A 72,089-nucleotide genomic window follows, 5' to 3' on the forward strand; every position below is an offset into this window, starting at 1 on the left:
TGTAAGGAGTTGTTACTCACTTTTAGTCCTACACTCCTCTATCAGATATTCCATAAACAATATTTTTTTCCTCATACAGAAGAGAGCATCTATTTTATCAAAGAAGTGCCATACATCAAGATTACACAGGAAATAACAAAACACTTCATGGAAACATCAACGCATACGGCACATTCAAAGACGAGTTCTCAAAGCAATTCTACTATCATTTCTATGACTTCTAAATTTTGCTTCAAAGTTTATATGACCACACTAATCTATAACCACAACAATTGCAAACAGAATCCTTAACACAGAAAGGAAGAAACAATAACAAATGCATATAAAGTCCACTTGCATCTAACTTTGCCTTGATTATTCGAATACAAGGGTCTCTACAGAAATGCAAGAGCAGAGAACAAAAGGTTTGGAAACAAAATTAACAATAAACAAACATTATTAATTTAGCTCATTGGGCTTAAGACCAATTCAGAGATTTTACAAGAGTAATGCGCTTACAAGGTTACAACATTCTGAAATTGCTTGAATTTATAGACAACCAGAGAAGCCAAAGTTTCCTTAGTTTTCCTCGATGATAAGGCAAAGCAAACTGGATACAGAAACCATCAAACCTTATCTATATGCTCTTAAATTTGTACTGTGTTCAATGCAACGAATCCAACTCATAAGATTTTGAACGATCTAAAACAAGACAGTTGTGCTGCAAGAAAAATAAATCCAACCCAGAAACGATTATAGCAGAACTTGCTTACAGAGTCTGTACAATCTAGCATAAAGCTTAGGCTAAGTACTACAGATTCAGGCATTGAGCACATGCAACAACACAGAATCATTTGAGAAAAAAAGGAATTCAAAGCATATAGAGTTCTGATACAGCTGAAATCACTTCAAAATACAATAACAAGAGGATCAAAAGACCTGCAATACCGGCCTCTTTTCGAGTTTCTTGATCTCCTTGTCCATCTGCCCAGTGAGCATCAACCCAAACATCTTGAAATCACATAAAAGAGACCAAAGCGGATGCCCGTATGTTGCGGGAATGTTACCTTCGACAAAGAAATGGCTGTACCAGGCAAAGCCATAGCCAAAGAATGGCACAAAGAACAGAAGCCACCAGTTGAATAGGATTGAAGAAATCAAGAAGAGAAGACCTGTAAGCGTGCCTAGAAAATGCCAACGCCTTGTCGACGGTTTCGAGTGTTGGTTGACATAGAAGGGCCAAAACTCTTCCAGGCTTCTGAAGTTCATATCTTCTTTTTCCTTTTAAGGAAAATAAAGGACCCAAATGCAGGTTTTTCTTTATCGTTTGGTGTTCCTCAAAATCCAGGAACTCAGAATTGCTCGAGTATGGTTAATGCCAAGCAGACAAAATTCCAGGTAGGTGATTTTTCTGCTTGTGAACTCAAACAAAATGCTCAAGTTGCAATTTTTCCTTTCGCTTTACTTTCCTTTCTCTGGTTGGAGGAGTTTTGGTTGGTTTGAAGGGTGGGTTGTTGCTCTCAGTAAAGAATTCCAGGTAGGTTGGGCGTTTGAGTTCTTCAACTAGAAACAATAAAAGGGATGCGGTTCGATGGTTTTTGTGACAGTGATGGAGTGACTAGAACCTTGTTTTGGAGTCCGCGTCTGCTACTGACAAAGCGCGCCTCAGACTAACCTCAGAGCATGTTCTGGCCGCACATAGAGAACATCTCCCCCATAAATGCTCCAAATACAGAGTGAAATGTGGGTATGAGGTCGGTGTGAGGCGTGCTATGTGAGTAACAGATCCCAATTCCTTCCTTTGGTAGGCAGAGAGAGATCGAATATTGAATCTAATCGGGGGTGCGGCTCTGAATCTTGAATCTCTTGTTTTGGTAAGGAGAGAGAATTTAATTGCTCGGCCCGGCCCGGTCCGGAAATTTTCAGTCGTGGGCTTAAGGTTTTGAAAGTGTGTTGTGTAATGAGTAAAATAACATCCCTTTTTAAAGTTGAAACCAAAACACCTGAGCTTCCTCTCTAGATCTCCTTTTCTTTATAGTAGCAAAGGTATACCTGATTTTTGTAGGTCACAATTTTACATGATAATTGAATTCATATGATATTATGGGCTTCATCCATTTTACTGTTAAATTGCTTAATTACGATTATGATAGAAAAATGGTTTTGTTTTTAGGTTGGGTTGGAAGAACATGTATTCTATATTATTAAAATTTATTAGATATAAATGTAATTAATAGAATTTATTAAAGAGAAAAAGAAAAAAACAGTTAAACATAGGATTTAATGCAAGATAATGGGAGTTGGTACCTCAAATATGAAACTTAATGAGAGAACCATAGAATGGGAGTTGGTACCTGGTAGGTACTTGGTACCTTAAATATGAAACTTAATGAGATGAAATATACTGTGTTTGATATAGCTTTTGTTTATTAAATAAATGTTTGTATTTTATTTGTCTTCAAAACCAAGAAAAAGTACTTCATAAACCATTTATTGACAACTAAGCGCCATTAGGCACCACATCATCTAAAGAGTGAATAAACGCTTAACCTTGGGGGAAGTGTTAAAATGAATCTTCCCTCAATGGTTAACGTACACATAAATCAAGACCAACTTTTATCAATGCCTATGCATACAGATCATGATGGGATAAATGTTGATTGACGATGACATGGCACTGTTTATCAAATAAACATAAGCCATATCAAACATCGCCATAGTAGTTCAAATTACATTTTTAGTTGTCACATTTCATCATGGTTTTCGAACCATTGTTGACCCAGATGGTAAGACTGTTTGGCTCGGGAACCTTCCAGGAAATCGGTTTCGTTTTACACCAACCAGTCCCAGGCCAAAAACCATTGAATTGGTCAATGGCCCATTGACCCAGGTGGTCGAACAACCAACCCGTTCAACGGTTTTTGCCATTTTTTAAATTTTAATTGTTTTTTTATTCTTAAATTTATTTTGTCAGAACGGGCCATCCATTCAGATCGGACGGTCAAACCATCGACCCAGAAACTGGTGGCCAAAATGGTTTCAGTTTCGGGTCGCTTTTTTAAAACATTGCATTTCATTAGAGGTATAAAACAGGTCATCCTCCCTAGGGATAATTTGGGGGGGTCAGCCCACGACCCAAGCCCATGTGAGCCCATGTTGTGCCACGGCCTAGGCCGAGTGGGCTACAGGTCGTGCTGAGTTGGGCCACAGGCCGGGCCTTGGGCGTGAATTGGGCTAGATTAGTTTTTTTTGTTTTTTATTTACATTTTTTATTTTTTTTTATTTCTTTGTTAAGTAAAGCTAAAATATTTAACTTTCTTTTGGGAACTATTTGAAAAAATAAGAAATCCAACAAATAAATAAATAAAAATACTTAACCAAATAAGAAGTCAAAGAGACAAAGACTCAAAGTGAATAACAAATTGGAAGAAAATAAGAATTTTATTTCATTCAAACTTGAATGATATAAAGCATACAATGGTTGGATGAATGAAATATGAAAATTGAAAAATGGAATAAATTAATAAAATATAAAAAATACAATATAGTTACAAATTGAAAATAAAAAATTATTTTATTAAAAAATATCAAATAAATTAAATAAAATTAAAACAAAATTTATAATAATTTGAAAAAATACTATACAACTATTAAGTATAAAAAAATATTGAATTCATCATTTTCTCCTATTGTTCTTGACTTTGATCATTGTAGGAATTGTAAATGGTGGAGGATAGGGCTATTTATAAGAATTATTGAATTCGTGTGATGAGAATGGTGGAGGATAGGGCTATTTATAGGAATTGAAAATAATTCAATTGCCCAAAATACCCTAAAAACTAGTCATTTTTTAGTTGTTTGTGAGGGGTATTTTGGTCATTATAAAGTTATTTATCACTTTACCCAAAATGCCCCCCAAACTACTTGTTATATAGTTGTTGGAGGCATTCGTGTCATTCTTCCCCCCCCCCCAAAAAAAAAAGCAAAATACATAAATATCCCCTTATATAGCTGTTTATGGTTGTTGGGGGATATTTATGTAATAAAAAAAAATCCACAACAACTAGTTCATCGGGTGGGCTGGGTGCGGCCCACTACGGGCTCGTGGGTCATGACGGGTCATGCTGGCATGTGGGCCATGGGTCGGGCGGCCCGACACAATTTACACCTCTACATTTTATGAGGGACCAAATTAAAAAAAAAAAATAGGGGTATTTAATTAACAATAAGATTCAAAGAAAGATAATGAGATTTTTTTTTGTAACTAGTAAGTGTGCACATGCTTTGCACGTGGTAATTCTAGATGATGATAATGATAGTAATAATGTATCCCAAATTTTCTATAAATTTCATGTATTTTTTATTTTATTTTTGTTTTCTATTATTAATCAGATGCGTATTGCAAATCTAAATCTAATTACATAAACATCTCATTCGAATATGTGATAATTGGATTGAGTTGTGAAATTTCAAGTATCATTGATAGGCCTACTTATTCATATTTTAGTAAAAAGAAAATTCAACAATCTTATTTATATTTTTAATAGTAGTGTAAATATAGAATTATAGATGTGTTCAAATTTTCTATAACTTTTTTGTATTTTTGTGTGTAAAAATAATTCTAATATATCACACTTATTTTTTGTTTAATATGATAAATATATGATATTATACATGTGCCTAAATGTTTTTTTTTACAAAATTTATGTTTTTTTTTCATTTTTATATTTTTATATTTATTAACTTTTATTAATTATTTATGGCATTAAAGGTTAACATGTTTTACCCAAAATTTGAACTATTGATCTTTGCCAAACAGTAAAATAATTTCATTTTTTGTTAGTTTTAAATTATGTATTTCATTTTCATTACCAATAAAAATAATTCTTGCTTATTATAATTATTTTTTAATTGAATTAATAAAAATATCATAAATGTGTATAATTTTTTCTATTTTTTTGTAAGTTTCTATATTTATTTATATTTTAAAATTTTTATTACTTAACTATGACTCTGTAGGTTGATCAATTTGTTTCAAATGGTTGAACTACTTAGCCATCACTTGGATTAAAAATAGTTTTGTTTTTGAGTCAGTTTTAAAATATATGGGTTTATATTGTTCAAAATATTGACACGGATCTAATTTAATAAGAGAAAATTGAAGTTAATAATTTAAGTATAAGACTTAATGAGATGGGAATAAATTAGGTGGGAAGTAATAATTGAAGTTACATTTTCAACCATTAAAATTAGAGATAGACTAAATACACAATTATGGGTATTTTAGTAGCCATTAAAACTGGCATTAAAATTATAATAAAATGGCTTTTATACCCTTTTTCAAACAAATAAGTAGAGAATAGTTGTAGTCCAAAAAATGTTTCACCCCCCCCCCCTTCCCTTCAAATTTGGTGGTAGTGGGATCTAAATCCCCCCTTTTATGAAACAAACCAGTTAACATACCGACCGAGCCATCCCTTAGTTGGGTTATTTGATACCTTAAATATAACACTTAAAGAGAGGGAGTTGGTTGAGGTTAGGGTTGTTTATAATCGGACTGACTCTACCGGTCTACCCAATGGTTGGTTCTAAAAGAAGTTAGTTGATTTCAGTTTAAAAATGTCAAAACCTAACTATTCAATCCTATTTGTGGGTTGTGTATTTGAAACCCAAACCGAAACTGGCCCGGATGACATATGTATAGTGATAAAAAACCTTGGGTGCTTAAAAAATAACTATTACCAAAAAATAAAATGCAATCCACCACCAACTCGGTCCTGTGACTTTATTTTCTAAAAAAAAAAAAACATAAAAACAAAAGGGTTATGCTTTGATGTAAAAGTCATATGGAATGAGGGAACCTCAGCCTCTCATCTCAAATATGAGAGCTGAGGTTATCAAGTGGGACCTATGGTCATAGAAATTTTGGAAGGGGAGATTGTATGGTCACAAGAAAACAAACATACACCTACTGTTTTCCACATACTTAAACATTTGTCACCAAAATAAGTTTTATAAAGAAGGTTGTGAAGTGTGAAAATTATAATATCAATTCCATTAGATTGTGTTTACAAAATTAATGAATTAATGTATCCATAGTCATCTAAAAAAAAACCTTAGAGGACAAGCATTGCAAAATTTGATTTTTGGTTCGGTTTAAGTCAAACTGATGTCAATCTTTTAAAACGTTAAAGTCCATTTTTGCCTCTAGTTGGTCAGTTTCGATTGACCACAAAGTCAATCTAAAATTGTTTGTTCGGTTGGCAATATTAAGTGAAACTAAATCAAACTAGCCCTTGATAAACCCTAATTGAGGTAAATAGTGGTTTAAATTACATTTTTGCCCTGAACAAAATTTAAAAATGAGGGTATGTTGGACAACTAAAAGTTTCATACTATGGATTTGTATTTTTTATAATACTAGTATTTGTGTGTGTGACAAATTTTGTGATGATAATAGTCTATAATATCTTTTCAATTTTTTTTGTATTTTTTTATATTCTTACATCTATAAAAATTATTCTTATTTATCGCATTTATTATGATTCATTAATATAAAGATATGTCCAAACAAAATTCTTGCAAAGGTAATAAGAATTAATAAAAATCTTATTATTCTTATTTATTATGGTTCATTAATAAAATTAATAATTTTTATCAGTTACCTTTGTTAGAATTTTATTTGAATTCTCGTTACCTTTGTAAGAATTAACTTCTATATGATAAATCCAACTTTAGCTCATTCAACCGTTGAAAACATTACAATGAACTACTATATAAAATACCACTTGCTCTTGTAGATATCTTGCCATCCAATGATGTGGGCTTTAAAGTAACAAACATGAAAAATTAACCCACCATATGGTGGGAATAAAAGAAGAGAAAACCATCTACTACCTTAATGATAAGAAATGAACCAATGAAAATAGGTTAAAAATATTTTTAAAAAATAAGAAAATAGTTTAAAGGATAAATTGCTCATCCATTAGCAAATTGGAAATCTCTTCATGATGGTTAATGTGATCCAGCATTGGCTATTGAAAACATAAGGTCTACTTTCAAGTTTAAAAAAAAAATTAAATAAATGAGAGGATAAATTGCTAAAACCTCCCATAAAATTTTTGATCATTGCTGACCCCCCTAAAGTTTGGTAAATACAATCATCTCACATGAACTTTTTGACATAATTACAAGTAGACCCTATGTTAGAATCTTCTAACAAAAAACACAAAAATGTCCAAAATACCCATCTGGTTACTTTTGGCCAAAATGTTTATTTTTCAAATTTTTTCTTCACATCAATCACTACCCAATCCCTTCTAATCTCTTTTTCGGAATTGATGTGTATTCCAAATTTGCCCTTCATATAAATTGCTTAAAGATAAAATTGTAACTTTAAACTCTCTTTTTGTTGTTCATAACATTTATATTGTTTTTTATGTATAAACCAGTTCCAATAATAATCACATGGGTATTTTAGACATTTTCATTTCTCTTAATAGAGAATTTTACAAAGGGGTCTATTGCAATTGTGTCAAGAAGTTTAGGGGAGATGATTACAATTACCAAACTTTAAGGGAGGTTTGGGCAATGGTCAAAAACTTCAAGGGAGTTTTCAGCCCATGGTTTGTTTTCCAATTATTGAACAAAAAGAGGGATTTTTGTGTATTTTCCCTAACAATCATTAAATGGGGATGTTAAATAACATTTTGCCATTGACTTGTTTTACAATTATGTACAAAAAATGGAGTTTTGTGTCTTTTTTGTAATAAGCATTAAATGAGAAAACAAAATTACATATTTACCATCACAAAAGCCAACCATATCTATATGTACTTTTATAGATAGTATAGATAGATTTACTCCTTATACTTCCCTTTAATTTGTGACAAGTATCTACTATCCTTACATCGTTCATTATTTTTCTTTTTTTTTGTGAGGGTTCTAATTAATATTATTTTTATGTTTTTGGGTATTATAAATTACACATTAAAGCGGCATTAGAGCCTTCTAAAATAGTGGGGGTTAGAGGCCGGGGATCGAACAAGGTGCATCTGAGATTGTGATGTCCATTGACCTTACTTACGATGAAGGGCCAGTAGTTACAAAGGTTCGATCCCATTCCTTGATACCTGGAGGGTCACCATCTCAACTACTAGGTCATCAACTTTTCATTTTGTTAGGCTCAGTTTGAAAGGAGTACAATACAAATATGTATAGTGCAAATACATACAAAATACAAGGTTTTGCATCCTGCAAATTTACATTTGTTCTCCTTCCAAACTGAGCCTTGGTAACACAACATTCTTGCCCTTATCAAGAGCATTATAGAGCCACCTTGACGGACTAAAAACCATTCATTCTACAAATCAAACCCCATCATAGGCTTGGGGCAACCAAAGTATGTAGGTTTTTTTGGGACTCGCCTTCCCTTTGAGTCTCCAACTAGGGTGATCATTTGCAGTGCTTGAAAAAGTGACCTAGTGATAGATAATGTTTTTTTTTTTTTTTTTTCAAGCAAAATAGTTCAAGTTGAAATAAAACCTACATGTGCAACTTAGCTTGTCCAATTAGCTATTTCAACATTGATCATCAGTCCACCTTGGTTGCACCTATTAATAAAGATCTATAGCCCAAGCCCAGGCCAAGCTTCTAGATCTATTACCTTAAATATAAAATATAAGTTACAAACTACTCTTAACTTTCAGTTTCAGCACTTTACCCCGTTATTATTATTTTTCCTATTAACTTTAAAAAAGATTTTTTTTTTTTCAAAAAGTCTTTGAGAAAGATTCTCACAGTTGTTATGTGCATGTTTAAATATTTCTAAAACTCCAAACTGCCCTTACATCCTTTTATAATCATTTTACATAAAATTGATAAAATATAACAAAATACAAAAAAAGAAAAGAAATTTGCAAAAAGTGCAAGGAGGATATAAAAAACGTTGAAATTTTCTAAAATACTAAAAATACAACAAAAGATATCATGCTTTAACCTGTCTACTTTCATTATTTTAATATTTTCTTCTCTTAGCCTATCGAACTTTGAATGGACATGCAAGTAATTGTAACTTTTATTGTTAAACTTGTTAATGAGGTATAAAGATGCAAATGGATTGGATAGGATTCAAATCAGGGTATATTTGAATTTGATTCAAATTTGAATCCGATCAGGATGTTAGATATCCAAATATGATCTGATCTGATTTCATTTGAAAAAAAAAATATTAAAAGGAAAAGAAAATATAACAGATTAAATAAAGAAAAACAAAAAATACAAGTAATTTTCAACTATTTTTATCATATATATACATGTTTTTTTATAAAAAGAATTAAAAAAAAGTAATATAAATAATACATTTATAAATAAATAAATATTATATTTATGGATCCTATCCTGATTATCTGATCCAATTCGAAGATCCAAAATAGAAATATCTGAATCTAAGAAAATAAGATTGGATTTCAGATAGTCCAATCCATTTACACCCCTACTGAGGTAGGGGTACAGTGATACTCTAACGTTTAAGGTGGGTTTTGTTATAAATGAAAGTTTGAAGGGGTAAGTGTCATTAAGGCTAGATTTGGAAAGAGTACAAATATAAATATGTACAATACAAATACATACAAAATATAAGATTTTGCATTTGTAGTTATTCGAAACTGAGCCTAATTACAAGGTGGAATTATGTAACATCATCTTTTTATATCATATGATAGGGTTTTTTATAGTTCAGTCCACCTCAGAAATCTGACCCCCACCGTACAAGTCAGATGAATCCTACCTGTGGATTGATGCCAAATTTACGGGTAGGATGTGGTTTGGGGGGCTACTAGTAGACTAGGAGAGGGCTGCAATTTTAGATTTCTAAGGTGAATTGCAATCCGCTTATCCCTACATATATATATATATATATATATGTGCCATTACCGATTATAATATTGTTATCTATTTATTTTAATCAGGTTTTAATAATTACTGATTATTACAGTAATTTAATAAATATATAATTAGTGATTATAATTAATAATTACAGTTATTACAAATATTGTTAATAAATAGATATTTAATTTAATTTTACTTTAAAGTAAAATTTTAAATATTGTTATTAATACATACTATTAATAAATTTAGTAACCTGGTTTTAATAATTACTAATTATTATAGTAATTTAATAAATACATAATTAGTGATTATAATCAATAATTCTGTTATTATAAATATTGTTAATAAATAGATATTTACTTTAATTTTACTTTAAATTAAAATTATAAATACTGCTAATAAATTTAGTAATTATTGTTATATTAAAAATAATTAAAAATGTTATTAAAAGTATTGTTATTGATTATTAAATAAAACATTATAATTACTGACTATTACTGATAAATATTATTAATTTAATTTAATTATGGTAATTATTATTTTAATGAATATTGTTAATAAATCATATTCATAAATTTAATAATTAATGTTATATTAAAGATAACTAAATAATATTATTAAAACTATCATTACTAATTATTTAATAAAATATTATAATTACTTACTATTATTGATAAATATTGTTAATAATTAAATATTTAATAAAATAATGTTAACAAAAATCAGCAAAAATAATGTTTGTCTATTTGCTTATTGAATTTCTTTGGTTTAAATTTTTTGGGTTTTGTGCTTTCAAGATTATTACATAATGTTAGTTAGAAATTCTATTTGCATTTAGCTTAATGAATTGCTTCAAGGTTCTAAATATTGACACGAGCTGGTACGCCCTATCTCGGTGCTTTTTTTTTTTATGTTTTACTTATTTTTTTCGAAATTGGTTCAGAGGGGTCAGTTTAAGGCATGGCTACCCTCTGAACTAGTGGCTGACCCGATACAACCCTTGTAGGAGCATATCAGGAAGCCACCAACACGATACGTCTCAGCCAATACGGGCCGATATGTGTCAATACTTTGAACCTTGAATTGCTTTGATTTACATTTATAGATTTTGTGCTTTGAAGATTGTTACATATTATAAGTTAAAAATATTGCTATTTGATTTTTTTTTGAAATTTGATAACTGTTATACCTAAAATTGTCAAATAATGTAACAATAACAATTATCAAATAATTATAAAAATGATCAAACATAAATTAAAAGAAATTACCATTATTAGACATAAATTACCAATATTTATAGAAAAAAATACTAAAAATAGATCAAAAGAAATGATCACAAATTAGTAGACTTTAGGATGATAATTACTTGAAATTACCAAATAATATAATCCTAAATACATTAAAATAATTTGCCAAAAATTATCATAAATTAGTAGAAATGTCCAAAAATAGCAACTAAATTCCATAAAATTGATAAAATACTATAATTTACCAATAAACTATTATATAATGAATATAGTAAATTAGTATATATTTACCAAGAAATTAGTATATAATAGAAATTACCAGAAATTATATAATAGAACTAATTTTCACTAATTGACCAATAAACTATCATATAATAAGTATAAAAAATAAGTATATATTGACCAAGAATTCTCATAAATTAGTATAATATAAATTACCAGAATTAGTAGAACTTAGTCAAAATACCCACTAATTTCCATAAAATATTATATTTACCAAGAATTATCATAAATTATTATATAATAGAAATTACCAAAAATTAGTAGAACTTTGGGAAAAATAACCACTAATTTCCATAAAATATGATAAAATAGACGAAATTAGTATAACTTTGTAAAAATAACCATTAAATTCTAAAAATTATTAGAACTTAGGATGTTAATTACTTCAAATTATCAAATAATATGAACATAAATAAATTACAATAATTTGTCAAAATTGCATTTTGTTTTTCCGTGCATCGCACGGTCCCCGCTAGTATTATATTATATTATATAACTACTAAAATGTGTATAAAATTTATTTTGTATTTTACATGAAATAAATAACACATACCTTCATTATAATATCACATAAGCCACATCCAAAGCTTAAACTTGATGTAAATTCGAGCTTGAACCCAAGCTTAGTAATTTTAAAGCTATTAGGAGGAAAGTCCATAAATTTTAGAACTAGGTTGGATTGGGCTACAAACGATCACTCTTTGTTGAAGGTAATCTTGATATCATTATCATCATCTTCTTATTCTTATTCTACCGTGGTGTCCACTCTGGAGGATTCCGCCCATGTCTACCCACAACAAACTACCCCGTGAATTGGAAACATCCCCCCTGCATAATACTATGTAGGAGGATAAGATGTTCTCCCTTAGAGTGGTCTTTTCACACAATGTTGACATGGGGCCTACTCCCCAAGCATCTTTTTTCTTTCACATAGTGTGTGCTAATTTGCCTCTGCAGCCAGAAAACCTGCAATTGTATTTTTACATACCACTAATTCGATCAATTAACTATGAGGGTGTTTGGTTCCGTTTACGTTTATTCAATAAACGTTTATTGATGGTGCCACATAGGCACCATCTCAGCATTTTCTCTCTCTTGCTCTTCTGCATACCTCGAAAATTTAAAAAGTGAACTTTGGTTTATGTGCATGCCAACTGTTTGTAGAAGTTATTTTTTGAAGCTTCCACAAACAACCAGGCGTTTATTCACTATTACGCTGAAGTGGCACCTAGTTGTCATAAACAATTGAAATTATTGCATTTTTTTGGTTTTATCAGCAAATAAAGTACAAATATTTATTCAATAAACATAAATAAAACCAAACACATACTATATCATCTTTAAAGTTGAATGTGATGCCCACTTCCAAGCATCTTTTTTTCTTGAGAGAATGACCCACCAGCCCAGGATCAGAATTTATAAACTGAAAATACAATTGAGGTGAATGCCAGATGGGAATTGATGCCAATTTATAGGCGGGCATTAGTGTATAAAGTGGGATTTTTGAACTTTTGAATCAGAAATCTACATTGGACCTATCATACTTCTCCGTTTTTTCTTTCCCTCCACTTTTCTATCTCTGATGCTGAGAAAAAACAAAGCCATCGATTAAAGTAGTGAACGGTTATAGATGCTGAGAAAAACCAAAGGCATGAATGATCATATCACAGGGGGACTGACACGTGGTTGCCTTTGGAAGGGGGCTCTTCCTTACCCTTTTTTCTTTCTTCCTATTTGCACAATGGAGTGGTCGGGCATTAAATGGCACTAAATGTTGATTTAAAATTTTGGATAAAATAAAAAATCTTCCCCTTAATTTTTTTGACAATCATAAAAATCTCTCCTATAGTTTAATTTTAGCAAAAACCTCCTTTCCCTCAATGACCAAGATGGAAAGCATTTTTGTCAACTGAAGAGGAGCAACTGAAGAGAAAAGAACTAGGAAGAGGGGCAACCGGAGAGGAATGATGAACCCAGGAAGTAGGGCTGTTCATAAGAAGGCCCAATCTGACCAAACCAATCAACCCGGACCGACCCAACCTGAGTCGGCCAGATTTTCATCAATACCAGTTGGTTTCGGGTTGGACAAATTTATAAATCGAAATATCTGATCGGTTTCAGTTTTCTTGTCTAAAATCCGAAACCGACCGGAAACCGACCAGGATTTATTGCTCATCAGCACGACCTATCTTATTAAATTTCTCTAACACATGACTCAACAGTGATCATCAAAATAACGACAAAAAGACTACTTGGTTTTTAACTTCTGCCATGAACTCTCTTCTACCACTGCTTGCATGTATCACAAAATCCCGTCTTTCAACTTGTCTCGGTAGCCCGTAGCGCATAGAGTCGAGCTTACTTTTGAGAAACGAAGTTTGAAATAGCTTGGTTCCTTAGCCAGTAGCAGCTTCTCACTTTCTCAGTGCTCCCAGTCCGACTCTCCAGTACTGAAATCGAACTTTTCATGTCGACGCCAGTTTCTATCGAGGTTTGGAACCCAAATGGAAAATACAGAGTCGTCAGCACCAAGCCCATGCCTGGGACCCGGTGGATTCGTCTCTTGACCGAACAGGATTGTCGGGTGGAAGTAAGTAATCTACTTCCTCTTCGTGTCGGATGACTCGGATCGGTAAATTTCATCAATCCATCTATTATTTTCGGATGCGACTTCTAATCTATTTATGTTATTGCTTCTATATATATGCACCCAGAGGAAAACCATCTTGTCTGTGGATGACATTCTCGCTCTCATAGGTGACAAGTGCGACGGTGTGATCGGACAGGTTAGTTTCCTTTTTTGTTTTCTAAGTCCTTTGGATCACCCCTCTTGTCTGTTTGCTAGGGTGTACTTACAGAGACAACAGCAGACTGATCTGTGATGATGAAAATTGAAATCGACCGAAACCGATCTAACCCGATTTAAACCGATCATGTTGGTTTTGTCTATCAGTAGGTCAGTTTCAATTTCTACCTCAGGTAACCCGATTAGATTGAATCGGTTGAAAAAACCCCAATAAACCGATCCAACCTGACCCGTATACAGCCCTACCAGGAAAAACAATTTCGATCCCAGTAGAGAGGAACGACGAAACTAGGAAGAAGGATTTTGGTCCCATTGGAGAGAAACAACAAAGCCAGGAAATACAGGTCCCATTGGAATGTGAACCATCTACAAAAAAGAGAAGCCAAAGATAACAGGATTTCACTTCCTGGTCGAAGCCAAAGAGAACTGTCTAGCTTCCAGTCAATGATCCGTTGGCCCAAGTGGTCAAACCGCCGACCTATTCAATGTTTGATCACTTTTTATTTTAATTGTTTTTTTATTTTTTTAGTTTGAGCGGGTCATTCATTCTAACCTGACAATTAAACGGTCGACTCAGAAACCAGCAGCCAGAATAGTTTTGACTATGGGTCAATTTTTAAAACCTTGGTATTTTCTAAAGTACTGCAATCCTAGACACTTCCGTATGCCATTAGAATTAGACCCGTTCCAACATGCCTACCACACAAATTGACACTCAACGAATTTGCATTTGTGCCCCACTGAGCGCACCTTATACGTGCCCCACATGCACTTCTCTTCGTACATTGGAAACATCTCGTATATGTATGTAGGGCGTGCTCTGTGAGGCACCAATTTGAACTCACACTCATCTCACGAATTAGTGCCCCATACGGCGCGCCCTATAGTAGAATTCAGATGAGTTGAACGCGATGGTTGTTCAACATGATGTGGAACCAATGAAAATGTTCCATGTAAGGTTTTAAATATCAGATTGGACACAAACCCATTTTGGCTACCAGTTCCTACGTCAAATGGTCTGACCATCCGATTCGAATATATGATCTATTTTGATTTTAAAAAATATATAATAAATAAATAAAAATAATGTGCGTGGTGGTGGGTGAGTCACGGCAGGAATTGCAGGTGGCGGTAGAGCTGGCGAGCTTCTTTAGCGCGTGAATGGCGTTCAACGTGTTGTTGATATACACGCTGGAGTTGTTCCCGACGTGTGTGAGGAACTCGGCATTGCCGATGGTTAGGCAGGCGCTGGTGTTCGGCGAGAAGGCCGTTTAAATAGAAGTTACAGACATCATCAGGCATGAGAGGACAAGCATGTTCTCGTGACCGAGAGACGAGTCAACCAATGTGGCGAGAACGAGTCCACCAGCGAGGCAGCCTACAAAGAATGATGACGTCGGTAACTCGGCGATGGGACCAGCGCAGGCGAGGTTCCATTCTGACAAGATGGATGTCCGTGACGTCTTATCCCAGGCCATGCATCCTTGAGAAGTAAGCAGAGGTTGGCGGTAGAGTTGCAGGAGGGGTCACCGGGGCGAGAGCAGTGCCAGGTGGGCTCGGCGTCGGTGAAGGTCTGCTGGGCGTCGAAGACCCATGCGAAGGAGACCAGGACGGCTTGCAGGAGCTGAGCCCACCCGAAACTTCCTATACACCGTTCGATGGTCTCGTCTAGAGAGGGAACGTGTTTCTCGAGTCGTGGGGTTTCTGGTTTAGCTTCCGAGTTGGATCGGGAGAGAAGCGGCGTTGTTGAATCGGACATCTATACGTTGATTGTTGAGATTTGAGTGATATACACATGTACTACTGGCAACTGAGTTGAGTCGAGCAAGCGGTAAGCATGGAGGGCTTCGGCTTTATAGTGCACCGCTGCTACATCGAGGGGCGAGGGGTGTCAGAGTCACAGAGTGAGACCGACCGAATGAGGTCAATCTGAGGTGGGCACATTACTGGGTCCCACGTCATATGTAGGTGTTCGTTCATTATGGGACCAAGACAGGGAGCAATGATGATAATTCCACTTTTGAACTCAAAAGTTTGGGGTCACAGAATTGGAGTTAGACATGAAAAAGATGGTCCCACATGATGATAATCCAGATTTGTCTCACAGTGGAGGGTATTTTCGTCAAATGATACTCTGACCGTCTCCGTCAACAGATCAGCAGGAGCGACTTTGCTGACAAATCGAACTCTTAAAAGGAGGTTTGGTTCATCGTGGTTGTATAGAGAACTGATCCAGCACATAGTTTGCTTGTTTAGACTCTCAAACCCAGTCGGGCTGATTCGAGAAATTGCATTAGTCTATTTCCTTCTCCATCTCTTTCCCCCTTTGATCCCTACTCGACGCAGTTGTTGTTGGATGTTCACTTTTCTCCTCTCGCCAACACTCTGGAATCGTTGGCTTCGATGATGGGTCACCCTTAGGGCTGTTCACAGGTCGGGTTGGGTCGGTTTATTGTAGTTTTTCTAACTGATTCGACCTGGTTGAGTTATTTGACATAGAAACCAAAATCGGCCCAGTGTTAAGCAAAATCGACCTAGTTGGTTTGAATCGAGTTGGGTCAGTTTCGATCGATTTCGATTTTAAGTTCATCCCTGTGATTAGGGCTATTTACGGGTCGGGTTGGATCAGTTTACTAGGGTTTTCCTGACTGACCCAACCTGGTCGGGTTACCTAAGGTGGAAACCAAAACCGACCCACTGATAGGCAAAACCGACCTTATCGGTTTGAGTCGGGTTGGGTCGGTTTTGGTTTTGCTCCTGTACAAAAAGGATAGAGAAGCCTAGAACTAGAAGGAAATTTATTTGAGAAGATGGAAGAGTTGGGAGAGACAAATTAAAAAATCAAATGATGTCTTGAATTGAGGACTTGAAGGGGGCGAACCAAGTTAGAGAATAGAAGAGAAGACAAAAGTTATCAATAAAATAGAAAGTCAAATTGTTTTATAGAAAGAAGGCTGAAATATTTATATTTTAAGAAACTTTCTAAATTCTAATCTAGGTAAAAAATGACATCTAATTCTAATTGTAATTGATTAATGAATTGCCTATTTAGTGTAAAAGACTACGAAACTAAGATAGATACAATTTAGTTAAGTAGGAACTAGAAGACTAGTTAAGTAGGAACTACCGAACTAAAAGACTAATCAGTTCAGGTCGGTTTTGATTTTCACACAAGAAAACCAAAACCGATCTAATATATTGATTTATGAATTTACTCAACCCAAAACCAATCAGCGCTGATGAAAATCCAACTGCTTTAGATTTTGACTAAAGCAAGAGTCCTCCTTTAGAGCATTATAATTAGATTTGAGGTCGTAGGCTCTCTCCAATTGCTTGGTCTTCCACCGGGCTCACCAGTTCTGAAACCAAATGGTGACTTGACGTGGTTGTAGGCCTAGCTCTTGCACTAGTTTCACCATTCACTCTGGTTCGAGCTTGTTTTCAACTTCCAAAATTTTCTCCGAAGCCTTCACCTAATCCACACTCAATTACCTTCTCAAATCTTCTCAAATCTAATTTCCATCTAATTTAGTCTATTGGTTGGTCAGATCTAACAAGGACAATACTAATTCTCTCAGTGTTGATCTTTGTTTCTGTCCTTGCTTCTTCAGTTAAGGGGAAAGGAGTTCGGGAGCCAACAACCATTTCTACAAGAGGGATTTCCAGTCTATGTGAAGCCGGTACTTAGTCCCTTCCTGTACTCATCTTCCTTCACCGTGGGCCTTGCAACATTATTAGTGGGCAAGGAAGAACCAGAGAGAGAAATGAGAGAGAGAGAGAGGAAGGTAAAGAAAGAGAAATGAGAGGCGCGTTTAAATCCTCTGATGCAACTTGCAGCGGCGGTGACTAACCAGAGAGAAATTAGAGAATAGAGGTACAAAGCTCCCTAATTTCACTGACAACATCAACCGACTCCATGGGCGACCACCAACTGGCGATGCCCCATCTCTCTGTCCGTACTATAACCCCATCAGCGACTCCTCATTCGCTGCTCTGATCGCCTTTCACATGGACCACCCCTACTGTAAATCAGGCATACAAGGTCGAGGGAAAGATTTGGGCTAGGTTTCACGCTTGCTGTCTTCTGGGATTGAGAGGAAGATTTGGGCTCGAGTTGCCATGGCTGGGGATATACGTGGCAGATTTTGGATGGGGGAGACCTTTGGTGAACAATGATACATTTTAAAATTTTCGTCCATTAGGGATGTTCGTATGAAGGTCCAACCCGACTAAACCGATCAACCCGGACCGACCCAATCCAATTCAGTTGGGTTTTCATCAGCATCGGTCGGTTTTGGGTTGTATAAAATCATAAACTGATGGTTCGGGTCGGTTTCGGTTTTCTTGTGTGAAAACCAAAATCAATCCGAACCGACTTAGTTCCTACTTAACTATTTAAATATAATCTATTTAAATATATATTTTGATTTTAAATTAAATCGACCTAATCTATTTAAATATATATTTCAATTTTAATTTAAATATATTTTATATTTAAAATTGTTAAATAAAGATATTTCAATTTTACATAAAAACAGAAATATCTGACAACCCAAACTTGCACCACACAGGCACATGGGCCATGGGGGGCATGGATGAACTTAGAGCCAAAACCGATCCAACCCGACTCAAACTGACCAGGTCGATTTTGCTTAACACTGGGTCGGTTTCGGTTTCCATCTCAGGTAACCCGACCAGGTCGGGTCAGTTGGAAAAACCTCAATAAACCGACCCAACCCGACCCGTGAACAACCCTATCGTCCATGTTTAACAACACCGGTAAGACTTGAAGATAATTTTCAAAAGTAGTAAGGGTACCGTCTATTAATTTTCAAATAGTAAGGGTACATGTAGTCAATTAGCTAAACAGAGTTGACCTGATTTCTGATCAAATCCTATTATTCGATCTGAAGACCTGAACATAAGTGACCTGAATTCGACCAAATAGGATCGGATTTCAGATCGGATCGAATCAATGATCTGATCCATATGCACTCTTATCCAAACCATGTATTGGAACCAATATTGCAACTTGAGATGTTCATGTGGGGGTTGGACGCTTTAGTTGTTTAGAGCAAAGTTTAGCTGAATGCTTTAGTTGTTTAGAGGTTCCACACTATGAATTTATTACTGGCGTGGAATCTCATCATTGGTTTCACAACCTATTGAGCTAATCGAATTCCTTCATAACGAGGATGATGTTGGAACCTATTTTGTTTGGATAAATTTCTTAAATTATCCTTGATGTTTAGTTAATCGACTTACTTTACCCTTATTGTTTAACTATTATATTAAATCATCCCTATTGTTTTTGACAATTAACTAATTCTACCCCTATTATCATTAGTGTCCGCTAATGTTCTGTACACATGCGATACCACGTGACATATAAAATTTTTTAAAATCCAATAATACTCTTCATCTCTCTCCCTCTCACTCTTCCCTCCGACTTTCTTGCGAAGAGATGAAACCACCAGCTTCAGATCTATTTTTCGGGAACGACATCTGGAGGTGTATTCAACAAAGGCAGAGCCGGTGGCTTCATATGAGATTTATTTATAGTTTTGGACATCCATAAATATCCAATAGCAACGAACTCTGAAAGCAATTGAGCTTTCCTCTTTGAGTACTCTCTTTGTCTCTCGGATACATGTATCCATCTAACACAGGTTACATGCCAGCAGGACCACCCAAGTTCTCATAATCTCTCAATGGCCATAACAATACCGTCGGTTCCTTGGTTCAGTCAACCCACACCCATCAGCATCCCCAATGGATATGACGCCGACAGACTTTCCAACTCAAACTCATAAAGGGCAGGTCCCTTGGTCCATCGGCCTTTGCGATTGTTGTGATCACTGACATCCCGCTTTAAATGTGTAAAAATTTATGGTTTTTCCTTCTAGCTAGATCTTCTAGGACAAACTTTCTAAATCTTCATTTTGTCATCTGAGACTGCGTGCTTTGTCTTCATTTCGGTCTCTCTCTCTCTCTCTCTCTCTCGATTTCAAGCTCCGTTTGATGATCATCCTTCATACCTAGAATATCAAAACAAACTCCTGTCTTTAGTCCAATAGAAAATCCTAATTTCAATGCCAACTAGGGATCAAAAGATAGATTTTGTTTTGATATAAACCTCTGTCACAAGAAAGACAAATTTTAACGCCAACTCTATCACAAGAAAGATATCTTAATTTCAACGCCAGAAAAACAGATTTTCTCTCCCGGATCCAAATATAACCCTCTGAAAACCCCTAATTTTGCAATGAGACTATAAATTAAGATATTGAATTGAAGGCTAGCCACTTCCAAAAGTGGTAAGGCGATATCCTTCCCTGGCCAATGCACGAAGACAATGAGGGAGAACACCAATTCTTTGGATAACTGATATAGGAGATGAGCTTTCTTTCTTGACTCATCTTTGATAAGCTGAAATCCAGGTTGAGGTACTTGAAGTTTCTGTTGAGTTTTCCTCTTTTTCTTTATTTTGTTTTAAAAATTGGAAGAAGAATAAAGGGTAAAGTAGTCTTTTTATCTTTTCGTATATTAATAATTAGGGTAAATTATAAAGACCCTCCTATACCACGGGGTCTGTGACAAAAAACCCCTTGTACTATGATCATGAGACAAAGACCCCCTTTGGTTAGCTTAAGTCCAAAAAGGCTTTTGCAATATTTTTTTAATTCCCATACTACTCCTATGTTATTTGGACAATTGAGAGAAAAACACTGTTCATCTTCTCTAACCCCATGATACATAAACAACACCAGCGGTAATCCCTTCTACTTCAGATTCTTTCACATTTTTCTCTCTCCTTCTCTCCCGCGATCTCTCTTCTTCCCCAAATCCAAGATTATTCCAATACAAACTTATTCCAATGGCCTCCATTATAAGGAGCATTGTCACTTGCTCCACCCCAAAGCCATAGATGGACCATTGATGTCACAATCACAGATTCGAGCCCTCCACAGATTCAGCTCTTACCGAGTCCAAGCTCCTAAGTTTCTTCTCTTTTTCTCTCAACAAATTGTAATCTCATTTTAGTTGGAGGTTTGGATTGACAAATCGATCGAAAGTGAAATAGGAAAAGGAAGACAACAAGTTTATAGTCTCTCCATCATGTGCTCATAGAAACGCTCTGAAAGACGTAATACCCCGTGTTTTTAGATAATTTAAGAAGGGCAGGAATAACTATTTTACTGGATCTTTGGAGGAAGAACATTGCACTTTCAAGCCAAAACCCTACATTCGTTTGGGTTATTCTGGTAACCTTTTGCTTCTAGATTTTTCTTCCGGTAAACTTTTCTTCTCATATTTCTACTATATGTTTCTCCCCTATTATCACTCCGAATTTATCCCTATCTTTCGTACAACTGTAATTTTGTGGCTTGATTGAGTATTAGGGCATTACTGTCTGACCTTTGCTTTTCCCTGATCAATCATTTTGTCGATTTCTTAATATATCATAGCCACTCTCTTAGGTTAGAGCGTCTTCGTAGGCAGAAGAGCGGCTTGGGTTTGGAGGGGATAAGCAGAGAATCCCTTCTCATGGCGTTGGGCGAAATGGAATTTAGGAAAGCCTTTTGATATTAAGTTACATTGGCAAGTAAGTATATGCTTAGCCCTTACTAACCATCCCACTACTTTTTAGGGGGGAGCAAAAAGAATCGAAAAATTGAACCATTGAAATCGAACCGAAAATCAGTTAATTGAACTGGTCAATTTGGTTTCAATTTGATGTTTTCAAAAAATCAACAGTTTCAGTTAACCATTAAAAAAACAACGGTTAATCGAACCGACCTATATATATATCAGAGAAATACGGATACGCTTGATGCAGAATTTTGAATTCCAACCCCGCTACTACTAGCCCTCTCCCCCCTATATACCACATCCTGCTCGTGAATTTTGCATCAATTCACAGTCAGGATGCATTCCCCCTATACTTTGGGGCTATAAAATTATGATCCGTGCTGATTGGTCATTCTCCCTATATATATTATATTTTATATTTTATTTTTGTTTTTGAAAATCTAATAAATGCCGCTGACAATGAATGAGACTATTCAGTTTGGCAATTTGCAAGTGTTCATCCGAACAGCCACTCTACTCAGTTTGGTCCTCTCTTTCTTTTCCTTTCTTTCCCTTTATTTCCTTCTCTCTCAGACTCTCACTCTCTGTCTCTCTCACTATACTCAGTCTAGTCCTCTTCTCTTCCTGCTTTTTCAGGTGTTCAGCTAATCAATCCTCACTTCTTACGCTTCAGCTAGGAATGACACTCCCTCCATCCCTCTTTGCCTTTTTCATTATCTTCCTTTTTCTCTCCCACTCAGCATCAAGATCCAGCACACCGAGAGATCTAGTTCGTTCATCATGCATCCACGCCAGCTATCCAAACCTCTATCTCCGCACGCTCTCCACCTACACTAGTTCCACCAAGAATGCCAATGACCTCGCACGAGTGGTCATAACTATTAGTCTCTCCTGCGCTCGCCAAGCTCCATGGCAGGAGCAAGAGGCAGCAAGGCACATTGCGCGATTGTGTGGAGCAGTTGCCGGATTTAGTGGACGAGTTGCATGATAGGCTTGCGAAGCTCTGACATCTCAAACGTGCGTTGTTCAGGACTGGTAATTCCTTTTCTTTTTTAATTTTGAGGGCATAAAAAAACCAAAAAACTGAATCACGGTTAACTGGTCCACCACTGGTTGTATTGGTTCGGTTTCGATTTGGTTGAATGTAAAAATCGAAAAAATCAGTTCGGTTCAGAAAATCACCCAATCGAACCGTGAGCACACCTAGTGCTTTCAACCTTCACAATTTGCAGAAACGATCATCGTCTTCAACCTTGAGTGTGCCATTCGGATCTTGTGACCAAGGGTTCAATGAAGAGGAGATTGACAAGAGGATTGTTTCTTCTCAATTCTACCAAATGGCGCACCCAACTGTTCATCATCTTCAACCTTGAGATGAAGAGGAGAGCAGCAAGGCACGAACTGCATGGAAGAAGAAAGAGGAGAGAAAGAAGAGAAATCAGGGGGAGAGAGAAATATGAAAGAGGGGATTACTGCCACTCTTGTTCATGTATCGTGAGGTTGGGAAGATGAACAACGAAGAAAGAGGAGGAGAGAAAGAAGAGAAATCCCGGGGGGGGGGAGAGAGAAATGTGAAAAAGGGGATTACTCCACTCTTGTTCATGTATGGTGAGATTAGGGAAAATGAACAACGCTTTTCTCCTAATTGTTTCAATAGTTATTACATGGGTAGTATAGAGATTAAAAAAATATTATAATGGCATTTTTCAACGGAAGACTAAAGGATCTTTATTTCACGTTCATAGTAGAAGAGGGTCTTTGTTGTAAAACAAATTATAGAGACGGATTTGTCACATACCCCATATAGTAAAGGGTTTTTTTTTAATTTATCATAATAATAAAGAGATTTTAGACAATTGTGAGAAAAGTTAAGGTGATCTAAGACAATATATAAACAATAAAAATATATAATCAATTAGGTAAAGTACAAGGGTAATTTAAGAAAGTACATGGGTAATTTAGAATCGAATACTACTTAGAACCACACGTTGGATTTTGAATTACCTAATTTACCTCCATAACCCATTCGGGCCTCAACAGAGTTAACGGGATTTTAGAAAATTTTCCCGTCCGCGTCTCCAGAAGCTTCTCCCGGTTCTCTTCTTATATAAATCCTTAATTATCTTGCCATCATATTTTTTTTCTGATTTTCTCTCTGCGACGGAAAGGGTGAAGTGGATCAATTCTTTCGGTCTATTGGTTCCTACTTCCTACCTGCCCTATGGTAAGTTTTCGATCTCGATGGTTTTGTGTTATTGTTACATGTTAGATAGGCAAAAATTTTGCTTCGAGTAAACTATGATTTTGTGTTGGTTTCTGGTTTCTACAATTTGTTTTTGAAGTGTTTTTGGTAAGAAATTATGGTTTTTATATTGCTATATTTCGTTTAGTTCTTTTGAAGCGTTTCTCATAAGTAAGAAAAGGGATTTTTATAGCCAATAAATAAATTATGTTTTTTTATATTTTTATTCTGTTATTTGTTTCGTGTTTTTGATATCTGTTCGTTAGGCAGGGTTGAAGGATCTTGATTTATCATTCTATGCTTTTAATGGGCGTTGGTTCTCCTGTTATCATGATTATGTTGGTATAGATGCGTTGCTTCTGATTTTTAGATGAATATTTTATTTTTAATGGTTTAACAAATATGTTTGTAATAGTTTCTTAGATAATATATCATGTTGATGATTCGCGGATAGTGATGATATCTAATTTCTCAGTTTCAAAAAGAAAAAACATCTTTTACTGTTTCTTATTCCTCTTTGTTATGATCTGGGTTCTAAATGGATTTTGCTTCTAAATCTTTTTTATTTTGTGCGGGCGTTTCTTAAATGTGAATTAATAAATTAAAGTTCTGTATTGGGGGTTTTATACCCAGAACTGCAACTGCAAGGCATGTGCTTCCTTGCCCTGATTACTGAGTTTGCCTGTTATTTATTTGCCCACTCACTTTCTTGTATTTTGTTACGAGTGTAATCTTTACTGATCTTATATCCTATTATTTCAGATGTCGTATTCCAGACGATCAAGGTGTGTCTACATTCCTGGGTTTATTTCTGAACGTTGATTTGTTGCCGGGAAATCTTATTCACCATGTTACGTCCTTCGTTTTTTTTTTTGTTTTCTAGGTATTCTCGCTCTCGTTCCCCATATAGGAGGGACAGTAGATCTGTCTCAAGGTCTCTGTCAAGATCAAGGTCCAGGAGCCGATCGAGGTAATGGGGCTGCTACCACCAATCTGTTGTTCTTCTATTTGGTCATTTGGTGTTGGCCATATACTGATGTTGTTGATTAATGTTATACCTTCTTGTTGTGCAATTGTTGACAGAAGTCATGATTCAAGTGAGGTGGAAAATCCTGGTAATAATCTATATGTCACAGGATTGTCCCCTCGGATAACAAAGAAAGAGCTTGAAAAGCATTTTACAAGTGAAGGAGGAACGGTATGGCGTGCAGCACTAATAGTTGATACATGGTTAATATTTTTTTCCAGTTTTTTTTTTTGGTAATACAAATCACCATATCCATGAGCTAAGTGCAAGGGTTATGCAGAGGAATAACTAAATTAGCTGCAGTTGGAGCTGGATGTTGTGTACATCTTAGGGCTTTGTTTTACAATCCATTATTGGATTGCTGAGTGTGGTTATACTTTTTGCTGGTGTTCTCATTTCTCTTATCATGTCTTCCATTCACTATGTAATTGGGGTTGTATGAGTGTGTTTTCTATGTAGTTGATATCATGGTTAGGTTCTAGTAGATACCAAATTTTTACCCTACTGGGCCTACTCATCAGACTATGTGACTCTTACAGGTGATAGATGTCCACCTCGTGGTTGATCCTTGGACAAGAGAGTCTCGTGGTTTTGGGTTTGTCACAATGTCAACTGTTGAAGAAGCTGATCGCTGCATCAAGTATCTGAATCGCTCAGTACTTGAAGGTCGGGTCATCACCGTGGAGAAGGTACAACATTACATTTTTTTTATCTGGTAATTTGAGAGCTATTTTGTTGGATAATTGGGTTAATCTTCAAGTCAGAATCATTGTTAAGGTTTATTGGTAGTTTCATTTGTTACTTTGAGTTTTGAGAGATTTTGCTCTTTTTCCCCTGAAGTGTTTTTGGCAGCAGGGTAGCTGTGTGTAGCAGCTCTTCACCAAACTCCAAAAGACTTATCACAACCTTAACAATCAAATCAAACTCATCAAGCAAATACCAGACTATTTAAACAGAGGGTTGTATGCCCTGCATTCCTCTCTTTCTGAAGCAGTTCCGCATGTTCAAATTTAATTTATTGTTATTTGTTGCAATTTTTGTACCATTGTTTGTATGTTAACTTTTTGGGAAAATTTTAATGGCTTTTGGTTTTCATTGGCATCTGCATTGGCTTGGTTCTGAATGTCTATAGTCTCACATTTTATATTCTCCAAATGCACAGGCAAAGAGAAGAAGAGGCCGAACACCAACCCCAGGACGGTATCTTGGAGTGAGAACCATCCGAGGTGAGGTGGTCTTACCCTTTTAAGTAGTTTCTCAAGTTCAATCCTTCGCTTCAGTATCTTTACTTTTGCAATTTTGTTATCATTTGCAGTGCGTCGTCGATCTCCCAGTTATTCTCCGTATTATAGGAGTCGTTACAGTTCTCCGCGTTATTCCTCAGAAAGGGACAGAGATAGATCATACTCCCCTTATTACAGGCGGCACAGGTCCTACTCTCGATCTTTGTCCCCCTACAGCAAGTCACCAGTTCGCAGGCGACACCGTTCCTACTCCTCAGATGACTCTAGGTCATACTCACGACATGACCGATCAGTCTCACCTTACTACAGGAGACGCCACCGACCAGTCTCCCGAAGTGTTTCTCCAAGGCCGAGAAGGAGCTCAAGAAAAGGCTATACACGTAGTCCATCCCCCAGGCTGAGGAGAAGCTCGAGGAAGAGCTACTCTGGCAGTCCTTCGCCAAAAGCAAGGAGTTCAAGGAGGAGTTACTCCCGGAGTGTCTCCCCAAGATCAAGGAAGAGTTCGAGAAGGGGCCCCTCTGGTAGTCCTTCACCCAGGCGGCAGAGAGGCTACTCTCGAGAAAGTTATTCCTGTAGCAGGAGTGTGAGCTCGCGGTCAGCATCTAGGTCCCAATCTCCTGTATCAAGGACCCCTTCACCAGCCTCGCGGGACTGAAGTTAAAACTTCTTGCATTGAGTGCGTAAGGTTGATGTAGCTTTTTATTTATTTATTTGGTAAGAAAGTTTGATGTAGCTTAGGGCCTCCTTTTGTTTGCTTAGCTAGTCCTACTGCTGTATATGCGTGAACATTTTTCTTACTCTTTTTTCAGATAAAAAGATCAATTCGTGGTTTTGTTGGCATGTTTGTTTTTAATGTTATAAAGATGCTATTTTTATTTTATTTTGCTTTGCCGGAAAGATCCAACTCTTTTTATTATTTCATCTGGAAGGGATCAACTGGTTCAATCCTATTCTTCATCTTCAGCCCCCTTCATCTTTTTCCAGGCACCATACATTCTCGGTTGTAGGGGGGTGGGGGGGGTATTCGGTTGGTAGGTGACTGATTTCGGATTGGTTTTATAATTTTTTTAACACGAAATAACAAATTGACATTCCTTGGGTATTTTTGAATTAAAGTTATGGTTTGTGGATCGAGTGTTTTTTTTTTCAAGAATATTAAAATGGTTACATTCTCCACCAATTTTAGATGAAGGTTGTTTGACTTCCCCACTTTTTTTTTAATCTTTGAATAATAACGCTCAGTGGTCTTTTTGAGCTAAAACCCTGCGACACGTAGTTGTCTGGATTAAATGGTCTAGTTTCTATTTGTTTGGAGAGTGGTTTGTCTCAAAAGGGGTCTTTTGGAGAAACGTCAAATTGACCATTCCTGCTTTAGGAGGTTAAGTAGTAGGTAAGTTTCAGCATCCTGACTGATGTGGTATTGATTCGTGTATAAACGGTGGTATTTTGTAACTTTCAATCCAAAATACTCGTGGTTGAAACTCGGAAGACGAGTATGTCATACCTTAGTCTAGTCTTCGCAAGCAGTATTAGAAGGTTGATTTATCCAACATTGGTCCTATCATTTGGGGTTTTGGGAGGGTTTAACTTTTGACATATTGACTTTTTAGGTCATTGTCTAAACCTATTCACTATTTCTCATTTCTCTTGAATGTACCTGACTTCCCGAAACCTCAGAGAATCCTTGTTTGCCTTTTTTTTTTTGGTTCTTTTAAGCACAACAGAAGCATTATGTTTATATATTCAGAAAAATTTGTACAACCATGCCCCTGTGAAAGGAGTTTGAATTGCAATTCTCTTCCCCTTTTACATGCTTTTATAAGCTAATTTAAGAGCCTATCTCATTTTGCTGTTTACATACATGATTGATGAGAGGCCAAAAAACTGAGATAGATCCAAGGCTTCAGCCTGGTATATCTTATCACGCCAGTTGCAACTTGATTAAGGATGATTGATAACAGAAACTATATACGAAGCGTCAGAAAAGATGGTTAGTTGTTTGACTTTGGCCTTCATGTGTTTTTCATACTGTATGAGAGCTTTGCCATTCAGATTCAAAGGTATTTTGAGCTTGCGATGTGCAACCTGTATCTGCTATCACCCTGCAGTTTTGTTTAACTATCAAATAACTGGTAGTAGAACTATGTAGATGAGATATATACGAACCATCTATATAGAGAGTGTAGTGTGAGTATGTCTGTGAGGCAGTTGCTGTGTTTTTTTCCCCGAAGAGCTGGTTGTGGGATTTGATTCTGCATCAACGCTGGAAAACCAGCTAACACACTAACGAGCCAACATGTTTTGTTGGCTATTGCTATAGGATCATTGCCGTAGGATCATTTGATAGAGCAAGAGCAAAGTTTCACAGACCTTGACTATTGCTATAGGATCCAGTGTAGCATTTTCATGCCATCTCTTGTTTCGAGCATTCGATATGAGCTAGAGCAAAAACAATATTTTCTATGACCCAAATATGCTTGATTTTGATGGTGAGCATAACATGTTTTGTTGCCATGCAAATATGATTTCATGGACCATCTTGGATTCAGAACCTTGATAAATACCCACATGAAGAGCAAAGCTGACAACCTTGGCAAAATGACATAAAAAATGATGAATCCTGAATGGAATCTTTTAACTTCCACAGACTTCTATGGAGTATGAATCACTTGACCTGAAGAACTGGGTTGAGTGTAGGAAGAATTTATAAGCACAGATTTAATAGTGTGAATGGGAGGGATTTACAGTGTTGCCATAGTCACTCATCTTGCTGAAATTTGTGTAAGAGCTTGTGTGTATTCCCCACTTGGCAGCGTCATATCTCTTACAAGTAATGCTTTTGCCGTTGGATATCCTCCATAAGTATAAGGAACCCATGGTTCATCAATTTGTTTGCTATGACATAAAAAAAAATCAAATGAATTAGTCTCAATTAAGGAATTTTTGTTATCAAGCTCCACTTTGGTGAACCATTGCACATGGCGTCAAAATCATGCTTGATATTTCAAAGACAAAGGACTCTTCCTCTCTCTCTCTCTCTCTCTCTCTCTCTCGTTACTGTGAGATTGGCGATTGCAAAACATTCATACGTTATTTTCTTTAAACGTATACAGACAAACACATGGAGGGCCTTATTTGTATTCATTTAGGTTGTAAATTCAATCTTGACTAAGTTCGATCATGATTCAGAATCTCTTTGCTTGCTTGTAAAATGAAAGAAAACGAATGTTTTCTTGAATATTTCTATTTTATCAAAATGAATTACTGAATTTGCACTTGGTTCAGTTTTGTAAGCATTGGGTAAGAATACGTTTTTTGTATTAAAAATGAAAGTAGATTTGTTTTTTTCTTTTTCTGACATTTTTTGTATTTAACACAAAAAAAGGCAAATTTTTGCAATAAAAAAAAGATAGATTTTAGTCTCGGAATTCATGTTTGTACCCATTACCATCAAATATGTTTGACAAGATTTGTTTTTGCACTTTTCCATACACAGCTGAAACAAAGATATCTCCCTAGGAAATTTAAGAGCCACGTTCAACAACCCTCACTATGAAGTTATCAAAAACAACAATCCTGACCATCAAGGTTTGCACAATTGTTGGGTTGTTCCATTGCGATCTGGGTGACAAGGGTTCAATCTTGGAAACATTCTCTCTATCTGTAGGGGTAAGACTATACATCTATCACTCCTCGGACATTATATTGGTGAGAGTCTCATGCACTAGGCTGCCCTTTTGGAAATTGGAAGCTGATTGTTTGAAGATTTGTAGTAACATAACCAAAGAGAAGAGAAAAAAAAATCCAATTATGAAGACATTATCATCATTTTACGTATCAGTTCTAGATGACTCGGCTTTTGATGATCATGGGCGATTCTGAGTCAAACTGCCCGAGTCAGCTCAATGGCGTGGAGAGTTGGGTCACTGCATATTGAGACAATGAAAGCTACTAGTAGTGTATTGAATGCTCTAATGGATCGATTGCTTGTTCACCACAGATCATTGTCAAAGAAAAAAGGTATCTTCACAAATGCAACAACTACTACATCTTCCAAAGCTAAATTGAGATTGCCCCTCTTGAATTTTTGATTTAGAAAGCAGGAGGCTACAGTAATGATGGTACCTAATCTGTTCTAGACAAGGTGCTCAATAATTGAAATAATTGAAAGGGAAAAATTTTCTGACTGATAAGCTTCCAACTAAGGGCTCTTGAGGCTGGCAAAACATTTTAGCAGCAAGAGAGGTTCACCAAAAAGGGGTCCTGCTGGGCAGTTAACTTTGGAACAAAAGTTAAGATTTGGGAGGATTCTTGGCTGCATCAAACAGAATCATTTGGAGTAATGGGTTCTAAACCAAATGCTCTAGGATTGATTTGGGTTAAAGACCTAATGGATGATAGTGGGAGAAATTGGAACACTAGGTTGATTGATGAGAATTTTGGAGAGAGAATTGCTAAAAACATCATAAGCTTAAATCTGGCTAGGGGTACTTGGGAAGACAAACTTAGGTGGACCTATCACCCAAGGGGTCTTTGTACTGTAAAATCTGGTTACTATGCCTTAATTTCAAGTTGCAGCAGTCCAATAAACGTGGGTGTAAAGACTGGAAATGAGGGGGGTTTGGAAAAAAACCAATGGGCCGAAATCTGGAAAGCAAGAATTGATCCAAAGATAAAAAAAATTCATCTGGACATGCTCCCAAAATGCCATACCTGTCAAAGAAAACCTCTACAAAAGAACTCTCTAATGATAATAAATGTCCTATCTGCCTTTAGCATTTTGAAACTATTTTACACTATCTATTTGAGTGTGGTCATGCTTAAGCAACTTGGTTTGTATGTCATATTAACTATGTGGTCTCCAGGGGCAAAGTTTTTTCTTCTTTTAAACATTGTCTGTTTGATTGGATATTTGCTTGAAAGTCAGTGAAAGAAAGGATGAGCTAATTTCTTTCTCTTTCTTGCTGCTATGGAATATTTGGAAATCTAGGAATATTAAAGTATTTGAAAATTCTGATCCAACTCCTGAGAGAGAGAGAGAGAGAGATGACTTCCCAAGTAGAATCATGAAATTCTTCTCTTCATCATCAAAACCTTAGTCAGCTGCAAACCATTTTTTAGGAAGCACCAGAATTAGGCCATTTAAAACTGAATGTAGATGGGAGTTTTTTGTGTCCAGGTAGCTCAAGATTTTGAGCAATGCTAAGGAATTCTGATGGGACTGTGATAGCAGCAATTTTTGGTAAATCCTCAGCCTCATCTCCTATCCAAGCAGAAGTGGTGGTAATTCTCAATAGCTTAGAAGTTTTGAGTATGTTCAAGGATGAAGCCCTTTTAGTGGAATCTAATTGTTTGGCTCTGGTGCAGACTTTAAATAGAAGAAATTTTGATTTTGTTTTGGATGCAAATTTCTTGTGCATGGACATTAGCCTGCTTACTGAAGATCTGTCGATTTCTTTTGTACATGTAAATAGGACTTGTAACAATGTTGCACATGTGCTGGCCAAAAAAGGTTTAAAAGAGTCTGGGTTGTTTGTCCATGATCCACCCGGATGGATCCAAGTTATGGCCAACCAAGACTTAATTAGACCTTAATTTGTGGTACTTTTTCTTCTCCTTTGCTATCTAATATATATCTCATATTGCTTTTTTTACCAAAAAAAAAAAAATCTTAGGCCTCGTTTGCGTTTCTAGAAGTTAATTATCCAAGTAGTGCATTTATTCATGTTCTTTTATTTTTCTATTGAATAAGACAATAATCATTTTAGCTATAGAAAGCCGTTATTAAAAGGGACAATTTTGTCCCATTCAAGTGTTGACAACTCCCCCTTCCCAGGTGGAAAAGTTATTTACCCATGTGAACATCACTTATCCGGGTAAGTGATACCCAAGAAAAATAAATTTTCTATAGATTCCTCATAAATCTGAAAAAAAAAAAAACAACATGAATATTTTGGTCAATGAGAACCAAAATCCCATTGATCAACTTTCTTCCTCTCAAAAAAAAAAAAAAAATGAACAGACCCTCAATGAAAGTAGTAGTCAAATTGCCTATGGGTACATGAACGAGATTTTCAGGTTTGAAGAAACTTTAAATGGGTCCTCAAGGCTCAAGGCTGGTTAACTAGCTGGGGCTGTTGTATAGACATAAAATTTCCCCTGTTTCAAAGGCTTTCTTGACAAAATATCAAAGCTATTCCATATCAAAATATAATATACGAATGATCCATCTTTGGATGCCATAACTATCATTAAAATTTGAGCCCTTAAATAATTTCCTACTAATTCAACCATGTCCTCGTAACATATGGATGCTCCATGCTCCATGTGAATGAAAAAAAAAAAAAAAAACATACGAGATCAATTAGCAAGGCTCAGATTTTTCTGAGGTGTTCTCTGAAGTGCAAGTTCTTTTGAACTGCAACGCACCCATCTATTATTTTCCCAGCTAGCTATAGCTTCCTTGGAAATGTCACAGAATAAAACAGAGGAATTCTTGACTCAATAACTCGATGAACAATTAGCCAAGTATGAGTGGCTTTGGGCTACACAGAAAATAAAAAATAAAAATCCCCCAATTTCTCAGGCATCTTAGTCCAACATCCATCAAGGTCATTTTTATAGTTGTCACTGATATGGAAGAATTTGCATGACGAAAATAAGCAAAGGAAAATTTTGTTATCTTCTGCACAGTGATCATATTGTATTTGGGTTTGACTATGATATGGAAATTATATCTTATTCTTTAGTCCATTATAAGCAACCAAATAACTGCATCTTATTCTTAGTATGTATTTGGTATAGTTTCCGTTTATTAAATAAATGTTTGTACTTGATTTATCTTTAAAATCAAGAAAAGTATTTGATAAATTGTTTATGGACAATTAGGCATTACTAAACGCCACATCAGCGGAACAGTGAATAAATGCTCAACTAATGGGAGAAGTGTTAAAATCAAATTTCTCTCAATGGTTGGTGTGCACATAAATCAAAATCCATTTTTGTGAATATCAATGTATACAAATGAATATAATGGAAAAAATACTGATTTGGTGATGATATGACAATATATTAATGAACACTTGTCACAAAACACAGACAAAACAAAATACACCATAAGTTTTAATAGTTAATTGTAATAGTTTAAACATTTTCTTTCCGTGAAAAACACAGAAAATTTATTAGGCAAAAATGGTACATCAGACAGGACTAGGTAATCGATAGGTAGAGGCTAAGGACTAAGGCCACGTTTGGGCTAGGAGGCGGAAATAGAAATTTAGAAAGGAATCCCTGATCCAATGTATTCTAGAATGACCAGCTCCTAGTCTCCAGTCATTCTCCATTCCGTACTCCATGCAGCTGCAGGTTGCTTTTTGGAGCCAAACAAAATGTCATTTCCCATTTCACCCAATCCAAACACATCCTAAAAAAATGGATAGTTCTATAGAACTGAATCTTGGGGTCTATTTGGTTCTCAGTTGGAATTGGAATCGGAATCCGAATCAGAATTAAAATGTTCTATTCCTTCCACCTGTCTTGGTTCAAATAGAAATTGGAATCAGAATTGAAATCAGCTGAATTGGATTCTCATTTCCAAGGGAGGGGAGGAAATGGCTATTTCTCAAATGAAAGAATACCATTCCATCATAAATGGGAATGGGATTCCAATTTTGCTCAACCAAACAGTTAGAATCTGATTCTAAGCCCCTATTACTATAAACCAAACGGACCCTTTAGATTGTCTATTAACATCTGCAACTTTTCTGAGGCCGATGCTAATTTCAAAACACAGGTTCTGTATCTATCAGTTTATATCGTTGTCCACATCAACTACCTCACATATGGGAAATTAAACAAGACAAAGCATTCAATTAACACATTAAATAATTAAAATACTATTGGAGTTATTTATGTCAAAATTAAGTAAAATATAAATGAGCTTTTGGTTGTAAGAACCAAGGCAAAGAATTTTAAATTTTGACTTGTAAAAATTTTATATTTATGAATACCAGATAAAACATTAAATGTCGAATAATTCCTAAAGATTGAGTAAAGGATCATTAGCTTCTGTGTATATATGTAACAAAAAGGATTTACTTCTCTGTTTAGCCGATGCAAGTTTCAGATCCTGTTTCCACTTTGACATTCTGAGTCGAAGCATTTTCTCGAGGAAACAATGCAGGCCTCAGTTTTAAACATGCATAGCATATAGAGCTTAACAATTCAGTGGAGCACCGAGATGAAAAACTGATAGGTAAAAATAAGAGAAAAGCAGAAAGTTGAGGGAAAATTCTTAAGGAATTTCATCAATTTTATTTAGAATTTGTTTACTTTCTATTTCTCTTATGTTCCATCAAACTAAACAAAGCCTGAGAGAGAGAGAGAGAGAAGCCATAGCCATAGGATCAATTTTCACAGGGTTGTACTCCATATCTTAAAGAATTTTCCAAAGTGAAAAATGTGCCTTTCTATTGTGGACACTATTCTCCCCTTTCTAGTACTTCCTTTCCAAACACAACTCATTAGACCTCCCCAGTGATCACCCCACACTGGCTTTATCATTGAAATGAAAAGAAAAAAAAAAAAAAGAAAGAAAGACTACTCAATTCTTGCTTTTATTCTACTCTCATACCTTGGAACCCCATCCAGATGTAATGATGATTTGCCTCTTCATATTATAGGTTAGACTCTTTTTGTAAACTCCAATGCCAAATTCCTGAACAATGTGGTTCTCCAACACTCGGGAATATTTAAAATAGCAATCCAAAGATCAAATCAGAATATTTGTAAATCCCTAAGAAGGTCTACCTAAGAATTGTCCCATCTATGCTTCTATGCCTTGTCCTCCTTTAGTGACATGCCAAACCCTAAATTCCTTCTTGGGATTCCTTCAAATTAAATATATACATGAAGTGCACCTTTTGTCATTCTGTCTACTCCTGCAAGATTGTGAAAATTTATCAACAGATAGCATATATTGATCCCTAAATTTGAAGGTTTGATTTGTTTATAGTGGGATTCCAGTCAATATAAGGTTTTTAAAGTGGGAAAACTGGAATTGTTTTCGTGTGTGAGGTATAGGCCTTCATGAGAGTTGTTGGCAAAAGAAGATCCATCATCAACATCAACAAACAAGAATCATAAATTAAGATCACATGGTGATGGTGTGAATATTGCCTTTCGCTATCCATTTATATCCTAGTAATCATGAAGTGTTGCTTCTCTTTTTCTCTCCAAATTCTGGACTACATCATTTACATATAAAATTTCTTCTTGGATATATAGCCTACCAATGTAGGGGGTGTTCCTACAACTTGAGTGTTTTTGTTTTCATTTGTTTTTGAAATTGCTGACAACCCCCCTCCCCCCCCCCCCGCCCCCCCCCAAAAAAAAAAGAAAAAAAGAAAAAAAAAAAGAAGAAAAAAGTGTTTTGTAAAGCAAAAGTAAATTGATTTTGGTTTCGTGTTTTTGAGAATCATTAAAATAACGGTTTTTAAAACAATGGCCAATTTTGTAGTACAGAAATTATAAGATTTATAGATTATGATATTAAATAATCAGATGAAAACATGTTATCTCTAAGTCAGAAATTCAAGAACATATTTTTAGTTTCAGTTTTGGAAACGATAAAACACATATATAACCAAGTACATGTTTTCTATATATTTGTTTTAACTTTTAAGAATCAACTCAAGCCAGATGGCTTTAATGATTTTGTAACTTACAACAAGATAAACAATTCAAATTAGAGAATACCCCCATAGAATTTTCTAACTAGAATGACAATGGAAAGAAAAGTAATGATTTTAGTGCTTATGGTGTATGTTAAGACTTCACTAAACTTTGTTCGAACTGTAGATAAACTTAGAGGGAGCTTCTTAAGATAAACATCATTGATTATTTAGGTGGTTATCACTTTATCTTTTAGTGGATAAGATTTTAAGGAGGTTGGGGGCCTTAATGGCTGAAACTGAAATTGGGTAAAACACAATATCCTTGAAAATTATATTTATTTATTTATTTATTCTAACAAGTAAAAGACAAAGCAATAAGTCTTTCAATTCAGCAAGTTCAGCTGTTATGAAACGAGCACATAAGTCCTGCATCAATAATTTCAAGTACTTTTTCTTTTTCCATCTCATCTCTTCCTGTTCTGATCAACATTGCATTCAATATGTATATATTATATAAATTTAATATAACAATATATTTTTAATAAATAATATAATATATAGTTTGTTAGTGAAAGTGTTCAATAATTATTTGTTTTTTTTTTATTGAAAATATGCCCAAAATTTTAAAATAAAGAAAAAGGAAGAGAAAGCTACTCATACAGTCCCATGGCATAAAGCTTATAAAGACAAATAAAAACTCTGACTATCGAATCTTCAAAAAACATTATAAAAATGAGCAAAGAACGCCAAACAGCCTAAAGTTCTGGAACCCTAGCCTTTGAAAGCATCATGCTTCCAACACTATGATCTCTTTTATATCTCTATTCTCAGATGAACTTGAGCAAGCCCTAAAAAAATAATAAAAGTGAAGACACAAGAGACTGAGTACTCTGATAGAAATAGTCCTACGGCTTTGGGATTGCCAGATTGGGGGCCCATACATCAGACTCTTATATAAATGCTATGTTACCTTACCTTGTGAAGGGGGAATCCTTTTTAGGTACTATCGCATTATTATATTATTGAACCAATTTTGTCAGACTAGAACCGGCCATAAAATCGTTTTTGGTTACTGGGTCATGGATTGAGCGGTTCGACTGTCTGGTTAGATCATTTCACTCACTCGAGTAAATTAAAAAAAACAAAATAATTTCATATTATCCTATTTTAAATCCATTTTACATCAACATAAGCTCAAAGCAACATAAGTCATAGGTCAAGATAGGTGTCAACATATATATATTTTTTTCTTTTCATTTGAGGGACAAGGGAGGGAAACCCATTCCCCTAGGGCTATCAACAGGTTGATTCTAGGTCATCTCGGTCCCGAAACATCAGGTTAATAATTGGGTCTGACCCTCTCTCTCTCTATCTATCTATTTATATATATATATATATATACTTAAAGTTTAAATTTAATAATATAACTTTAATAAAAATGATAATAAATTTTAAATTATTTATATATTAATAAATTAAATATTTTTAGCGAATGCTATTTATTGAGTTTATCATTTCAAAAATAATATATAATAAAAAATATAAGAAGATTAGGGAAATCTTATATATTTAATAAAATAATTAGTTTGGATTTAAATGAAAGGTAGACAAGATGTTACTTTATCCATAACAATACATCAAAGGCATTGATTTATTGTCCTAGCCCTGAAGTAAGAAACAAAAGTGGTTTGCTAATAAAAGAGACCCCAGATAAGCTCATACATTGATATAAATGGAAATTTCCTCCCTGTAATCAACAGTCCTGCTCATCCGTATATGTTCCCAATTCACAGGAGGAATGGGCTGTGGGCTGTGGGCTGTGGGGTGCACTCTCTGGGGAGCCCATTCTGTCTGGTGGGGGCGATGCGATATGAATCCTATTTGTTTGATCATCCAATTCTGTTTAATGTCATATCCATTATTAAATTAACAATGTTAAATTATGAGCATTTAAATAATTTTTATTTTTATCTGCCTCTAATCCTTTTAATTCCTTCAACTCACAATTTATCACCGGAAACATCTCCCCATCGATTTAAGATGGTTGTACAGAAGATATTCCTGATGTGGGGTATATATACGAAGTTGTCATAGGTTTTTATTCCAGGAGATCCGGCTCCATAGAAGCCTAAAAGCAAATTAAATTTTCTATAATTAGACTGATTTCAAATTTTCAAATGGTGGAACCCACGATTGTAATTTGAAAGCGACTCTTCCTCAGTCCCTTTCGTCTCCCTCACACTTATTCGGTACGTTTAGTATCATTAAACACAGAACAAACGTATAAGAGTGAGAGATGACCAAATCCAGTACTGCAGCGAATCAAAGAGGGGGATTTGGAGAATATCCGCCTACACGTTTTGGTGGGGAAATGGAGAGGAAGCGGGTCCACGAATAGAATGTCTGCTATATTTTATTTCATCCATCTTTTTCTTTTACTCGTTTCACCAAACAATACCGGAAAATCTATGATGCCGGAAAGACGTGGTATTTCGAAGAGTTTTGACCGATCAATTAAAACCTACGTGGACTTCATTGATATGTTTTTGATACCCCTAGATTAATTATAATTTATTTTTTAAAATATCACATCATGGTCGAACCTAAACAAAACCCTACAAACAACATAAATTTGTTTTTCCAATTCTCACTATATCATACTTTACTTTACGCCTCAAAGGCATAATTCAGACACACACAATTCATGCACTAATCCCATGTCAGCATTGAAGTTAGAATTAGAGCATGTCACTGTGATAATAAATACATAATCTTTACGTCTCCCACAAAACAATGTGCAACTGTCATCTGGCAGTCCTCGTGGCCCTACCCTACTTATTAATTTAATTCAATCACTCTACCACTAGACTTATCAAACACTTAATCAGATAAAGATAAAAGGGGCCCATCCAAATCCAGTCGTATCTAATTACCTTTTAATTTGTTTGCAGTGCAAATGAAATGAAATGAAATAAAACCTAAAGCAAAAAAGTAAATCAAAATTTATACTCTTTCCATTTGCAGTTCAATGTATTCATGCTAGTGATGCAAATGAAATTACACTGCAAATACTTGCAGCATCTGCTAGTGTAGTAATCGATTCTCTCTTATGGCCGAACTGCAGAAGCAGAGAACACGAAAACATAAGAAATAGGTCCCGCATGAAGCACCACCGAAAGGGTGATAAGTGATTTGGGGCTGTTAAGAAGCTTTCCACTGCCCACTTTCACACTGAATAAAGTGGACTTTGTTTGGAAATCCATGCCTGCCTGCCCGGCCAAAGATGGGCCAAATAATTAATTCCCCGTTATAACATGCAATGACTACAATACCTGCAAAAGAGGACGCACGTGCAGACGGCATTCTTCGGTGGACCCATGTGTTGAATCATATCGTATTATTGGATGGGTTTCTACCTCTTGACTTTAAAATGTTCTAACCTGAGGAGGATACTTAGAGTGAAGGAAAACCATGCGATGATGGACTGTTTTGCAAATTTATCTGTGATAACCAAAACCTCAACTATTTTTAATATGGGTTTGATCTGATAAGACCTGATTTTGATTAACAGCTCTATTTTTAATATGGAAGGCTGTAAATGAATAGGATTCAGCAATTCTGAATCCAATATCATTAATGAAACTTAAAAAGATTATTACTTTTTAACTTATATTATAACATGATATAACTATAAAATATTGAATTTTTTATATATAATATAATATATAAAATCAGATTTGGATTTTAATGGGATTAGATGGAGTTAAATCCAAATTTGATTTGGTTATGTAAACAAATCATCCAAATTCAAGATAGTTGAATTGGATTTCAGACTCTTGGAGTCCGTTGACAAACTTAATAATGAGTGTATTTTGTTATGTGGATGTTTTGTAATAGATATTTATTAAAATGTCATCATATTATTACCAAATTAACATTTTTTTATTATATTCATCCGTACTTATTGATATTCACAAAAGTGAGTTTTGATTTATTTGCACACCAACTGTTTGGGAAAGCTTCATTTTAATGCTTCTCCCAATAACTGAGTATTTATTCACTCAATTGTTGATGTTTAGTTGTCAATAACTGTTTATCAAGTACTTTTCTCAATTTTGATAACAAATCAAATACAAATGTTTATTTAATAAATGGAAGCTATACCAAATACATATTACGTGATAATATGGAAGTACACTATGAGTATGGCATTGGACTAGGGATACATTTTCAATATAGGGATGGTTCAGAACAATCAAAATAGGTTCTGGCCCAATTATATTTATTTGGAATATGACATCAAGACCTAGAACCGACCGAATTTTAATTGGAACAGATAATGTAGAACTAGACCCTATATGATAGGGTCGGTTAGGAGTGCAACTGAATTGAACTTTAATCAAATTGTTCGGACTCAGAGTTCAATTAGGCTTGATTCATGTTCAACTTTAATCAAATTTGAACTATATATAAATTTGATTAGTTATTTGAACTCAAGTTCAACCAATAAAAAATTTGGGATTGAAGAAGAGATGTTAGAGGGATTTGGCTGTTTGGCTGTTACATAGAGAGAGAAAAAATTGTCTTAGGTAGCGTTTGATATATCTGAAATTTGAAATCTGAAAAGTTAAAAAGATATTAAAAGCGTTTGAAATCCGAAAAGTAATATATTGTTGTTTGTGTTAGATCAAACCTTCAACATATAAAATTCATTGATTTTACTATTTCATCCCTAAAATAGACTATTTGGTGATTTTGAGTTTAATTTGTATTATTTCATAAAAATAATTTATTAAATTAAAAATAATATTGAAAAATATGACTAAATTATAAAAAAAAATAAAAATAATTTATTAAAATAAGAATAAAATTGAAAAATACATATCAATTTATAAATTATAAATGAATTATTAAGAGTTAAAATAATAATGAAAATAGTAATAAAGAACATGAAGCAATAAAATAATTAATAATTATCAAATTAATATATTAAAACTATTAAAATATTTAATAATTAATAAAAACGGGGGGAGAGAGAGAGCCTTTTGACATATGCGTGTTAACCGCCGTTGTAGGGGGAGGGAGAGAGAGAGGGAGAGGGAAATCTAATGCCGGAAACTATAGGGTTGCAGCGATGGTGAGAGTTGAGCGGCAGCGGTGGGAAGACAAAAGGGAGAGAGAAATCAAAAGAATGGGAATGAGTTCTCCCTCGCTGTCTCCTTTCGAGTTCTCCATTTCTCTCCCTCTATTGTCATGGCGTTGACAAAAATGTCATAGGAAATGAGTCATTGATGGTCGCTGGAAGAACAGAATGTTGATCGCCAGACAGCCGTTGATTGCTGGAATATGGGTCGCCGGGAGAACAGAAACCTAGATTGCCAGGAGACTTGGCCACTCCGTCACTGATTGGGAGCTCGAATGAGAAGAAATTTGGTTTATAAGGGATGTCTATTCGAATATTATCAGGGGTACTTTAGACTTTTGAACACATCTAAAACATGTTTGAGCACGCTCAATGATGGCCTGCGGTCTAAACATTTTAAATCTGAAGCGCACTTTCAGATCAACATTAAGATGCATACCCAAACACTTATGGAATTTGAAAAGTAATGTCTTCAGATTTCATACCTCTTAAAAGCATTATCAAACGCCACATTAGAGTAGGGGTGTCAATTGGACTGGATTTAGTCTAATCCCATCCAGTCTAATGTGAGTCCATTATAAATTAACCAGGTTCAGTTCGGTCCAATGAATATATTGGACCATTTTGGACTGGTTCAATTCAATGTCTGGACCGTTTTGAATTAGATTGGTTTCAACTCAAACCTGGTCCATTAACAACTATATTCTTATCTTATATCAATGGGCCAAATTTGACTTAATCTCATCCAATCCAATATAAATTTGTTAGGAATGGACCATGTCCAACCCAATTTGAATCAGATTGGTTCAATCCAATATATCTTGTTGGTCCGTCCAATTCGTTCAAATTAATTTTACACTGGACAGAGTCCAATCCAAAACCGATCCATTGACACCCTTGCCAAAAGGAATTTGGTGAATGGAGAGTTGACATGCATAATGGCGGGAGAACCGGGTACTCCACCGTTGCCAAAAGTCCAAAATGTCCCTTTTATATAGTTAAATATGTTACTTCCAAATCTAAGGGTACTGAAGTAAATTCAGTAATATTAGTAGTCAGAGACCATCATTCCATCGAATAAGTGCTCAAATCGAAAACAAAAATACAAAATGAGAGGGGGATTCTCGCCAAACCTGTCCTCCCTCTTAACATAGTTAAATTCATTAGATTTGAGTGGAATAAATGAACAATTACCATCCCATCCATGATTCATCTCCCTCTTCATGAAAACTGGAGTGGGTAGGGCATGGAAATGATACCGTTCAGATGACAAAATTCTAATAATCTAGTTACCTTATTACCATTTTACTATGTTCAAAATATTAATATTTTTTATCTCATTTTTTTCATTTTTTCTAAAATATTTTTAGGCATATTTTTTATTGTTTAATCAATAAAAAAACAAATTCTCAAAAACACTTTTAAATAGATGTATCCAAAACCCAAAGATATAATCTATCGAAATTTTGAACGTTGGTACCAATTTCATTGAAGTAAGGAGTAGGGTTGTCAATGGACTATATTGGATTATTATATTTCAGATCAAATTGATCAGATCTAATATTCTAATATGTTTTGGTAATTGAATTGGTTCAAATTGATCAGATCTAATATGTTTTGGTAATATCCTAATAGAGCTTGACTAATTATAATATGGCTAATTATTATTTATGGAAACCATAATTAAACTAGAATCTGCATTCTTTTCATTTATCATGCATTTACACTTGCTGGAAAAGGATTTTGGCTATACATCCTTTATTTATGTATAAAAGGACTAATAAAAGTGTATGCCTATTGCACGTAGCAATATCAAATGATGACAATGATAATAGTCAGCAACCAAATGATATTACTGGTTGAACCATTAACCTATTTAACCAGGAAAATAGACTATGATTAAGACACTAATTCACTTTTTTCTTTGTATTTTAGCCATTTCTGTCTTTACTAACAATAACTCTTATTTTCCAAACATATTTTTGATTAATATGAAGAATGTATAATATTAGTGCATGTTCAATTTTTTAAAATTTATATAAAAAAATCTATATTTTTAATTTTTATTATTTAATTTATGAGATAATAAAAATTACTTATTTACCAAGAGGAAATGCAATTCCAATATATTGTTTGAATATTGGTTTTTAATATTGTGGTCAAATCAATTAATTATATATATATCATTTATATATAATATATGTTATTTATTTATTTATGAATATGTTATTTATATTTCATTTTTGTAAACTTATTATATGATGAAAATAGTTAAAAAAAATACTTATATTTTTTGTTTTTCTTTATTTTAACTATTATATTTTCTTTTTCTTTTAATAATTTTTTTTAAATTAAATCAGGTCGTATCATATTTGGATATCCATCATATTGGTCGGATTCAGATTTGAATCAATATTTATGAGATCTGATCAAATCTTTGGATCAAATCGAATTTAAATCTGATCCGATCTGTTTGCATCCCTATCAAACCACTTGCCTACAATGACCTAGCTAATTAAATCATTGAACCATTTGACATGGTTAGTGGTGTCATGTGTTAAGACATTAATGATCTTTATTTTTTATCCCATTTCTATCATTAGTGACAATAATTCTCATTAATCACACATTTTTTATATGATGAATATATAATATTATAGAATGTACCCAAAATTATCTACAAATTTCTACATTTTCTATAATTTTATGTATTTTATTATTTAATAATAGCACTATGTGTTGATCCATTTGACATGAATAGTTGAACCACTAACCCACCACTTGGATAGAAAAATTTTCTTTTTCGGTTGATTTTAAATCATGTATTACATTTTCATCATCAATAAAAGTAAATATTATTTCTGCATTTATTTTTGCATGTGGCAGTATCAAATGATGATGATGATAATAATCAGTAATCAAAGGACCATATTGGTTAAACCATTAACCTATTTAACCAGGAAAATGGACTATGATTAAGACATTAATTCTTTTTTTTTTTTTATCTTAGCCATTTCTATCTTTACTAACAATAATTCTCATTTTTTATAATATTAATGTATGTTCAAAAGTTTTTATACAATTTATAAAAAAATTATATTTTTATTATTTAATTTAGGAGATAATAAAAATTACTTATTTACCAAGAGGAAATGCAATTCCGATATATTGTTTGATTGGTTTTTAATATTATGGTCAAATCAATTATTTATATATATATAGTATATATATTATGTATATATAATATATATGTTATTTATTATTTATTTATAAACATGTTATTATATTACATTTTTGTATACTTTTTATATGATGGAAATAGTTGAAAAAATGCTTATAGTTTTTTGTTTTGTATTTCAACTATTATATTTTTTTTTTCTTTTAATAATTTATTACTTTTTTAAAAAATAAATTGGATCATATCATATTCGAATACCTGACATCTTGATCGGATTCAGATTCGAATCAATATTTATGAGATCCGGTTGAATCTTTGGATCATTATCTGATTTGAATATACCCTAATTCAAATCTGATATGATCTATTTGCATCAATATCAAACCACTTGCCTACGATAACCTAGCTAATTAAATTATTGAACCATTTGACATGATTAGTTGGGTCATCTGTTAGACATTAATGCTCTTTATTTTTATCCTAATTTTTATCCCATTTCTTTCATTAATGAAAATAATTCTCATTAATCACACTTTTTTATATGATGAATATATAATATTATAGAATGTACCCAAAATTATTGATAATTTTCTACATTTTATAGAATTTTATCTATTTTACTATTTAATAATAACATCCACTTGACATGGATAGTTTAACCACTAACCCATTACTTGGATAGAAAAACCATTTTTATTTTTCGGTTGATTTTAAATTATGTATTCCATTTTCATCATTGATCGACGTAATTCTTATTTTCACATTTATTTTTGTTTAATATAGTGAATATATAACAATAGAATTATATCAATATGCTTTATACAGAGCTTTTTTTTTTAGTATGTATGTATGTATTTAATATTCCTTACTTAGTTATGATATCATAGATTGACCCATTTGACCCGAAATGTTAGATCATTGACCTATCTACCATCCAAATATGGAAATGGTTTCATTATCAAATTAGTTTTAAATTTTACATTTTATTTATATCATTGATAAAATAATGATTATTTATCATACTCATTTTTGTTTATATTATTTGTATATAATATTATAAATGTATCCAAAATTGTTTCATATTTTTTATTCTATTTAAAAAAATTATTTTTAATTATACATCATGGGTTAACTTATCTGACATTAAAGGTTGAACTACCCCCTAGATAGGAAGATGGTTTAATTTTCCATTGGATTTAAGTTGTATATTTGATGTCTATCATTAATAAAATTATGTCTATTTTATCATAGTTATTTTTAATATGACAAATATATAATAATAGAAACTATCCAATTTTTTTTTCAAAATTTCTTTTTTTTTCTATATTTTTTGTATTTCTTATATTTCTAAATTTATATTATTTATTTATGAAACATGAAATTATTCATTTGACCCAAATGGTTGAAGTACTTACCCACGAGTTAGATGGAAAATATGATTTCATTTCTAGGTTTATTTAAAAAATAAAAAATTTCATTATATTAATAATTATTGTGATGGATTTATTAGTGGAATTAATGATAATAAATAAAAGTATTTTTTTATTTTTATAAATTTGTATTATTTATTTATGACATCATGAAGTTATCCATTTGACCTAAACGGTTGAAGTACTTACTCATGACCTAGATGGAAAATGTGATTTCATTTCTATGTTTATTTTAAAAATATAAAATTTCATTCTATTAATAATTATTGTGTATGGATTTATTAGTGAAATTTAATGATGATAAACAAAAGTATAAATGTTGGATTCAATGAGAGAGAATGTGATTTATTTAATGACTTAAATGTGAGATTTAATGAGAGGTAATTGAATGTGCTTAATTGTATTCTTTTAATTATATTTTATGCCCTTTCAATGGAGATGAACTATATTCAAGAAGAGGGGTATTTCATTAAAGAAAAATTCTAGAAGCCAATACCTCATCATTCACACTTTTATAAGTAGTATAGATTTTTGCCTTTTTTTTGGTTGCTAACATGATTAGTACCCTTGTACTTTGGGCCTAGTGCCCCTTTGGTCCCCAAACTTTAAAATGTGACAATTCAGTACCCAAACTTTTAAAATGTGACAATCTAGAGCATGTTGTTAACTAGTTGTTCAGCCGTTAAGTGACATTTGAAAAAGACACAAGTGCCCTTCGAGTGTTACCTAATTTTCTTTATCAACCATCCAAACATTGACACAAAATTAACAGCCCCAAATCCTTGTCTATTCTATTCAACAAAGTTGGGGTCACTAGAATGCCCACTCAAAGGTGACTCCAACTTTTTTGAATGGAAAAGACAAGGTCTTTGTTAAATGCCACTTAACGGTTGATTAACAGCTAGTTAACAATAAGTATTGGATTGTCATGTTTTGAAAGTTTGGGTATTGGATTGTCACATTTTAAAGTTTGGGGATCAAAGTGGCATTAGGCCCAAATTACAAGTTACTAATCAGGGATTTTCCCAAAACATAATTGATTGGGTCATTCGTGATTCGAATTGGTCAATGTCAAAACCACTCAGCTAATCAGAGGTCAACATGACATATTTAAAAAATTGGATTGGACAAGGGGGGTAATGAGACGAGCTTTTCACGAGCTGCTCGAGCTCGCTCGTGAGATTTGAATATATATATATATATATATATAATAAAAATATTATAAATATTAATTATTATAATTCTTAATTTTTTAAATATCAAATAAAAATATTTTTATATATAAATTTTTATTTTTATAAAATATTTTTTCTTAAAATCGAGCTTGAGCTTATGAATTTTTCACTTGAATCGAATTCGAGTTCAAGATTCTAGCTCAAAATGAACTCGAGCTCGAACCTTGTAAAACAGTCTCGAGTCAAGCTTGAACCTCATACTATTCGACTCGGCTCGGCTCGAATCCACCTCTAGACCGGATGAACACATTGTATCAACGTAGCTAGTGGCGGGATGTAATCTCTAAAAAAATGGGAAGAGCGACATGGGGGCCCAGCCAATCCAGATGTCTTACATGACACGCTGATGTTTCAAGTCAAAAGTTTGGATCTGCCACGTGGATATTCCTCTAGCCACGTTGGACCACGAGTGACTCACTTGTAGGGGAGGATCACATTTTCCAAGTTACTACTGGTCCTTGTGTAGTGTTGTTGGCGGAAGATGTGGCCCACGTTGTCTGTTCTCGGGGTGTCTGAAATGCCGATCCCGAGGACTAGCCGACGGTGAAGACATATAGTAAGAACGTATTTCCTCGGGGGAGGATGACAAGAACAACTCATTAAAAAAAAATAACCGAGTTGTGAACTACAGTGCATTGAGATTGATGGTCTTCAGATTCACTCTTCACTTGCATTCTTTTTATTATCAACCAGTAAGAGAATATAGCAAAGGGGAACACACGACACGAGGCCAGGCAAGCACCAATTTGGTGGGGGCCATCCTCAGTTTTGCTCACTGCGGCAGCAATCGATTCTCGCATTCTTCTTGGTATATCCACCGTTGAACCTGGTGGGGCCTCTCTCTCTCTTCCTCTCTCCTCCAGCTGTAATTTGTGTGAAGATAATATCACATGCTCTCCCTACTGTTGCATTTTTTGGTTAAAAAATGGGAAAGGTACACCCCACTTATAATATACGCCTTTTCTCTATTAACCAAGTGATCAACTTTCTTTCTGATCGATCGAGATGAAAAGGAACGTACAAACTCACGGTAGTGTGTTGTGCACAAGTACGAGCACTATAAATCTAGACTACCCATTTGGGAGGATCGTTGATCGAACATGTATCAGATGGTTTTGAGCGAGCAGAGGTTTTGCATCAAATAGGTCAAACACCGAGTGTTGATGTATCGTCACGCATATGATCTCTGTGCTGGTCAGTGTAAACACCGGCAGATGACGTGTATATACGTAGACGTAGTACATGCATGCGACGTAACCCGTAGACAGACACGAACGCACTCATTTCTTAATTATGGTACCGAAATTCATTTCCACCCTGGAAAAATAATACACAGAGAGGAGCAGTCGAGCAGACTGCAGAAATTCGGCAAGAAAAAAGAAAAACCGATAAAAAAAAGGAAGAAATGTTATTTTCATTGAACAGACGGAATGAGAGATAGAGAGAAAAGAAAGAAATGGGGTTCCGTAACGACTCCCCAGGCGACATACCAGATGGGACGTTTTTGGCCAACCACGTTTTCTTTCCTTTTTTTACTATTTTTTTTTAATTTCCTTTTGTCTCCCTCCGCTCCCAGCAGCAGGTGATGTCGGCCGGAGTTGGCTTGGTTCAGCTTTGGTCGAGGTCGGAAGGGCGGTGGGCCGGTGGTCGCAGGCGGTGCCATTGGTTCTTTCCGGTTTCCACCAAATCCCGACATAATTAACGATTCAGTTTTACTTACATTGTTATGATTGATTATTATATCGTGGAAATGAGGTCTATACTTCTTCGTCCACCTTCTCAAATCGGAGATCGGCTTTTGATGAGGGCAGATTTGGCTCTCCAGTGGAATTGTGACACGTGGTACCTCGTGCCAACTAAGTATGGCCTCCAGGCAGCTCGCCATAGGCAGCTTGCCATAGGCAGCTGCCAGAGCTTGCCATAGGCAGCTCGCCATGGGCAGCTCGCCATAGGCAATTCGTCACTTGTAGAGAAGCTCGGTATAGGAGTAGTTTGGCGTATCGCAGGAAGATCTCCTGCCTGACGACCTGGCCCAGACACTAATCCGCCGACTGACACGAGCGCTGACCTGACAACCTGGCCCAGACACCAACCCACTGACTGACGCAGGCGCCGCCCTAACAACCTGGCCCAGGCGCCGACCTAACATCCTGGCCCAGGCGCCGACCTGGCCGCCTGACACAAGTGCCAGCTTGACGACCTCGAGGAATTCACCACCGTACCCCGGTTCTGACAGATGTAACGAGTCTTACCGTTTGGAGGCTTTTCACCCACCTAACCCGCGAGGACTTCGGTATATAAAGACCTCACCCCCCAAAGGGGAGAGGAGAGGAAAAAAAGGTGGAGTTAATCCCTGCTCTCTAGCTCTCTCGTTTCTCCAATATTATCCTCAAATCTCTCTACAATCAGAGTGCTAACTTAAGCGTTGGAGAGCCCCCACCGGGAAAATGCCCCCGGGTTCTCTGATTCAGTTCTCGCAAGTCCCTTAGCTCCCACCGCCTACAAAGAGGAGGAAAAGATGGAGTTCTCGCAGGTCCCTCAGCTCCCACCACCTACAAAGAGGACGAAAATATGGAGTTCTCGCAGGTCCCTTAGCTCCCACTGCCTACAAAGGAAAGAAGACCACCTCATGTTGAGGGGCAGTCGGGTTGCGCTGCACCAGGGAGCTCCACCATTCTCTAAGTCACAGGCTGCCTAGTAGGGAGTTCGCCACCAGGTAGCTCTCCACCAGGCAGTTCGCCACCAGGGAGCTCGCCACCAGGCAGTTCGCCACCAGGGAGCTCGCCTCCAGGCAGTTCGCCACCAGACAGTTCGCCACCAAGAAGTTCACCCCCAGGCAATTCTCCACCAGGCAGTTCTTCACCAAGTAGCTCATCGCTAAGGCACGTCACCACTGGGTCAAATAACGAGGTACTTAGCCAAACAAATTTTACGTCACAAAACATTGGTACATGGCCCGAAACGATTACATCAGCTTCCATTCGGACAAACCTATGCCTACATCGTTCAGTTTTGTCCTGACTGAAGGCGAGGAAGTTCAGCTTTCATCATAGTCAACACTCGTTCGAACAATCTTTACAATTTTGTATTGGAAATATCTTCTTACTCATGTTTATGGGGAAATATTCTTGATACAAGGTTGAAAGAGGCAGTTGGGACGGTGTAAGTACGGGTTTGCCTTGACCGAAGCCATCTCTGATCTTACTATCCAAACGGTTTCCTACAATCTTGTATATTTTCGTAACATATGTTCTTTTTGACAAACATACATATGATGACCACTACTTTGAGTTCAAATCAGCCTCCACAAGATGTGACGGGATCTGCTCCTCACAAATGGGTGCCTCACAGACACATTTGCTGTGCATTGGGAACATTTTTTGTGAATAATAATTAATAATTATAAATATGGGAGATGTTCCCAATGCATGATGGGATGTGTGTGTGAGGTGCGAGATGTGAAGAGCAAATCCGGTCTTCTACAAGATTGCCCCCATAACGTCCCATAGCCATGTATTGAGAACATCTTCTAATAATATCATTATTTCTGATATTATCATTGGGAGATGTTCCCAATACATGGTGGAAATGTATTGTGGAACGTTGTGGGGGCTGATTTGTTTCGCTTATTTCCTCCAAATTTGTTAATATTGTATAGGGTAAATTGCTTTATGAAGCTATTTTACATTGCTTGAACCTCCCTTAAAGTTTTTTTAATTATAATCATTATCCTGAGCTTTTTGATACAATTGCAACAAGTAAACCCTTTTTATTAGAATTTTCTAGTAAGAGTCAGAAATGTCCAAAATACATATCTCATTGATTTAAAAAAATCAATATAAATTTTACGAATAAGGGGCAGTTTGAAAAATAAATCAATTTTAAAAAATATATTGAAAAAATTTAGGATGAGGATTGATAAGAAGAGAAAATTTGAAAAACAAATATTTTGATCAAAATAATTGTATATATATTTTTAGATATTTTCATATTTTTTATTAGAAAATTTTAACTATATTAAAAAATTAGGATAAATTACAAAGACCGGGTCTTGATAAAGAATCCTTGTAGTTTGTTTTGCGACAAAGATCACCCTGTTCTATGACCGTGAGACAAAGAACCCCTTTCTTTTAACTTTCCGTTGAAATCCTCCATTTTAATCCCCATATTGCCCTTATAATAAATATTCAAACAATTAAGAGAAAAGTACTATTCATCTTCTCCGACCTCACGCAGCTGTGACAAAGAAGGGGCATTGTCATATAATAATAAATCTAATTTCTCTAATAAACCTATCAAACACCGTCTCTCTTTCTTTTCCTTCTCTACTCCACTTGCTCATTGGTTCAGAACTTCATCAGATCTCTCTCGCCTGCGGAAAGGAGGCTTATTCTCTTTTGTTGCTTCCGCTGAAAATGGCTGCCCACCTTCTGCATTGGCTACCCTTGCTTTTATTAGCCAAAACGTTGCTCCTCCGATCAGCTTCCGCTGAAAACGTTGCTCCAACTAAGTTCCTTTACTTCAGCCAAGAATACTCTCATGCCTTCATTAGTCTCCTGGGCAGCAGAAGAGAAGAGGCCACTTTGTCGTAGGCGAAAGAGATTTGAATGAAGTTCTGAACAATAAGCAGGTGGAGTAGAGAAGCAAAAAAAAGAGAGATGGTGTTTGGTAAATTTATTAGAGAATTTAGATTTATTATTATATGACAATGCCCCTTTTTTATCGTCGCTGCTTGTATAATGAGATTAGGGAAGATAAACAGTGTTTTTTCTCTATGGTTCAAGTATTTATTATAAGGGTAATATGAGAATTAAAACGACGAATTTCAGCTAAGGAATAGGTCTTTGTCTCACGGTCATCGTTCAGAATAGGGGTTTCAAATTTACCCAAAAAATGAATAAAGGGAGGTAAAGGCAATTATCAAATTTAAAGGAACAACTGTAACAAACTTCAGGGACTATTAATTAATTAAACGAAGCAGCTGAATTGGGGGCCACCCGCGACTCAACTACAATAATACTACTCCCTTCACTCGGTCATTCTCCATACGATACACACGATGCAGAATTCTGAATCCCAACCTCTCTTACAATTACTAGCCCTCTCCCCCTATAAACCACATCTTGTCCGTGAATTTGACATCAATTCACGGTCAGGGTTGATTGGTCATTCTCCCTTCCAGTTTTCACACGAGACTTATCAACCGTTCGATCACAAATTTCTGAATGGTTACCATAAAAGGATGGAACCCTCAAGTTGTATTTGCAGCATCTGAGCCGCATAATGTAACTGAGAGTGCATTCCGATGTCTGTGTTGTTAGTTAGCAGCTTAGAGTTTCTCATACATTCTAATGAACAATCATCATCAGTCATGGTTAGAAAGCAAATCAGGATCTGTCAGTCACTAATCAATCTCCAGCGAAAGCCAAGCCGAGCTGCTGGGTCACGGTCATCTGTTAAAATCACTGGAACAGAAAAAGATAAAAAGAGAAAACTGAAAAAACAAAAAGAACCGGAAAAAAGAAAAAACAAGCAAAGAGAAAGAAAGTAAAAGAGAGGAGAGAGAAAGCAAAATGTGAGAGAGAATAGTGGGGCGTGATCACTTTTGCTTTTTCACTTTACAGGAATCTTTGAAAATCGGACTCGAACGAGAGAAGAGAAAATAAAAAAAGAAGAAAAAATAGTAGAGAGAGTGAAACAAAAGGGAGAGAAGAAGACACTCGACAGGATAGATAGAGGAAAGAGAAAAACGAACAAAGAAATTCCAACACAGGAGAGAAGGGTCGCATCAGTTGAAGAGGGTTTTTCAGGGGTTTTGTATTTGCTTTTCGACACACTCTGTGTCTCTTGCACACATTGTCTCTGGACTCTGATTCTCTCTCGCGCGCTGAGCTTAAGCTTTCGTCAATTCGTTGTAAGTTTGTAACCGAAGCTCACGAAGAAAACGCAGACCCAAGTTTTATCGGCAGCTCTTCTGTGATGATATCTCAGCTTACCAAAGGTTGGTTGTAACATGAACAGAGCTACAACTTGTTGGGTGCGCATTGTACACCTTCTGTTATGAATCTCGAACTCCCCCAACCCCACCGTCTCTCCACCTGCGATCGTCATCCCGACCAACCCGTCACCGGTTTCTGCCCCTCATGTTTATGCGAACGCCTTGCTTGTTTGGATCCAGCGACCCGCCGGAAGAGCAACCCCTCCTCCTCCACTTCTACCGCCTTCAAAGCCATCCTCAATCGCTCCAGCGTTGTTGGAGACACTAGCACCGCCACTACCAACTACAGTAACAGCATTCGGAATAAAGCCTCCTCTTCTTCTTCCTTCTTCCCAGAGCTCCGCCGAAGCAAGTCCTTCTCCGACCCGAGAGGCGAGGGTTTCTCGGGTGTGTTCGAGCCGCAGAGGAAATCCTGCGACGTTCGAGTACGGAACACTCTCTGGTCTCTGTTTAGCCTCGACGACGAACGTAAGGCTGAGAGAAAAGAGGTCCGGCGTGACGTTGAGGTCGAAACTAGGGCCTTAGGATTTTCCGGGGTTGGAGGTCCCGTTTTCGAGTCCAGAGAAGAGGAGGAAAATGAGGAGGAAATTAAGGTTCTGGAGGATGCTGCCACCGTTTCTAGCAATGTGAACGCTGTCGTTGTTGAAGAGAGAGACGAGGAGATCGAAGAGGAGGACGACGAAGAGGAGGAGGAGGAGGAGGAGGAGGAGGAGGAGGAGGAGGAGGTGGTGGTGGAGGAAGTGGAGGAAGAGAAAGTGAAGAAAATGAAGGATCACATAGATCTCGATTCGCACAGTAAGAAGCCTCCGGGGAGGGATTTGAAGGAGATTGCAGGCAGTTTCTGGTTGGCCGCCTCGGTTTTTAGCAAGAAATTGCAGAAGTGGAGGAGAAAGCAGAAGATGAAGAAACGCAGCGATGGCGACGGCGCCTCGACTACAATGCGGGCTGAAAAGCCGTCGCGTAGGCAGTTCAGGGAGACGCAGTCGGAAATCGCAGATTACGGATGTGGACGGAGATCCTGCGATACTGATCCGAGGTTCTCCCTTGATGCCGGTCGGATGTCTTTTGATGATCCGCGATACTCATGGGACGAGCCCAGGGCTTCTTGGGATGGTTATCTCATTGGAAGAACGTTTCCACGGCTCCCCCCGATGCATTCAGTTGTGGAAGATGTTCCTGCCCTGGTTAGACGATTTGATAATCAGATCCCTGTTGAAGAGCCCATGAATTCCATCAATGAGGACGAGACAAATCCAGGTGGATCGGCTCAGACTAGGGAGTATTATTCTGATTCATCCTCCCAGAGACGAAGGAAGAGTCTTGACCGTTCTAGCTCGATTAGGAAGATGGAAGCAGCTGTGGTGGCAGAGATTGATGAGACAAAGTCCATTTCCAATGCCAAAGTGTCCCCTGCTACTATTGATTACTTCCATGGGCCAAAGTTGCTAGTTACAGATAGAGATTCTAGGGATTTAAACTCAAATTTTCTCAGGGATGATTGTTCTGAGAGCTTTGAATCAGCTTTCAGAGATAGTGCTTCTGTAGTTGGTGGCGGTGATCGGAAGGGCTCCAAGAAATCACGCAGATGGAAGGCATGGAACATTTGGGGTTTGATTTACAGGCGCAACGGTACCAAAGACGAGGATGAAGAGACATACTGCAGGGAAAATGTGGTTGAACGCTCATTCTCTGAGTCTTGGCCAGAGCTGCGGAGAGATGCCATCGGAGAAGCAAGAGGGGCTTTCAACAGGAAGGTCTTCCGTTGCAACAGCAGTGTTAGCTCGAGGAATTCCTTTAACATGGGGGGATCCTTAAGCAGTACAAGGAAGAGTAATGCAGAGACCAATGAGCAGGGCAAGAAGAGAAGAGAGGAGTTTGTCTTAGAGCGCAATCGAAGTGCTAGGTACAGTCCTAACGACCTTGACAATGGCCTCTTACGGTTCTATTTAACACCGTTAAGGAGCAGCTGGAGGAGTGGGTCTGGAAATAGCAGATCAAAAAACTCTCATTCTATTGCCAGGAGTGTACTGCGCTTGTACTAAATGGAAGGTGCATCAGTTGTTCGTTGATCCATTGTTGATTGATTTACCATTTTTATTGTGTGTTTACACACACACACACAAACATACAGCTATATATATATATATATATATATATATCTTGTTGTTAGTTAGATAAAAGCACATCCAACTATTGCACTTCCTGTGCTAAGCATGCTTTTTTTTTTTCAGTTATTGAGCAAATAATAAGAATATTATTTCATCACTAATCTTGCTGCTCTTCAACTCCTGAACTCTTTTACCCTGAGCATATAGTTTACATATAAATCCAGGCAATTTAGATTGCCAATAGTGCTAAATTGGTTAGAAGCTGTATATTTGGGTATAAGAATATTGGTTCTTCAAGAGATTCCATCTTGCATGGTTCTGAGATGTGGTTAAGCTTGAAATGTATGATTTCAGATCAATATATGAATGCATTTGAGCAATGAAAATGCAGCACTGGTGATTGTTTGATGGGATGAGAATCATATGTCATTGTACATCAAGCTTTATATAGCTCAATGTCAGGAACTAAATAGGTTACATTAAGGATTAGTAAACTTGGGGGTTCCAATTTGATAATGACTGCAGCCTTGTTTTCCTCATAACTAGGTCATGTATCTTCCAAGGTAGACAATGTTGTATTAATTGTTGAGATATGTTGGCTGATTTCTCTCTTTTTATGATTACTATTCAACCGATCTAGAAACTGGGATAACCCTATAGCTCTGTCTTGAGACTTGTTGAAGTTTCTTCTTGTATGATAGTGGCATTGAATAAGTATGTAGACCCGGCTTACTCAGGTTGAACCCAGGTCAGAATGATACATTTTAACATAAATAAATAAAAGGTTTAAGTGCTGGGCATTCTAGAACAATTAATAAGGTGACACCCCCACCTATTTTTGGTACAGTTGTGCCTGTTGGCCCATTTCTTGCTTGAGAAAGAAATCAGGCGAGTTAGCCGGGCTCCCGTGTTGGTCCATTTCTTATCTCTCCATTCCTCCCCTTTCCTTCCTCTTCTCATCCCTTTTGCAACGAGCAGTCTTTTCTACCTTCCATTGCCAGAATTTCATCTCCGGTGAACTACATTGGCCTGATCCCTCACTGGAGGATATGTAAGCAGCCCCCCCTGAGGGTCTGGCCACTTCTCTTTTCCCTTATTTTTGTCCCCTTACTCTGTTGAAACCACCAACCAATTCAGATTTTAGGGTACAGGCCACCATCAAGTCCATACCCTTACACTTCTTTTTCCTCTTAAGTCTACCCACTGAAGACTATTTCCTTTTTCTTCTTCCTCTTTGTTTCTCTGTTTATACATGATTACTTGATGGGCCTGTATATGGATGAAAGTAAAGGGAAAAACCGTCTTTTGTTTGGAATCATCTCAATTCTCAAGGAGTTTGGTAGAGTAATTTGAATCATCATAACTGAAGATGGCTACGTAGTAGTTTATGCCACAAAAGGACAAAAAAACATCTAGGATTGTTTTGACAACTCAGAATTTGGGTCTGTATTGTTACAGAATCATCAATTGCAATGTCTCTTCTACTCAGCTTTTGTTATTCAATTGCATTATATAAAACCATACTCTGTCCCAAGTGATGTTTTTTTTTCCCATTTGTAAGTAAAACTTCTGCATGTACTTTACATGAAATACTGCATGCCATTGCAGCATCATTTTTCGAGCTGGATTTCAGATGTGACAGGCTTTCCACCCATAAACAGGATGATACGTTTGAAGGTTATTGCCTCCCACATCCAAAACCAAACCGCCATCAATAGTAATAATGGATCTGGTTCAGGTTGCTATCGAGTTTCTTAACTTGAATGCACCTAGGGCTGTCAATCTGCCATCATTTTCCTTCAATGAAGTCTAAAATGCTTTGTTGGTTGGTGTTACCCAAATTCCTATAACTTCATGCTGCAGTATGAATTATGGAGCAAATATCACACAGGACAAATGATTTAGAATTGATCCACAAGTATACGAGTGGCATTGGCGATGATACCTGATGTCTGGTGCTGGAAAGTGGAAACTACTTATCACAAGGTATAACAGGTGAAAATGGAGAAACCAAAGACAAGGACAGAGTCGCTGTACAACTAACCAATTATCTGCTTGTTGAACTTGGAGTATTGAATCATGCTCTATATGATTTTGTGCATTAAGGGGAGAAGCAACTTTCACCTTCCTCATGGTGGAACCATAGCAAGATTCCGATCTGGTCAGCCCTGGTACCTAATCTGGCTGGACAGATAAGAGCGCAGATGAGATAGGTGGGGTTAATGTGGAACTTGCCAACTTGGTGAATCTTCACTTCAATACAAGTGTCAATTCAACATCTAAGCTTAGCTCCCAAAATCTGATAGGTGATTTTACCGGAAATATCAACAAAATTTCTCTCTGACTGATTTGTTTCAGACTAGATGCAACAGTCTGCTCCCTGTAATTAAATAATGGTCCGTGAATTCCGTGTTCTTCTTCTCAAGCCTATTGTTGCTTACAAAATGGTGTATTAACTTCATCTTCTTAATGGGAAAAGGTATATACTATGACCAGAAATGAATGAATGAATGAATGATACATTGATACATCAGTGAATAAGATTGGGTAGTTTTCCACAACTACTACCCCTAACACTGTTATGGGGGCCTGGACTTGATATCATTGTAAATGAGCACGACCAAGGGATGAATTTGTGGGTCTATTGAGATATCCAGGGTCTTTTTTGAAGGCTCCAGGGTCTTTAGTTTCAACTTTCAAACTTGAATTCTGTTCTGTAGTGCTGGTGTCTCCTGGTTTTGTCGAGCACTGATGTTGAAATTTCTGAATGGCCATTTGATAGGGCACTCTGAGTTAGACAACAGCCATACGGCCTTCTGTAGAATTGTTCTTAGCCCACTGTTCTGTACTTCTGTTCAATTTCCTAGTTTTTTCTTTCGATTGTAAAGAGGAATTTCATTTTGAGTAAAGGAAAAACTATTATTAATTAGTGAAGAGTTTTCATTCATCAGAAAAGAAAACAAACGCTTCTTTGTCGTTGAGAAAGTGGTACATCCTAAATAGCGGCCCCGTTGTGGTAGGCTCAACCCAGACTAGCCCACCGTAGCTGGGATGAGTATTGGGTAATGAGTTAATGGCTTTTTTTTTTTAATTCCATTTTAATGTATACCTAGCGCCTTAAATTAACACATTAGTTGCAATCAAGTACTTTCATTTTACAATGCTACCAAGAACCCCAAGAATATTCCTATAGCGGTTGTTTTTTGTTTCAGACAATAAAACCATTCACATCGGTCAACGGTGAGCTTATGTTGTGGGAGTGGTTATTTTTAAGTGTTTATTCAGATAAGCATTTACTTGCGTTTGGCAAATAAGTCCGAATAAATGCCATCTAAGAAACTCAAATTTTGAACTTATTTTTAAGTGATTATTTCCTTTCTGGCCCGTCATGTCATTTTGAAAATACTTATATACTACCTTTGCTTGAAATAAATGCTTTTGGTGCATAAGCACTTATTTATCAAATAAGCACTCCCATACTTAGCTTAAATATGTATTTGTATATATATGTTTTGTATCAATGTTATATTATATTGTATATAAATGTTATAAAATGACACGTAAAATATAAATTATTTAAAACATTTTTATTATATAAAGTATATCATATATTTTATAAATATGTTATATCTTATATAGCATAATATATATTATATAAAACTTAATTTGTGACTTAGGCCCAAAGTCTAGCTCAGCCCATGATCACCCTAGGCAATGAGACCGGATCTGTTCCTCACACCTGGTGGCTCACAGGCGCCTCACACGCACATCCTACCATGCATTGGGAACATCTTCCGCACTTATTAATTATTATTCACGGGAGATGTTCCCAATGCACGGTGGATGTGCATGTGAGGCACCCATATGTGAGGAGCAGATCCCATCTCCTAGGCAGTACCCCTAACATAAACATGTGAAATGTTTTTCAAATATATATAAATAATTAAAATCAACAATTAATTTTACAGCACCTTTCCAAAGCTTTTAACCACATTTTCCTAGTCATTATGACTACATAGCCAAAAATTCACAAACTCGTATTATGCCAAAGAGTTGTGGTTTTCTTATTAAGTCTGTCTAGTCTTTTAAAGCTAACCTAGACATTTCATTCAATCTGGTGCAAAATGTATGGCAGTGCAAATGGATTGAGTATAAATTGTGGCACATTAGAAAGACAATTTTAAGAGACATATTGGAATACACTTTGGATACATATAAATGCAAATGAAAAATCAAGATAAACATGGATACACTAAAAAATTCAGATAAATCTTAAAAAATACATATTAATAACAACACACACCGGCAAATCTATGTATAGTGTGGGCAATTACCCCCACTGAGATGATAGGAAGATCTATATATAGTGTGGGCAATTACTGCTACTGAGATTTGAAATTTTTACATAGTAAATAAAATTTAAAATTTTTTCAGAATTGCCCCACTCAAATAAAATAGTAGGGGGTCTTTTTTTGGTAAGGAGTAAGGGGTCAAATAATGACACCCATGTCCTAGGACCTTGTTGAAATCTAAAACTAAAAGAATAAAAAGTGAAGTGACTCAATATCCTCATATTTTATTTCCAATATGACAACTGACAATAATTGCCTCTAAAAACTCAAAAGGTCATTCAAACCATCTATTCTTTTTTGAAGTTTAGGGTTAGAGGCTTGGAGTAGGTTGCTGGATTGTGAAGCAAGAAATCAGGGAGACGAATCAGGTAGCGTCCTTCCCTTCTATCGCTGTTCACTCTAAGCATTCTTGAAGGACGAAACACATTTGAAGAGATCTCTCTCTTGGTATTTTACAAATTATAAGCCCTAGTTTTTTATTCAAAATCGTCCTATCTATTGCTTGTTAGGAGCAATGTTTTTTTTACCCTTCGTTTTTAGTTTTTAGATCTCTATATGTTTGAGAATATAAAAAAACCTAGGAGAAGAGATAATCTATTTGTGAAATATATCTATTCCTCTTAAAATGTTCAAAGTGAAAATATTTTAATCTTAATTTTTTGTTTTAATTACTCAAATGTTATGACTAAGCTGATATTATGATAATGACTGTCACCACTAGTCAACGGTCTTGGATCCATCACTGACAATAAATATAAGTTCTAGATGATTATAATTGAGACTTAAACATAAAAAAACATATTTTAATGGTTTATATACATTGTGAAACATTGTGACACAATTGGTAACCATTAAAACATGATGGAAGGACTCAAAAGTGTATGTATATACCCTAATTTTTAGAAAATCAATGTAATTTGTTTTAATATTGATTAGTACATAAATTTTAAGGTTTGACACTGATGCTGGAAAGCCGTGATATTGGAAAAACTATAACCAATCAATCAGCATATAAAAGTGGGTAACCAATCGGATGGGTTTTTATCAAAATTCATGGGAGGAGGGTTGATTGGTCAAAATCCTTCTTGTACAATGTCTCTTTGGTATCATAGATTTTTCCTAAATTTTAATAATTGTTTTTGACATTTATTGATAAATATCCTCTAAGAAGAAAAAGATACTCAATAATCAAAATGCATACAAATGTAACAAGAATTTAAGGTATGACATAGTGGTGGATTTATAGTCATTTTAACTGATTCAAAGTTTTGATATTCTACTTATATTTTTATAATTTGTTTAAGGGCATGTTTCAAATTCCAATTTGAATTTAAAAGTATATTTAATGATGTGTTTAAACTTCCAATTTGCCTTAAGTGTAGGAATTAAAGGGGTTATTGAGACAGGGGGGAATAATTACAGGGGTTAGACAAATTTGAATTTGAAAATTATTAGAGAGGGAAGTATTAAAAAATCGTTATAGGGAACTATATTGGCTATATAGACATAGTATCGGCCTGTATCGGTTGATACAGACCTGAAACGATCCGATACAGGTCCGTATTGGTCTGAAATGGACTAAAAGAAACCAAACTCTTGGTTTCGTTTCTACATATCAGTTTAGTGCCAGAATGATACATATCAGCTGATACGTAGTGATTTTTTGAACCTTGTTGTTTTGTTTGCTTGCAAAGAGTGAAATTATGTTGTGGTCCCTATTTTATGATAGAGAGCAAAGGCTGAGAGAAGATGGTACAAATGTTGCATCATTTTTTACGATTCAAAATTTGCATAGCCAATAAATGCAATTATGACAAAAAAAAATGCAAATTTTGCACTGAATACAATGCATAGGTCAATAGGTGTACAAATCATGGTTATAAACAAACACATGGAAATCTGAACCAGGTATAAATTTTGCACCTAATTTGGATTTGCAATACGTACCAGGCCTCATCAGCTTCATCGTTGTCACTATCATCAATTTCAGAGGCCAACCCATGTCGGCATTCTCATATCTCAGGACAAAGATATTAATGTACAGGCTTCCAAAAACTCTTACTTGATACAGGTCTGGTTTTCATGAAAGACTTCAAGCTTCTCCGGCCATTAAATGACCATGACTTGGAAATTTCTTCTCCCATGTCATCAAATCTCCAAATCAAGAAAGCAGGACCCAACTCGAATTGAAGCCTAAGTCTTTCCGCGTTAATGTGGCATTTGATGCAGTCTGCAGATCCTGGAGATGCACAAGAACAAGTGTCTGATCTCCCTTTTCCAACCAATTCCGATTCTGTACTTCTTCCCTCCATTGGCCAAATTCGGGTGCCTAACCAACTACTATCTTCATTGTACAAGGTCTCTCTTTTGGGCGGATCAATCCACTCTGGGACATCGGCTTGAAAGCAGGGACCAACAGGAATGTTCAATCTTGGAAGATAGTCACCAATGAAGTTCATTAACCTGAGCGACCTTCGTGGCGTTTGAAGATTCAATTGCTTTGGTTTCTTATTGTTTGATTTGTTTGAAGCAGTCATCGAGTTTGCAGAGTCAAGTAAGGATCGAATGTGTTTCTTAGTTGGATTAGTTGAGCTTTCTACAAAAGTTTGAAGGCTACCTGGAAGATTGTCAACAAATTCAAATTTTGATGTCTTGGCTGATCCTTGAATTTGTAGACTTGATGGATTTGGATCATTGGAATCAATTAAGACCATAACATTCTTGATGGGTGGATTGCTCCAATTCATTACTTCATCCTGGAAGTGGGGATCAACAATGACCCTTTTTCTTGGAAGATCGTTGTCAAAGTTCAATAGGTTCATTGAGCCACTTGGATTTTGAAGGGTTGGTTGGTTACTACTTCCAGTTGACTCAGCCGAATTTTTTATTCATGGAAGTGAAGAACTAAGAGAACCTTCTCGTCCACTCAGACCTATAGAACTTTGGTCATTTGATTCTATGATAGTTGTGGATGAATCCTGTAGACGAAATTGATGAAACCTTCGCCTTTTCTGAAAACAAGAGAGAACTTGGATTACGAAATGGCAAGAAGATTATACAGGTTGAAAGATTTTGAAGATACTCATATGGAGCTCATGTAAATTGACTGAAAACATTGGCAATTGAAGTTGTACTTTACTAAAGAGGAGAAATTGCCGATGACCCTGTAGTTGAGATGGGTCACTTGGCATTGAAGAGGTTGCATGGATAGTGGGCCTCATGTGCAACCTGATTCCCCTTATAACAAAGAGATAAATTGCTTAGAGAAAGAAATGAGAGAGAGAGAGAGAGAGAGAGAGAGAGAGAGAGAGTTTACGCTAACCTATAATACCTGGATACCAGTACATGCCTAGTGTACTATGATAGAAAACACTTACTATATATGACACTGGATACTACATGGACACTTCTATCTGTGCTCTATGGCATCAACACTTTTAAAGTATGTAAAATGCTATGCTTTAACAAATTATATTATAAGGAAATCTGTGCATGTTAAAAATATAATTAAATTTGGCAAGGCATAGGTCTTTAGGAAATGACATTTAACTTCAAAAACTTGATATAAGAGCATGATATACATATATTACCAAGGATACCATACCTGTAACTGTGTCTGGTACCTGGGCATCATAAATTCTAACTCCTAAAGAAAACCTAAATACCAACTACTAATACTACTGAAATTTAACAAACAAATGACTCAAAAACTTTTTAATCCCATAGACTTACACTCTATTAATAAAATGATTATAACTTTCTCTCAAATACAAGTTTATAAGATCTTAGTAGGATAGGTAACTGAAAAGCTTATCTAAATGAGACCAATATCAAGTACAATGGGCAAGTTTTCACCCATTAGAAATGAGACGAAAATGATTATATCTTCAACTTTCAAAGATTTACAACTCTCTAAAGTATAGACCAGATCAATACCACAGGACCATTAATCTCTTAATTATGACCTCCTCTAAGGATCACTAGGCTAGGACCAAGGAATATCCAAATCTCAAGCCTGTTTCTTTTTCCTTTTCTTCTTCCTAGTCTGCATCGTTGCTGGACATGTTGATACAAAAGAAAAAAAAAACAAGTAAAAAGAAAGGCATTGATAGGTGTTGCAATCCCATCATATGTATCCAATTAACGATACAGACTCCAAGAACTCAACTACTCAGCACATTGAGCTTCACTTTGTACCCAAAAGTTCGATGAGAACTTATCTACATTACCAAAATATGGAACTCCTCTTTCCTTGCAAGTTTTTTTGGGTATGTACAAGCAAACAAAAGATAATTTTTAGTTTCTTTTCTTTTTTCTATTCTTCCTATTTTCTTTTATTTTCTCTCATTTTATTTGCAATCAAATACAGTGCAAATGAAAATGGTCTGTCCTAAGAAAGGCTCAGAATTCTGATGAAGGCATAAAAGTTGGAACTGATATAATATGATAATCATTTCTATGTTTACTTGCTTTAGTGCTACTTGAACATCCTCGAAATAGTTTCTATACATGTTACTCCCAATCTTACAAATACATAAAAACTAGTTCACTTAATTTTGGTTTTGTAACGTCTTGGAGTTCCAAAAGCTCTAATGCACTGCCTAATCTCATCTACACTCTACAGTATTGACTTTTACTTCTGGGAAGGAAGAATTTGCCCAAATGTACAAATGGAAGTTTCTAACAAAAAAAAAAAAAAAAAAAACACTGTCAACTCAATAAATCAAAAGGAATTCAAATGGGAAGAATTTTAATATGGTATGTCTAAGATGTCTTTTCCAATGCAATAAAGCTCAGGTTTATTAAATTTTCTATTCATGCTTCTGCCTAGATATTTACATATCCATTTCCAACTAAACATGTAGGTATAATAGGACAGATTCATAATAAGAAATTAAACATGCAATTAAAATCTCTTGGTTGCATTAGTGGGTTCAATGTTGGAAGCGGGGGTGAACTTCTCCAACTTGCAATGCACAAAATGACACCCTTCTTTTCCTTGAGGAAAGTAAGGAATTCATCCAGAAAATGGTGGATATCACTAGATTGCTTGAAACAGGGACAGAAAGTCAATCTCTTGAAAAGAAATCTTGGGATGTAGGACCAAGAAGTGGCCAATAAAATATCTGGATTAGTAGGCAATAAAGAATCAGAATCCTTAGGGATACCGATGGTTGAAAATGCAAGAAGCAACTAGCTACATGGAAGAAAAGCTATACCTCCAATGGTATAAAACTCAGAGTGAACCCAGAGATCCTTGTGAATCTTCTACCTGTATTTTTATTCCAGAAAAAGGTTAGGGACGACAGTGAAAAGTTGCAGAGAAAAATCCGAGGGAGAACAGAGACCATCTTGTTAACTAGAGAATTGTGTATAAGCCAAGAAAGGAGGGCAGTTTAGGACTAGGAAGATATCATTAAGAAAAACAGATCCCCTGGGTGAATGTATCTGGATATTCCCATGAGTAGTCCAGCTAAGTCCAGCTAATGGGCATCTATCATTGGCAGTAAGTACGGGATGAATTCAAACAGGTAGGTTAGTGACCTCAACCTTCAACACTTCTCATTGTGCTGCTGTTCGAAAAGTATTCTCATATCTCAACCCCTATTTGTTCCTTTAATCAGCTTGGTTCTTAAAAGTACTAAAAACTAAGTTTTGGACTGATACCTAGTGGGGTTATTCTTCCTTAAGTAGTTCCTCCTCGGGCCTTTCAGCTATCCTATGCGGGGATACTGTGGTCTCCAACATACTCGTATTAAGGGCTCATGGCCTCTTTTGGAACTTGCAACTCTAATGCCTCCTTCAGAGTGCAGAGGTTGGGGAAGCAGACTCTCTACTTAATTCTATCCAGGTGCATATTTCATCGACCAAATAAGACCCCCTACAAAAGGATTCAACTTCCTTGCTTCTCTGTTTGTTTCACTATTAAAACCTTCTTCAATTCGTTATTCTCCAATCCTAATTTCATTGTTCCTGTATTTTTGGAAAGAAGAAGCGGGTTATCTTATAACAACCCAGGCTTTGCTTCTTTGTTTGAGTAGTGATGCTTTGAAGGATAAATACGTGTAACATACTGTTACGGTCCTAAAATGTTAAAGTGCTTGGCTTCCGTCGGTCTTAAGGCATTTGGCGTTTTGGTCAAGCACACAACAGTTGGTATCAGAGCCTATCACCACGTCTCAAGTTCAAATGACAGAGAGGGCTACCTAGAGTATAGTGAAAGCTGTCATAGAAAGGGCTACCTGGAGTGGAGTGAAAGCTGCCAAAGGGAAAGGGCTACCTGCCGCAAGAATGTCAGCAATTGTGGAAAGGCTACCTAGTGCCAGAGTGAGAGCTATTGTGAAGAGGGCTACCTACAGCTAGAGTGAGAGAAGCCAGAAGCTGCCTAGACATTGGCTGAAGAAGCCTGGTGGTATGTTATGGTCCCATGCGGTATTGGAGATTGCTGACATTTCTTCCTTGAATCAATAATTTAAATTGTGTATCTGTCGTTAAGCATGTGAAGTTATTTCAGCATTGGAGATTGTTATGCAGGAGAGAAGAAAAGAGAAGAGAGAACTGAGAGCTCAAAGATATTGTTGGAGGCGCAACTTTTAAATATATATATTAGGGCGACAACAACTAAAATAAAAAAGGAGCAAAAGTATAATAGTACCCATGCGGTATTATACGTAGGAAAGTTAACACTTCCCCTCAAGTTGGGACATAGATGTCAATAATGCCCAACTTGTCACATAAATCATGATGTCTTGAGTGGTGTAGTCCTTTTGTAAAGATATCTACAAGTTGATCCTCAGAGCTGACATAGGGAATACACACTTCCCCTGTGATAACTTTATCTCTAATAAAATGCTTGTCGACTTTGATGTGTTTAGTTCTATCATGTAGCACCGGGTTAGTAGCAATGTTTATGGCTACTTTGTTATCACAGAATAGGGTCATAGGTTTGTCCACTAGAAAACCCAACTCACTCAACAGATTCTTTATCCACATAATTTCAGCCACTCCATGAGCCATTGCTCGATATTCAGCTTCAGCACTGGATCTAGCCACCATACTTTGCTTTTTGCTTCTCCAAGTAACTAGATTTCTTCCTATGAAGGTGCAGTAGCCACTAGTTGACTTTCTGTCATTTAGGGATCCTGTCCAATCTGCATTAGTATATATTTCAATTTTCAATTGTCCATGCCTTGGAAACAACAAGCCAGCACCTGAAAACCTTTTAAGGTATTGGAGGATTCTTTCTGTTGCTTCAAGATGAGTGGTCATAGGGGCATGCATGAACTGGCTAATGACACAAACTGCATAAGCAATGTCTGGGCGGGACATAGAAAAATATAACAATCTCCCTATAAGTCTCTGAAACTGTTTCACATCCTTGATAGGTTCACCTTGGTTGTCACCTAATTTATGGTTAGGATCAATGGGGGAATCAACTGGCTTCACTCCCATTTTTCTTGTATCATGGAGTAAATCTAGGACATACTTCCTTTGGGAAATGAAGATACCCCTTTTTGAGCGGGCAACTTCAATTCCTAGGAAGTATCTTAGAGGACCTAGATCCTTTACTTCAAACTGTGTGGCAATTAAACTCTTCAACTTTTGGATTTCATCCTTCCAGCCGCCAGTGATAATTACATCATCAACATATACTATCAAAGCAACAGTTTTACATTCTCCTCTTTTCATAAACAATGTGTGATCAGATTGACATTGCTTGTATCCTTTCTGTTGAACCACTGCATGGAATCTGCTAAATCAGGCTCTCGGTGATTGTTTCAGCCCATATAAAGACTTCTTCAACCTGCACATCTTTTGTTCATTGCCTTGAGCTTGAAAACCAGGGGGTTGTATCATGTAAACTTCCTCTTCAAGGTCACCATTAAAGAATGCATTCTTGATATCAAGCTGATGTAGATTCTAGTCAAGACTAATAGCAAGAAAGAATAGAACTCTAATGGAGTTCGTCTTGGCAACGGGTGCAAAAGTCTCTGCATAATCAACTCCGTACACTTGTGTAAACCCCTTTGCCACTAAACGAGCTTTATACCCCTCCACCGTGCCATCAACCCTATGTTTGATTGTGAACACCCATTTACATCCAACTGGATCATTTCCCTTAGGAAGATCTACAAGTTCCCATGTGCCATTTTAATGAAGGGCATTAATTTCTTCATTCATAGCATCTATCCATTCAGGTACTGAAAGAGCTTCTACCACATTCTTAGGGATAGGGACACTATCAAGATGTGAGAAATGCTCGAAAAGAAGGTGAGATGTTCTCATAGGAAACAAAGTGGGAAATGGGGTGTTTAATGGTGCACGATCTAACACCTTTCCTTTGAGCAATAGGAAGGTCAAGGTCGTTAGCAACAGAGATATCAACTGCAATGGGGTCAGGAACATCAATGGGAACCAAGATACCTGAGTGGGTATGATCCGTCCCCGAAGAGTTTAATGGAACTGGAGATACAACTTCTAGATTCTCCACAACTCTTGAATTTGATTGGCCTTTGTGACGACGGAAGAAGACACGAAAAGGAGGAGGATCAAGAAGATGAGGGAGCTGAACTAGTTTCTCCTCATTCTTACTCTCCTCCTGAGGAGAAATAGGGAAAAACTGCTCACTCTCAAAGAAAGAGACATCCATGGAAACATAGAATTTTCCAGAAACAGGATCAAAACAACGGTATCCCTTCCGAGTGAAGAAGTACCCCAGGAATATGCAAGGAATAGCACGGGGATCCAATTTCCCACGAGTGGGGGACAAATTTTGGACAAAGCAACGACAACCAAATACACGAGGAGGAATGGGAAGAAGGGGAGCTTTAGGAAAGAGAAGCTGATGTGGGGCTTTGTACTCTAACCAACGAGAGGGCATACGGTTGATGAGGTAGGTAGCAAAAATGACAACCTCAAGCCAAAAGCGCTTTGGGACATTCATATGGAGTAGTAAACCCCAAGCCACTTCAAGGAGGTGTCGGTTCTTTCTTTCAGCAATACCATTTTGTTGTGGTGTTCGGGCACAAGAGCTACGGTGAAGTGAACCACGTGATGCAAAAAATTCCGTGAGATCACTATGAAAATACTCTTTGGCATTATCTGACTGAAAAAATTGGATTTCAGTTTGAAAATGGGTGAAGACCATCTGCTGAAAATCTTGGATAATTTTGGGTACTTCATCCCTGGTCCTAATGTGATATACCCATGTATATCTAGAATAATCATCGATAATGTAATAAAATACTTGTAGCCACTCTCAGATGGTAAAGTAGCAGGGCCCCACACATCAGAATGAATAATGTAAAAAGGAAATTCAGATTTATTATTTTTTGAAAAAAAATGAGTTTTACACTGCTTACTCAATTGACAAGTTTGATAAGAGAAATCTAAAACGAACACTGACTTAAACAATTCTTGAAACACCACTTTCAAATACTCAAAAGATAAATGATCAAGACGACAATGTCATAAATAAACTTAACTCTTACAGGACTGACTCTTTGACTCAGTGACTTGAAGACCAGCTTTATTCTCCAGCATTTAAAGTCCATCAACCATACATCCTCTACCAATCGTCCTCCCCAAGGCCAGATCCTGGATCACAAAGTAAGAAGGGAAAACTGTCACTAAGCAGTTTAAGGAATTAATAATACTACTAACAGAGAACAAATTACTGAGAAATTTCAGAACATGTAAAACATCAAAGAGGGTAAGGCTGAGAGGGAGAGAAATGGTTCCTTGACAAGCTATGGTAGTATATGATCCATCAGCTAGTCTCACATTGTCTCTTCCAGAAAGAAGGTGATAGGTTTGAAGGTAAGAGGACGTACCAGTCATGTGTTTTGACGCTCCATAATTAATGATCCAGGGAGTGTTAGGGTTATGAGTAGCAACATGGAAAGTTGTGGCAGAGTTACCTGATGTAGACACAAATGAAGTTGAGGGAGGAGCATTCATCTGGCGAATTGCTTTACCATAGAGCTCTAAATGGTCACAGAAGGAATTTATAATGTCCTCCCCTAGGTCAAATCTAGATGAATGTGTCTGAGTCACAGTATGAATGGGGGGTTGATTCTCCTGAGTAGCCATGTTTTCCATAGTGTGTTTTCTTGTACCTTGTTGTCCTCACTTTTTAATTCATATCTGAATTTTGCTTCTTATTCAAATCTTGAGCCCATTTCGGCTTCCAATGAAGATCCCAGCATGTGTCTCAGTTGTGTCGGGGTTTCTGGCAATGAGTGCACCATAATTTGTCATTGTCATCCATCTTTTTTTGAAGATCTCCCTTCCTAGAAGTATTTCCCCCATCCTGTAGTAACACTCCCTTTCGTTGCCAACACAACTACATCTCTTCCATAATCGTTCATCAAATTCCTTCTGCTTTTTTCTGATTGTACAAGAGCATAAACTTTCTGAATTGATGAAAGATCCTTGCTACCTAGGATCTGAACTCTGATAGATTCATATGTAGGGTTCAAACCATGTAAGAAAGCAAAAACTCTCTGTTGGGAGACGAGTTTTTTGTGCAGTTTTGCATCTTCATCACACTTCCAGTCCACACTCTGATAATGATCTAACTCCTTCCAGATAGATGTCAAGTCTGAGTAGTACACAGATAGACACCTCTTCCCCTGTTTACAAGTAGATGATTATGCTTGTAGTTGGTAGATTTTGGCATAGTGTCGCAGTTCTGAATATGTTGATTTTGCTTGTTCCTCGATCTCATTTGCCATTTCAGACCACATGAAATTCCTTTTTATTTCAGGTTGCATAGAAACTAAAAGCCAGGACATGATCATGCTGTTTTCCTGGTTCCATCTGTCATATTCAGTACTCCCATAATGTGGTTCTTTGATTCTCCCATTAATATAACCTATCTTTCCCCTTGCAGTGATGTACATCTTGATCCCTCTTGACAATTCTAAATAATTTAAACCATCAAGAGGGATAACAACCATGGGAAAGGATAGGTCCACACCCCCACTCATTCCATTCAGCATTGAGGAAACACCAAATGTAGCAGAAACTTCTAGCCACATATTCTCAAATCTAAAAGGTGTGGGGCCTCCGATAAGGTTTTCTTGGTAAAGGCTTAGGGGGCAGTGGTCAAAGGTTAGTCTAGGTAGAGCTTTCAAACTAGAAATCATGATCATATTCTCATGAATTTGTTGAGAATAGATAGATAAAACAGTGAAAACATCCCAGATAAAAAGCTTGTCCTAGACCCAATGTGCTGCATCATCTGCAGTGGATATGAGATGAATGGTCACACAAAATGTTCATGAGCTCCCCTCATACAACATTCAACTCATGTGTCCCATGAAAATAACACCCATGCCTCACATGGGTTCATTTATAAAATATACTGCATTAAAATGAATGTAAAATAACTTGATAATCTTTCAGCTTTGTTCTATATTTAAATGATGTTTCACTTTAAAGAATCCTATGTAATGGAGTTAGAAAATGAGAATGAAGAAACTTCCTTGTCCAATGCATGGGGGCATTTGATAGTATCATTGTTTTATTCGATTTGACAAGTCCAATAGTGGAGTCAACTTGAGGGGTTAAAGGAGATATTGTTATGCATATTCTAATCATAAATTTCCAAGCTACAATAAAGAAAAGCCATCTTAAAGCATAAATAGGAATAAGTCATCTTAAAGCATATTGATAAACATATTCTAATCTTGGTTGGTTCAGAAATCTTTAGAAAGAAGCTTATGAGTTATGGCTAGTAACTCAATCTTTAGAAAGAAGCTTAATTTAGTTATTAACCTGGTATTTGAGCATGGATTGTGAAAATTTTTGGTATATTTCATTTTGTAATCCTTTTCTACCCGCATGAGAATATGGATTCGGACCTGCAAGTGGCCACGTTGTGCAAAAAATGCCAAAGTTTAGGACCATACTAGTCCATGCATAAATGTTAAAACTTGTATTAATCAAAATAATACTCTTCCAAGTATTTTCCGTAGATGATATCTTAAGAGCTTGGAAAGAAGTAGCAAACTCCTTCATGGTGAAAGACAAGATAACCATGGAATGGAAGCCTCCTCAAAATAATGGAATGAATCTGAATTTTGATGGAAACTCCTTGGGTGGTCTAGGTTTTTCAGAAATTGGGGGTGTATTTTGGGATGCAAAAGGTAAGGTGGTAGCTCTATTTTCAGGCCCACTTGGAGTGGGGGATTTTTAAGAGCTGAAATGATGGCCCTACTCCATGGGATGAAAATAGCAAAGCAATGATGTGACTTTCAACATGTGGAGGTTGAGGGGGACTCCAAACTGGTAATCTCATGGATGAATGACAGAAACCCAGGCGTGTGGATTCACAAACATATCATCAGAGATTAAGAATATAGCAAAGGATTTGGGGGAAACTTTTAGTTTTGGCCTAACTGGGGCCAATGTCACCCTTGGGACTCATGGGGCTTAACATCCACACCCGCATTAAGGAAATAAAGTTGCACCCTCATCATTAGCTATATCTTTTGCGTAGTGGTAAGTGCTTGATCATAAACCAAGTAATTATAATCAGTGCCATTAAAGAAGGGTGGTCTAGATATCGAATGGCATTCAACAAAAGGAGTGTTATTTTGGGTTGCCATGATGATGCCAACGTTCAGATGGGTAAAAAGAACAACAGATGGGATAGCT

General features: G+C 36.0%; 2 protein-coding genes, 1 long non-coding RNA gene and 1 pseudogene across 6 annotated transcripts; 3 read left to right on the top strand and 1 right to left on the bottom strand.

Annotated features, from left to right (window-relative positions):
* Positions 1-317: 317 nt before the first annotated feature.
* Positions 318-1,897, bottom strand: LOC148870753 (uncharacterized). Its single transcript, XM_088967684.1, has 2 exons — positions 919-1,897; positions 318-700 (listed from the first exon to the last, which is right to left on the bottom strand). Exons 1-2 carry the CDS (start codon positions 1,246-1,248, stop codon positions 644-646), a joined length of 387 nt encoding a protein of 128 aa, XP_088823810.1. The 5' UTR covers positions 1,249-1,897; the 3' UTR covers positions 318-643.
* A 20,138-nt stretch (positions 1,898-22,035) lies between these two features.
* LOC148870754 (uncharacterized) lies at positions 22,036-23,510 on the top strand. The gene is made up of 3 exons (XR_016107153.1): positions 22,036-22,315; positions 22,432-22,830; positions 22,960-23,510. It is a non-coding gene; the product is annotated as an uncharacterized LOC148870754 (long non-coding RNA).
* Positions 23,511-23,842: 332 nt separating this feature from the next.
* LOC148870755 (uncharacterized) lies at positions 23,843-27,148 on the top strand. 2 transcript variants are annotated; one of them, XM_088969384.1, is made up of 7 exons: positions 23,843-24,019; positions 24,800-24,822; positions 24,921-25,007; positions 25,121-25,235; positions 25,604-25,753; positions 26,227-26,290; positions 26,380-27,148. In XM_088969384.1, exons 1-7 carry the CDS (start codon positions 24,017-24,019, stop codon positions 26,961-26,963), a joined length of 1,026 nt encoding a protein of 341 aa, XP_088825510.1. In that variant the 5' UTR covers positions 23,843-24,016; the 3' UTR covers positions 26,964-27,148. The 2 variants fall into 2 exon arrangements, with proteins under 2 accessions (XP_088825510.1, XP_088825511.1); XM_088969385.1 differs by having other exon boundaries at positions 25,124-25,235.
* Positions 27,149-52,667: 25,519 nt separating this feature from the next.
* Positions 52,668-58,038, top strand: LOC148870756 (protein OCTOPUS pseudogene; annotated as a pseudogene). Of its 2 annotated transcripts, none has more exons than XR_016106644.1 (2): positions 52,668-55,015; positions 56,683-58,038. The product of XR_016106644.1 is annotated as a protein OCTOPUS pseudogene, transcript variant X1 (transcript). The 2 variants fall into 2 exon arrangements; XR_016106645.1 differs by having other exon boundaries at positions 56,736-58,038.
* Positions 58,039-72,089: the final 14,051 nt, after the last annotated feature.

The sequence above is a fragment of the Nelumbo lutea genome, chromosome 2, assembly GCF_056320005.1.
Source record: "Nelumbo lutea isolate HS-2025 chromosome 2, American lotus-T2T, whole genome shotgun sequence".
Lineage (NCBI taxonomy): Eukaryota > Viridiplantae > Streptophyta > Magnoliopsida > Proteales > Nelumbonaceae > Nelumbo > Nelumbo lutea.

Coding starts and splice junctions, on each gene's coding strand:
- LOC148870753 (XM_088967684.1), bottom strand. CDS start 1,248: ATGAACTTCAGAAGCCTGGAAGAGTTTTGGCCCTTCTATGTCAACCAA. Junction 701..918: donor AAAAGAGGCCGGTATTGCAG/GTCTTTTGATCC, acceptor TTTTTCTTGCAG/CACAACTGTCTTGTTTTAGA.
- LOC148870755 (XM_088969384.1), top strand. Junction 24,823..24,920: donor TCGTATTCCAGACGATCAAG/GTGTGTCTACAT, acceptor TTTGTTTTCTAG/GTATTCTCGCTCTCGTTCCC. Junction 25,754..26,226: donor GGGTCATCACCGTGGAGAAG/GTACAACATTAC, acceptor CCAAATGCACAG/GCAAAGAGAAGAAGAGGCCG.